Source organism: Oncorhynchus keta, chromosome 37, assembly GCF_023373465.1.
Source record: "Oncorhynchus keta strain PuntledgeMale-10-30-2019 chromosome 37, Oket_V2, whole genome shotgun sequence".
Taxonomy (NCBI): Eukaryota; Metazoa; Chordata; class Actinopteri; order Salmoniformes; family Salmonidae; genus Oncorhynchus; species Oncorhynchus keta.
Genome location: NC_068457.1, coordinates 673,183 through 745,271, shown reverse-complemented (window position 1 = coordinate 745,271; position 72,089 = coordinate 673,183). Strand labels below are relative to the sequence as shown.

General features: G+C 43.0%; 1 protein-coding gene across 1 annotated transcript; it reads left to right on the top strand.

The window, feature by feature from the left end:
• The first annotated feature begins 58,679 nt into the window (after positions 1–58,679).
• sdc4 (syndecan 4) lies at positions 58,680–70,073 on the top strand. The gene is made up of 5 exons (XM_035754793.2): positions 58,680–58,918; positions 66,081–66,252; positions 66,337–66,374; positions 66,461–66,659; positions 67,067–70,073. The coding sequence occupies exons 1-5, from the start codon at positions 58,865–58,867 to the stop codon at positions 67,216–67,218; spliced, it is 615 nt and encodes a 204-aa protein (XP_035610686.1). The 5' UTR covers positions 58,680–58,864; the 3' UTR covers positions 67,219–70,073.
• Positions 70,074–72,089: the final 2,016 nt, after the last annotated feature.

Here is a 72,089-nt window from a genome sequence, read left to right as displayed (position 1 = left end):
ATTATTTTTAATTTTTAGAACACATTCAAGAACCTCCAGAAGCTAACCAGCTAACTAGCTACAAGCTATTTAGTCATTGTTAGCCACTGCTAGCGGCTTTACCTTCTGCACAGCCAGCCAGTTTTTTTTACCTGGATAATACTCGCCAGTCCCATCCACCGCTGCCCCCTGGACACTGATCACTTGGCTACATAGCCGATGCATGCTGGACTGTCCATTAATCACGGTACTCCATTCTGCTTGTTTATGTTTTATCTGGCCCCAGCCTCACTCAGGCTCTGTGTGTAGTTAATCCGACCCTCCCTGCCTAGTCAATGCCATTTTACCTGCTGTTGTTGTGCTAGCTGATTAGCTGTTGTTGTCTCACCTACTGTTTAGCTAGCTCTCCCAATTCAACACCTGTGATTACTGTATGCCTCGCTGTATGTCTCTCTCAAATGTCAATATGCCTTGTATACTGTTGTTCAGGTTAGTTATCATTGTTTTAGTTTACAATGGAGCCCCTAGTTCCACTCTTCATACCCCTGATACCTCCTTTGTCCCACCTCCCACACATGCGGTGACCTCACCCATTACAACCAGCATGTCCAGAGATACAATCTCTCTCATCATCACCCAGTGCCTGGGCTTAGCTCTGCTGTACCCGCACCCCACAATACCCCTGTCTGCGCATTATGCCCTGAATATATTCTACCATGCCCAGAAATCTGCTCCTTTTACTCTCTGTCCCCAACGCTATAGGCGACCAGTTTTGATAGCCTTTAGCCGCACCCTCATACTACTCCTCCTCTGTTCCGCGGGTGATGTGGAGGTAAACCCAGGCCCTGCATGTCCCCAGGCACCCTCATTTGTTGACTTCTGTGATCGAAAAAGCCTTGGTTTCATGCATGTCAACATCAGAAGCCTCCTCCCTAAGTTTGTTTTACTCACTGCTTTAGCACACTCTGCTAACCCTGATGTCCTTGCCGTGTCTGAATCCTGGCTCAGGAAGGCCACCAAAAATTCAGAGATTTCCATACCTAACTATAACATTTTCCGTCAAGATAGAACTGCCAAAGGGGGAGGAGTTGCAGTCTACTGCAGAGATAGCCTGCAAAGTAATGTCATACTTTCCAGGTCCATAGCCAAACAGTTCGAACCACTAATTTTAACAATTACTCTCTCCAGAAATAAGTCTCTCACTGTTGCGGCCTGCTACCGACCCCCCTCAGCTCCCAGCTGTGCACTGCACACCATTTGTGAATTGATCGCCCCCCATCTAGCTTCAGAGTTTGTTCTGTTAGGTGACCTAAACTGGGATATGCTAAACACCCCGGCAGTCCTACAATCTAAGCTAGATGCCCTCAATCACAAATCATCAAGGAACCCACCAGGTACAACCCTAAATCTGTAAACAAGGGCACCCTCATAGATGTCATCCTGACCAACTGGCCCTCCAAATACACCTCCGCTGTCTTCAACCAGGATCTCAGCGATCACTGCCTCATTGCCTGTATCCACTACGGAGCCGCAGTCAAACGGCCACCCCTCATCACTGTCAAACGCTCCCTAAAACACTTCTGTGAGCAGGCCTTTCTAATCGACCTGGCCCGGGTATCCTGGAAGGATATTGACCTCATCCCGTCAGTTGAGGATGCCTGGTCATTCTTTAAAAGTAACTTCCTCACCATTTTAGATAAGCATGCTCCGTTCACAAAATGCAGAACTAAGAACAGATATAGCCCTTGGTTCACTCCAGACCTGACTGCCCTCGACCAGCACAAAAACATCCTGTGGCGGACTGCAATAGCATCGAATAGTCCCCGCGATATGCAACTGTTCAGGGAAGTCAGGAACCAATACACGCAGTCAGTCAGGAAAGCTAAGGCCCGCTTCTTCAGGCAGAAGTTTGCATCCTGTAGCTTCAACTCCAAAAAGTTCTGGGACACTGTGAAGTCCATGGAGAACAAGAGCACCTCCTTCCAGCTGCCCACTGCACTGAGGCTAGGTAACACGGTCACCACCGATAAACCCATGATTATCGAAAACTTCAACAAGCATTTCTCAACGGCTGGCCATGCCTTCCGCCTGGCTACTACAACCTCGGCCAACAGCTCCGCCCCCCCCCGCAGCTACTCGCCCAAGCCTCTCCAGGTTCTCCTTTACCCAAATCCAGATAGCAGATGTTCTGAAAGAGCTGCAAAACCTGGACCCGTACAAATCAGCTGGGCTTGACAATCTGGACCCTCTATTTCTGAAACTATCCACCGCCATTGTCGCAACCCCTATTACCAGCCTGTTCAACCTCTCTTTCATATCATCTGAGATCCCCAAGGATTGGAAAGCTGCCGCAGTCATCCCCCTCTTCAAAGGGGGAGACACCCTGGACCCAAACTGTTACAGACCTATATCCATCCTGCCCTGCCTATCTAAGGTCTTCGAAAGCCAAGTCAACAAACAGGTCACTGACCATCTCGAATCCCACCGTACCTTCTCCGCTGTGCAATCTGGTTTCCGAGCCGGTCATGGGTGCATCTCAGCCACGCTCAAGGTACTAAACGATATCATAACTGCCATCGATAAAAGACAGTGCTGGGAAGCAGTCTTCATCGACCTTGCCAAGGCTTTCGACTCTGTCAATCACCATATTCTTATTGGCAGACTCAGTAGCCTCAGTTTTTCGGATGACTGCCTTGCCTGGTTCACCAATTACTTTGCAGACAGAGTTCAGTGTGTCAAATCGGAGGGCATGCTGTCCGGTTCTCTGGCAGTCTCTATCTTTTCTCTGTATATATCAATGATGTTGCTCTTGCTGCGGGCGATTCCCTGATCCACCTAAACGCAGACGACACCATTCTATATACTTCCGGCCCGTCCTTGGACACTGTGCTATCTAACCTCCAAACGAGCTTCAATGCCATACAACACTCCTTCCGTGGCCTCCAACTGCTCTTAAACGCTAGTAAAACCAAATGCATGCTTTTCAACCGTTCGCTGCCTGCACCCGCACGCCAGACCAGCATCACCACCCTGCATGGTTCCGACCTTGAATATGTGGACATCTATAAGTACCTAGGTGTCTGGCTAGACTGTAAACTCTCCTTCCAGACTCATATCAAACATCTCCAATCGAAAATCAAATCAAGAGTCTGCTTTCTATTCCGCAACAAAGCCTCCTTCACTCACGCCACCAAAGTTACCCTAGTAAAACTGACTATCCTACCGATCCTCGATTTTGGCGATGTCATCTACAAAATTGCTTCCAACACTCTACTCAGCAAACTGGATGCAGTTTATCACAGTGCCATCCGTTTTGTCACTAAAGCACCTTATTCCACCCACCGCTGCGACCTGTATGCTCTAGTCGGCTGGCCCTCGCTACATATTCGTCGCCAGACCCACTGGCTCCAGGTCATCTACAAGTCCATGCTAGGTAAAGCTCCGCCTTATCTCAGTTTACTGGTCACGATGGCAACACCCACCCGTAACACGTGCTCCAGCAGGTGCATCTCACTGATCATCCCTAAAGCCAACACCTCATTTGGCCGCCTTTCGTTCCAGTTCTCTGCTGCCTGTGACTGGAACGAATTGCAAAAATCGTTGAAGTTGGAGACTTTTATCTCCCTCACCAACTTCAAACATCTGCTATCTGAGCAGCTAACCGATCGCTGCCGCTGTACATAGTCTATCGGTAAATAGCCCACCCATTTTTACCTACCTCATCCCCATACTGTTTTTATTTATTTTATTTTATGCTCTTTTGCACACCAATATCTCGACCTGTACATGACCATCTGATTATTTATCACTCCAGTGTTAATCTGCAAAATTGTAATTATTCGCCTACCTTCTCATGCCTTTTGCACACAATGTATATAGACTCTCCTTTTTCTACTGTATTATTGACTCGTTAATTGTTTACTCCATGTGTAACTCTGTGTTGTCTGTTCACACTGCTATGCTTTATCTTGGCCAGGTCGCAGTTGCAAATGAGAACTTGTTCTCAACTAGCCTACCTGGTTAAATAAAGGTGAAATAAATCAAATAAAATAAAAATAAAAACAAGTAAATCATGAGGAATAAGGTTTTGAAGTGTCTGTCCTATATAGGAGATATAAGAAAGCTAAAGAAATATTTATATTTTTTGAGACACATATTTAACCCCTTATTTTTGTTGGCACAGAACTCCCTCTAAACTTCCATTTGTTTGTATGGGTTACATTCAGACCAGTCACGTGTTACTTGTGGGAGTCATAGAGCAAAACAGAAAACACCATCATGTCGAGAGAGTCTCCCCTTTCCATAGAGAGTTCCTAATAGTTTGGACGCTACAGACGTTTGTGAGAAGACCGATTTGCGGGATGTCTCCAGTCTGACAAACATCACTGTAGCTTGGCCACCTTCCACCTCAGATGCAAAAGGACGCCATATGCGGATGTGGTGGATTGAGACAGCCCGTGCCATACCTGATATCTCTGGCTTAAACTGATGGATTTTTATGGGGATTTTTAAAATTATGTTACTTAGATTGATGCACAGTTGCGCACATTTTTACTCCTGAACTTATTTAGGCTTGCCATAACAAAGGGTTGAATACTTATTACACAAGATATTTCAGCTTTTAATTTGAATTCATTTGTAAAAATGTCATAAAACATAATTCCACTTTTGTGTATGCCAGTGACCAAAAATCTCAGTTTAAGCAGTTTTAAATTCAGGCTGTAACACAACAAAAGTCACGGGGTGTAAATACTTTAAGGCACTGTAGTATTGTAGATATACCAGGGAGGGGCAGATTACTGTATTAACCGGTTTGATAAATCAACTAAGATTAATTGGTTTACTATAATAACAGTGGATAGCAGACGTAAAAAATACCCAATTGTCATATTTGAGTAAAAGTATAGATACCTTAGAAAGTTACTCAAGTAAAAGTAAAAGTCACCCAGTAAAATACTACTTGAGTAAAAGTCTAAAAGTATTTGGTTCTAAATATACTTAAGTATCAAAAGTAAATATAATAGCTAAAATATACTTAATTAGCTAAAGTACATGTAAAAGTATAAATCATTTCAAATTCCTTCTATTAAGCAAAGCAGGCGGCACCATTTTGTTGTTTGTAAAATTGATGGATAGCCAGGGGCACACTAACACTCAGACATAATTTACAAAAGATACATTTGTGTTTAGTGAGTCCGCCAGATCAGAGGCAGAAGGGGTGACCATGTGTCGTCTTGATAAGTGCATGAATTGGACCATTTTACTGTTCTGCTAAGCATTAAAAATGTAATGAGTACTTTTGGGTGTGTGGGCAAAAATATAAATAGTGAAGTAAAGCACAGATACCCCAAAAAACTACTTAAGTAGTACTTTAATGTATTTTTACTTGAGTACTTTAAACCGCTGTCTGTCGCCCACACTAGATTGTTTTCAATGTATATTTCGGCTTCTTAAAACACACAGGATTGAAGGACAGATGTACTAACGGTCCGCTTCCAATTAATTTGTAGAATAATCAGCTATCATTTCTGTATCAACTGGCAGCTCTAATACATACTATTTGCAAGTTGTTGATCTCTAGTTAGTTTTATAACTATGAACATGGGCTATCCTACTGATCTTTTGGGCTATAAGCTACTTCCTGACCTTACCATTTTGCAGGTAGACCTTGTAGCACTGTTTTGTGTGTCATTGCCCCAGAGGTCATACTGGCCTTCATAGCCCTCTCATTCAGTCTTTCTGTTCACTGATTCCCCCCCATCACCACTCCTTCCTAACTGCACATGGCCCTCATATTACTTGACGTGCGGACATCAAGGTTTATTTTTGTGAGGATACATTTTCGAGTATTCTATGCCAGAGACAATATTATGTTGGAAATATACAGGTATTAACTGTTAAATTTAAGATGATAAAATAAACCCAAGTGCTAGGCATTGGCACAGTCAAACAGAGGGGAGATTGTGTGTACAGCCCTACTAATGAAACATACGAGGGTAGCTCAATCACTAATAATTACTCCCACACCCCTCTATTCCAGGTGATTTGCACCCCTTCATTTATCTTCCACTCAATGAAACATTCATTTCAAGGTCATTTCCCGCACTGTGACACTTAGTGCCTCTAAACAGATGCTTGAACTGAAGTGTTTTTTTTTTATCTATTTTTTTTCATATGGTTCCTGATTAACTGTATGCTGTATAGTTTCCTGCATAATTTTGAAAATCAAATGAACAAATCAAGCAAGAAAACAGTAAATAAATGTTGTTCTTGAATAAAACAAGTTATCCTATTTTGTTTTATGAACGCAGAACAGTTCAAGTGTTATCTTTACAAGCACTGATACATGTGCTATGTAAAAAGGGGAAATATCTAAAACGAATCATTTTTTACCAGTGCCATTTTTACCACTTAAGTAAAAAAATACTTAAATGTACTACTTAAGTAGTTTTTGGGAGTATCTGTACTTTACTTAACTATTTATATTTTTGGAAACTTTTACTTTTACTTCACTTACATTCCTAAAGAAAATGATGTACTTTCTACTCCATACATTTCCCTGACACGCAAAAGTACTCGTTACATTTTGATAGGAAAATGTACACACAAACAAACATCCCTGGTCATCCCTAATGCCTCTGGGATGATCTGGAGGACTCACTCAACACAAATGCTTCATTTGAAAATGATGACAGTGTTGGAGTGTGCCCCTGGCTATCAGTAAATTTAAAAAACAAGAAAATGATGCTGTCTGGTTTGCTTATTATAAGGAAGTTGAAATTATTTATACTTTTACTTTGAGACTTCAGTACATTTGAGTACAATTCCATTTACTTTAAAATCAAAATCAAATCAAATGTATTTGTCACATACACATGGTTAGCAGATGTTAATGCGAGTGTAGCGAAATGCTTGTGCTTATAGTTCCGATAATGAAGTAGTAACCAACAAGTAATCTAACCTAACAATTCCACAACTACTACCTTATACACACAAGTGTAAAGGGATAAAGAATATGTACATAAAGATATATGAATGAGTGATGGTACAGAACGGCATAGGCAAGATGCAGTAGATGGTATCGAGTACAGTATATACATATGAGATGAGTAATGTAGGGTATGAAAACAAAAGTGGCATAGTTTAAAGTGGCTAGTGATACATTTTTTACATCAATTTCCATTATTAAAGTGGCTGGAGTTGAGTCAGTATGTTGGCAGCAAGCCACTCAATGTTAGTGGTGGCTGTTTAACAGTCTGATGGCCTTCAGATAGAAGCTGTTTTTCAGTCTTTCGGTCCCTGCTTTGATGCACCTGTACTGACCTCGCCTTCTGGATGATAACGGGGTGAACAGGCAGTGGCTCGGGTGTTTGTTGTCCTTGATGATCTTTATGGCCTTCCTGTGACATCGGGTGGTGTAGGTGTCCTGGAGGGCAGGTAGTTTGCCCCCGGTGATGCATTGTGCAGACCTCACTACCCTCTGGAGAGCCTTACAGTTGTGGGCGGAGCAGTTGCCGTACAAGGCACAGCCCGACTGGATGCTCTCGATTGTGCATCTGTAAAAGTTTGTGAGTGCTTTTGGTGACAAGCCGAATTTCTTCAGCCTCCTGAGGTTGAAGAGGCGCTGCTGCGCCTTCTTCACCACGCTGTCTGTGTGGGTGGACCAACTGAGTTTGTCTGTGATGTGTACGCCGAAGAACTTAAAACTTACTACCCTCTCCACTACTGTCCCGTCGATGTGGATAGGGGGGTGCTCCCTCTGCTGTTTCCTGAAGTCCACGATCATGTCCTTTGTTTTGTTGACGTTGAGTGTGAGGTTATTTTCCTGACACCACACTCCAAGGGCCCTCACCTCCTCCCTGTAGGCCGTCTCGTCGTTGTTGGAAATCAAGCCTACCACTGTAGTGTCGTCCGCAAACTTGATGATTGAGTTGGAGTCGTGCATGCCCACACAGTCGTGGGTGAACAGGGAGTACTGGAGAGGGCTCAGAACGCACCGTTGTGGAGCCCCAGTGTTGAGGATCAGCGGGGTGGAGATGTTGTTACCTACTCTCACCACCTGGGGGCAGCCCGTCAGGAAGTCCAGTACCCAGGTGCACAGGGCGGGGTCGAGACCCAGGGTCTCGAGCTTGATGACGAGTTTGGAGGGACAATGGTGTTAAATGCTGAGCTGTAGTCGATGAACAGCATTCTCACGTAGGTATTCCTCTTGTCCAGATGGGTTAGGGAGGTGCAGTGTGGTTGCGATTGTGTCGTCTCTGGACCTATTGGTGCGGTACACAAATTGGAGTGGGTCTAGGGTGTCAGGTTGAGTGTAGGTGATATGGTCCTTGACTAGTCTCTCAAAGCACTTCATGATGACAGAAGTGAGTGCTACGGGGCGGTAGTCGTTTAGCTCAGTTACCTTAGCTTTCTTGGGAACAGGAACAATGGTGGCCCTCTTGAAGCATGTGGGGACAGCAGACTGGGATAAGGATTGATTGAATATGTCCGTAAACACACCGGCCAGCTGGTCTGCGCATGCTCTGAGGACGCAGCTGGGGATGATGTCTGGGCGAGGGTTAACCTGTTTAAATGTTTTACTCACGTCGGCTGCAGTGAAGGAGAGTCCACAGGTTTTGGTAGCGGGCTGTGTCCGTGGCACTGTATTGTCCTCAAAGCGAGCAAAGAAGTTATTTAGTCTGTCTGGGAGCAAGACATCCTGGTCCGCGACGGGGCTGGTTTTCTTTTTGTAATCCGTGATTGACTGTAGACCCTGCCACATACCTCTTGTGTCTGAGACGTTGAATTGAAACTCTACTTTGTCTCTATACTGACGCTTAGCTTGTTTGATTGCCTTGCAGAGGGAACAGCTACACTATTTGTATTCTGTCATGTTTTCGATCACCTTGCCCTGGTTTAAAAGAGTGGTTCGCGCTTTCAGTGTCGCGTGAATGCTGCCATCAATCAACGGTTTCTGATTTGGGAATGTTTTAATAGTTGCTGTGGGTACGACACCGCCAATGCACTTTCTAATGAACTCGCTCAACGAATCAGCGTATTCATCAATGTTGTTGTTGGATGCAATGCGAAACATATCCCAATCCACGTGATCAAAGCAGTCTTGAAGCGTGGAATCAGATTGGTCGGACCAGCGTATGAACAGAGCTGAGCGTGGGAGCTTCCTGTTTTAGTTTCTGTCTGTAGATTCGAAGCAACAAAATGGAGTCGTAGTCAGCTTTTCCAAAAGGAGGGCGGGAGAGGGCCTTATATGTGCCGCGGTAGTTAGAATATCAATGATCCAGGGTTTTACCAGCCCTGGTTGCACAATCAATATGCTGTTAGAATTTAGGAAGTGTTGTTTTCAGATTGGCCTTGTTAAAATCCCCAGCTTACAATGAATGCAGCCTCAGGGTATGTGGTTTCCAGTTTACCTAGTCAAATAAAGTTTGTTCAGGGCCATCGATGTGTCTGCTTGGGGGGGAATATATACGGCTGTGATTATAATCGAAGAGAATTCTCTTGGTAGATAATGCGGTCGACATTTGATTGTGAGGAATTCTAAGTCAAGTGAACAGAAGGACTTCAGTGCCTGTATGTTGTTATGATCACACCACGTCTCATTAATCATAAGGCATACCCCCCGCCCCTCTTCTTACCAGAAAGACACTTGTTTCTGTCGGCGCGATGCGTAAAGAAACCAGCTGGCTTTACCGACTCCGTTAGCGTCTCTCGAGTGAGCCATGTTGTTTCGTGAAGCAAAGAACGTTACAGTCTCTGATGTCTCTCTGGAATGCTACCCTTGCTCGGATTTCATCAACCTTGTTGTCAAGAGACTGGACATTGGCGAGTAGTATGCTAGGGAGTGGTGAGAGATGTGCCCGTCTCCGGAGCCTGACCAGAAGACCGCCTCGTTTGCCCCTTTTACTGCTACGTTGTTTAGGTTCGCCAGCTGGGATAAGATCCATTATCCTGGGTGGTAGTTAAAACACAGGATCCGCTTCGGGAAAGTTGTATTCCTGGTCGTAATGATGGTGAGTTGACGTTGCTCTTATATTCAGTAGTTCCTCCCGACTGTATGTAATGAAACCTAAGATTACCTGGGGTACCAATGTAAGAAATAACACGTTAAAAAACAAAATACTGCATAGTTTCCTAGGAACGCAAAGCGAGGCAGCCATCTCTGTCGGCGCCGGAAGTTTTTTGATACTTTTGATACTTAAGTATGTTGAAAACCAAATTCCTTTGGACTTTTACTCAAGTAGTATTTTACTGGGTGACTTTCACTTTTACTTGAGTCATTTTCTATTAAGGTATCTTTACCACCTGACTGTGCTGCTGCTCCAGTTTCAACTGTTCTGCCTTATTATTATTCAACCATGCTGGTCATTTATGAACATTTGAACATCTTGGTCATGTTCTGTTATAATCTCTACCCGGCACAGCCAGAAGAGGACTGGCCACCCCACATAGCCCGGTTCCTCTCTAGGTTTCTTCCTAGGTTTTGGCCTTTCTAGGGAGTTTTTCCTAGCCACCGTGCTTTTACACCTGCATTGTTTGCTGTTTGGGGTTTTAGGCTGGGTTTCTGTACAGCACTTTGAGATATCAGCTGATGTACGAAGGGCTATATAAATAAATTTGATTTGATTTGATTTGATTTACTTTTACTCAAGTATGACAATTGAGAAATTTTTCCACCACTGATTTTTACCACCTCCAAAATCCCTGAACTGGGGTGGCAGGTAGCCTAGAGGTTAGAAACAGGCCAGCAGTCGGTCTCTGGTTAAAATTCCAAGGAGGACATCTTGTGGGTTGTGAGCTGGCAACCAGATTGTTCCTAGAATCAGTATCCTAGATGCAATCGCCTGCCATTGCGCCCTTGAGCAAGGCACTTAACCCCTAACTCTGCTCCGTGGGCAGTGCACTTTAACTGACTGGGTTCAAACAAAGCAAAGAAGAATTTCAGTCTTCTTCAAAACCTTCCCACCAGAATTTGGATCACTTCCATTTCAATGTAATGACTGTTCCATTTTGAATAGGACATCAGTTTATTTCTCGAGAGGACTAGAATTAACATAGAATTCGCCACGACCATGCTTGACCTATGCAATGCACAAATATGCATTGATAGAACATTTATTGATAATAAATCTTAAATGTGAATGATTGTGTAACTCTGCTATCAAGAATATTGAATTCTTGTGAGTGCTCATTTGCTACCGTATTAGGGAATTATTAATTCAGGTGCATAGTGCCATCTTCTGGATTGTAGGAGAATTTACATGAATATTTGGTGTTATTGTATTGTGTTATATTATAATTGCTTTGTGTAAAAATCTATCTCAGATGCTTCAATAAATGGATAATGATTTATTTTAGCCAACCGTCCACTATCTAGTATTTACTTAGGATTGACACGGTAAAGTGGTTATGAAATGATAACTACCAATAACTTCTTTGTTTCTTTGGTGAACGAGCACCATTACCTATTAGTAGCCTACCAGATGGCAGCCAGTTCTTCCCTTACTATCATACAAAGTTTAAGTAAATAGGCAACAACACTAGCTGATACAGGACTGTATTTGTCTCTAAGTCATGGTTTGGTTTTTGTCGCTGATCAAAAAGATGAGTCACTGAGAATATGATCGTTACCAGCCATTGTGTAACCTTCACACAGACGTGCACAATTGGCAGCACAGTGGACAGAGTCAACAAGTTTCATGAAAAAGTTGGACTCCCAATAAATAACTCACAACTTATATTTTGTATTTGTATTTATTTCAGATCCCCATTAGCTTCTGCCAAGACAGCAGCTACTCTTTCTGGGGTCCAAATAAGATTAAGGCAATTACTTCTACTAAATAAAACAGTACATCACACAACACATTACTACACACGACCACAATATGTCTACAATACACAATCCATAATACCGCAATATTACAATATACGTGTGTGTAGAGTGCGTGTGTTTGTATGTGTGCGTCTCCCCACAGTCCATGCTGTTCCATAAGGTGAAGCTCCATCTTTTTCTTTGGGGGGTCTGATTTCACTGTTTGAGTTACTTGATATGGTAAAGAGTTTCATGTAGCCATGGCTATATGTAGTACTATGCGTTTCCCATAGTCTGTTCTGGACTTGGGGAATGTAAAGAGACCTCTACTGGCATGTCTTGTGGGGTATGCGTGGCTGTCTGAGCTGTGTGCTAGTTGTTTAAACAGACAACTCAGTGCTATCAACATGTCATTAACCTCTCACAAAGACAAGTAGTGATGCAGTTAATCACTCCTCTACTTTGAGCCAGGAGAGATTGACATGCATGTTAGCTATGCCATGCTGCTCTGTTCTGGGGCAACTTTAATTTGCCTATATCTCTCTTTGTGGCACTTGAACATATGACTGGGCAGTAGTCCAGATGTGACAAATCTAGGGCTTAGCGATGTCAAGAAAGCAGAGCAGTGCTTTATTATGGACAGACCTCTCCTCATCTTAGCTACCGTTGCATCAATATGTTTTGACCATGACAGTTTTACAATCCAGGGTTACACCAAGCAGTTTACTCTTCTCAACTTGCTCAATTTCCACATTATTCATTACAATTTAGTTGAGGTTTAGGGTTTAGTGAATGGTTTTTCCCAAACACAATGCTTTTAGTTTTTGAAATATTTAGGACTAGCATATGTCTTGCCACCCATTCTAAAACGGACTGCAGGCCTTTGTTAAGTGTTATAGTGATTTAAATTGCTGTGGTCTGGTGGTGGTCTGCTTGTCATCGATACCTGGAGGTGGTCTTGAGAAGAGCCGACTGGACTCTCTTCCAGGTACGGCGACAGCGGCTGACAAACATCTGGGCAGAGGGTATGCCGACCTCTTCCTCTTGCTCCATGAGCGGGGGCTGATAACCCAGGGAACACCCGAAAGGTGAGAGCCCAGTAGCAGAGCAGGGGAGGGTGTTGTGGGCGTATTTAACCCACATAAATTGCTGGCAGCAGCTGGTTGGGTTGGCGGAGACAACGCAGTGAAGAGTTGTCTCCAGGTCTAGATTGGCTCGCTCCGACTGGCTGTTGGACTGAGGGTGGAAACTGGAGGACAGGCTGGCCGACGATGACCCAATGAGTGTGCAGAACTCCATCAAGAACCGGGATGAGAACTGAGGACCCCAGGTGGCAGAGGTAAGCCTGGAGGAGTGGGCCCACTTCTGGGTTGATGGGCGCACTGCATCAGGAACAAATATCCGGTTATCTGCCCCCCCCCTACCCCCACATGTTATACATGGAATTAACAGAACGTTAGGAGAGGTGAGTGCAGACAGGGGGAAGCCAGGGTCCTGTAACCCTGGATAAAGTGGCGATAAAAGTTGGTAAATCCCAGGTAACGTTGCAGCTGCACTCTGGGTGTAGGCTGGGGCCAATCCACCACCGCTCTCACCTTTCCGGGATCCATCTGTACGTTCCCTGCAGCAATGATAGTAACAAGTCTATTTGTTTCTACTGTATTTGTTTTGTCTGTTACTGTTCATCCCAAAATCTGGATGAAAATACAGTCGAGAAAGAAATACATATAAAAAACAAAATTACACACTTGCATTTGTTTAATAGTGTAAATATATTGAATATGCATACATACAGTTAAAGTCATCATACACCTTAGCCAAAGACATTTAAACTCAGTTTCACAATTCCGAACACTTAATCCAAGTAAAAATTCCCTATTTTAGGTCAGTTAGGAGCACTACTTTATTTTAAGAATGTGAAATGTCAGAATAATAGTAGAGAGTGATTTATTTATTTCATCACATTCCTAGTGGGTCAGAAGTTCACATACCACTCAATAAGTATTTAGTAGCATTGCCTTTAAATTGTTTAACTTGGGTCAAACATTGTGGGTAGCCTTCCACAAGCTACCCACAAAATGTTGGGTGAATTTTAGCCCATTCCTCCTGACAGAGCTGGTGTACCTGAGTCAGGTTACCTTGCTCACACACACTTTCAGTTCTGCCCACAAATGTTCTATGGGACTGAGGTCTGGGCTTTGTGATGGCCACTCCAATACCTTGACTTTGTTGTCCTTAAGCCATTTTGCCACAACTTTGGAAGTATGCTTGGGGTCATTGTCCATTTGGAAGACCCATTTGCGACCAAGCTTTAACTTCCTGACTGATGTCTTGAGATGTTGCTTCAATATATCCACAATTTTCCTCCCTCAAGATGCCATCTATTTTGTGAAGTGCACCAGTCCCTCCTGCAGCAAAACACCCCCAAAACATGCTGCCACCACCGTGCTTCACGGTTGGGATGGTGTACCCCCAGTACGCGCAATGCCTTCAGGGATAAGACAAATAAAAATGTGATTCACATTTGTTTTTTATAAAAATGTATACTACATTTTCAAACAGTCCATTTAGTGAGGCCTTCGTCCATAGACACACATACCATCTCTACTGAATGTACTGCTACTACCAGCAGTACTACACCTGCATCTGTCAATGACAAGTTGTTCTGCTACCACGTTGCACATCCAATGCTAGCATCAGTAATTCTAGACTTGTTAGCCCAGCTAGCATGGACACCGACAGTTGTGAATCTGATGCAGCTGAAGAGCTACTGCCCCCTAACCCGGGAAAGCATCGAACAACAGACAGGTTTGGACCATCGAATAGGCGCAAATGTGATAACTACATTGATTTGGGGTTCACTTATATTGGCAGTAGTGCCTTTCCTCGGCCACAGTGTTAAATGTGCAAAAGTACTCAACTCGATGAAACCGTCAAGCTTGCGTAGACATTTAGAAACAAAACATGCCAATTTAAAAATGGCAGGAGATGGTTTGAAGCAATTACTGATTCGCATACAAGCCAGTGAATTCTATGTGTTACAGCTGGATGAGTCAGACGTGGTGGCACAGCTCTTGGTATATGTCCGTTATGTTTATGGGGGGAGGGGTCAATTAAGAAAATACATCCTCTGCAAACCAGGACAACAGGAGAGGATATTTTGAACCTACAGACTCTGGGTAAGCTCACTGGTTATTGTGGTGAAAAAGAATGGCGATCTCAGGATATGTCTAGACCCAAGAGATTTCAACAAAGCAATCAAGAGAGAATTTCAAGTTGCCAACCAGAGAAGAGGTAATGTCGCAGTTTGCTGGAGCAATGTGGTTCAGTAAGCTTGATGCCTCATCAGGATTCTGGCAAATGAAGCTAGATGATGCAAGCTCAAGGCTATGCACATTCAACACACCTGAGGGCAGGTACAGATTTGTCTACCTTATGGGATTCTCTCAGCACCAGAGCTCTACCACAAGACAAGCCACATGATCTTCGAGCACATTCCAAGAGTGGAGACTGATGGGTGACAGTCTGGGGGTTCACAAAAGAACACGACGCGAGAGTGAGACTAGTGCTGGAATGGAAAGTCAACCTAAATCTAAACGAGGACAAATGCAAGTTGTGTGAAAACACTAGCCTTCGTGGGAGACGTACTTTGAGGATCAAACCAGACCCGAGGAAAACATCAGCCATCAATGTGGCGCGCCTGAAGAACAAGGACGATGTGAGACACTTCATACCTCAACTGTCAGCACAGTCTCCTCCACTCAGATGTCATCTGGAACAGAAAAATTTATGGGAATGGTCCCATGAACAGGACAACTGCTTCAAAAACCTGAAGAGAATCACAAAAAAGCCAGGGCTCAGGGTCTATGATCCAGAGAAAAGCACAAGGATTTCTGCAGATGCGTCAGTTTGGCCTGGGAGCAGTTCTTCTGCAACAGCATGATGACACATGACAACCCGTCGCTTATGCGCCCAGAGCCCTGACAGTCGCAGAGACAAGGTATGCACAAATAGAGAAAGAACTACTGGTGAGCACATACACTTGCGAAAGGTTTCACCAGTACGTCTACAGACAACACTTCGATGTAGAAGCCAACGACAAACCATTGGTGTCAGTCATGTCTAAGCCACTGAATGATTGTCAAATGAGAATCCAGAGAATGTTGAACAGCCTGCAAAAGTATGATGTGAAGATGATCTGAAAGTTAATGTTTGCCGCCGACACTTTCGAGCACTCGACAACACAATAACCCCATGTCACACCCTGGCCTGAACAAATATATAACGAAAACACAAAATACAATGACCAAGGTGTGACAGAACCCCCCTAAGGTGCGGACTCCCGGACGCACCTCACAACCATAGGGAGGGTCCGGGTGGGCGTCTGTCCATGGTGGCGGTTCCGGCTCGGGACGTGGACCCCACTCCATTAATGTCATAGTTCCTCCCCTTCACGTCCTGGTATAATCCACCCTCGCCACCGACCATGGCCTAATAGTCCTCACCCAGAACCCCACTGAACTGAGGGGCAGCTCGTGACTGAGGGGCAGCTCGGGACTGAGGGGCAGCTCAGGACTGAGGACTGAGGGAAGCTCGGGACTGAGGGGAAGCTTGGGACTGAGGGCAGCTCGGGACTGAGGGGCAGCTCGGGACTGAGGGGCAGCTCGGGACTGAGGGGAAGCCCGGGACTGAGGGGAAGCCCAGTACTGAGAGGAATCCCAGTACTGAGAGGAAGCCCAGTACTGAGAGGAAGCCCAGTACTGAGATGAAGCTCAGGCAGGTAGTAGGCTCCGGTAGATCCTGACTGGCTGGCGGATCTGGAAGAATCTGGTTGACTGGCAGATCTAGAAGATCATGGCTGACTGGCGGATCTAGCTGCTCTATGCAGACTGGCAGCTCTGGCTGCTCCATGCAGACTGACAGCTCTGGCTGCTTCATGCAGACTGACAGCTCTGGCTGCTCCATGCAGACTGGCAGCTCTGGCTGCATCATGCAGACTGACAGCTCTGGCTGCTCCATGCAGGCTGACAGCTCCTTGCAGACTGACAGCTCCTTGCAGACTGGCAGCTCCTTGCAGACTGACAGTTCTGGCTGCTCCATGCAGGCTGACAGCTCCTTGCAGACTGACAGCTCCTTGCAGACTGGCAGCTCCTTGCAGACTGGCAGCTCCTTGCAGACTGACAGTTCTGGCTGCTTCATGCAGACTGACAGCTCTGGCTGCTTCATGCAGACTGACAGCTCTGACTGTTCCGAACAGGCAGGAGGCTCCGGCAGCGCTGTAGAGGAGGAAGGCTCTAGAAGCGCTGAACAGGCGGGAGACTCCGACAGCGCAGGAGGGAAGGAAGGCTCTGGCTGTGCTGAACAGGCGAGGCGCACTGAAGGCCTGGTGCGTGGTGCTGGAACTGGTGATACTGGATCGAGGACACGCACAGGAAGCCTGGTGCGGGGAGCTGCTACCGGAGGACTGGTGTGTGGAGGTGGCTCTGGATAGACCGGACCGTGCAGGCACACTGGAGCTCTTGAGCACCGAGCCTGCCCATCCTTACCTGGTTCGATGCCCACTCTAGCCCGGCCAATACGAAGGGCTGGTATGAACCTCACCGAGCTATGCACCCACACTGGAAACACTGTGCGCTCCATAGCATAACACGGTGCCTGCCCGGTCTCTCTAGCCCCCCGGTAAGCACAGGGAGTTTGCGCAGGTCTCCAACCTGGCATAGCCATACTCCCTGTAAGCCCCCTCCCAATACATTTTTGGGGCTGACTCTCAGGCTTCCATCCGCATCCCCGTGCTGCCTCCTCATAACAGCGCCTCTCCGCTTTTTCCGCCTCCAGTTCTTCCTTGGGATGGCGATATTCTCCAGGCTGAGCCCAGGGTCCTTTTCCGTCTAATATCTCCTCCCAAGTCCAGAAGTCCTTTGATCGCTGCTCCTCACGATTAACAGGGAGAGTTGGCTCAGGTCTGACTCCTGACTCTGCTACTCTCTCCCTGAGCCCTCCCCCAATACATTTTTGGGGCTGACTTTCGGGTTTCTTTCTGCGTCGCCGTGTCTTTCTCTTCGACTCCATACTCCTATAGCCCTCTTCGCACTGCTCCAGCGAATCCCAGGCGGGCTCCGGCACTCTCTCTGGGTCGACCGCCCACCTGTCTATTTCATCCCACGTCGTATACTCCAAGCTTCTGCTGTCCACAACGTCCTCCCTTCGCTGCTCCTGCTGTCGCTGCCTGTAACCACGCCACTCGGTCCGTGTGTGGTGGGTGATTCTGTAACGGCGTTCTTCGTTTGTCGAAAGAGAGTCAGACCGAAATGCAGCGTGGTGGTTACTCATGTCTTTAATGAAACTAATGACGATACATGAAATAACTAAATAAATACAAAAACAACAAACGGAACGTGAAAACCTAATACAGCCTGTCTGGTGAACAACAACACGGAGACAGGAACAATCACCCACGAAATACACAGTGAAACCCAGGCTACCTAAATACGGTTCCCTATCAGAGACAACAAGAAACACCTGACTCTGATTGAGAACTGCCTCAGGCAGCCAACCTAAGCTACACCCCTACTCAGCCGCAATCCCAATGCCTACAAAACCCCAATACGAAACACAACATATAAACCCATGTCACACCCTGGCCTGACCAAATATATAACGAAACACAAAACACTATGACCAAGGCGTGACAAAAGTGGAATTATATTTTAGACATTTTTACAAATTGACAATAAATGAAAAGCTGAAATGTCTAAGTATTCAACCCCGTTGTTATGGCAAGCCTCAATAAGTTCAGGAGTAAATATTTGCTTAACATTCACATGAGTTGCATGGACTCATTCTGTGTGCAATAATAAGGTTTAACATGATGCGTGAATGAGTACCTTAACTCTGTACCCCACACATACAATTGTCTGTAAGGTCCCGCAGTCGAGCCAGGAATTTCAAACACAGATTCAACTTCAAAGACCAGGGAGGTCTTCCAATGCCTCGCAAAGAAGAGCACCCATTTTTAGATGTGTGCACCCATTTTTTGGGAATATCCCTTTTCGCATGAAGTTATCAATTACACTTTGGATGGCATATCAATACACCCAGTCACTACAAAGATAGAGGGATCCTTCCCAACTCAGTTGCCAGAAACAAAGGAAACCACTCAGGGATCTCACCAGGATGACTTTAAATGGTGACTTTAAAACAGCTACAGAGTTGTGATAAGAGAACTGAGGATAGATCAACAACATCATTTACAACTTTGACCTGGCCAAGATAAAGCAAAGCAGTGAGACACAGAGTTAAACATGGAAAAAACAAACATAGTCAATAATACAATAGAAAAAGTATATATACAGTGTATGCAAATGAGGTAGGATAAGGGAGTTTAGGCAATAAATAGGCCATAGTGGCAAAATAATTACAATACAGCAATTAAACACTGGTGTGATAGTGCAGAAGATGAGTGTGCAAGTAACGACAATGGGGTGCAAAGGAGCAAAAAATAACTAACAGTATGGGGATGAGGTAGTTGGATGGTGTCATGTTCGTCATAACGAGGAGACCAAGGCGCAGTGTGATAAGAATATATACTTCTTTTAATGAAGAATAAACACTGAACAAACTATACAAAACGACCGTGCCGCTATGATACACAAATATTGACAGGCAACTACACATAGACAATAACCCACAAAACCAAAATGGAAAATGGCAACCTAAATAGGATCCCCAATCAGAGACAATGATAAACAGCTGTCTCTGATTGGGAACCCATTCAGGCCACCATGGACCTACATAAACCTTGAACAGGCCAGTAAGGGGTTGCAACAATGGTGGGGGATCATTTTAGAAAGAAAGGGTCCAGATCATCTAGCCAGGCTGATTGGCAGGGGTCCAGATTTTGCAGCTCTTTCAGAACCTCAGCTATCTGGGTTTGGGTGAAGGAGAAATGGGGGAGGCTTGGGCAAGTTGCTGTGGGGGGTGCAGGGCTGATGACTTATCGAACACCGTTTGGGTCTTTGCGTGTCAAAAAGATACACATCAAATAACACTATTTAACACGTCAAATAACAATATGTAAACTATATGCAAATGTTGGTCAATCACTATATGAAAATCATTCATCATCAACAACAAACGACATGTCGAACCTTGAAAACATGAGAGACCGCTTTTTAAAGTTTTGCCAGCCAAGTGCAACCACCTTTACAACCATCGGGTGGTTCAAAAGTGGAATTAATTCTGGTAGGTTAGGTAATACCTGGCAAAAGTCAACATTAACCGGCACAACTACCTAGTAACGTTAGCTTGCTAATGATTGCAACAGCTACCGTGGGATGCGCGGGTATGGGTGGTGTCGAATATGCTGAGTGTCATTATTGAAACTTTTATAACGTTTGCCCTTGTCAGATTTCAATCGTCCAGGAGATGGAATAATGCTGGAGTCCAAAGGTGGCAAACCGGGAGAAGCAGGTTGATAACTATGATTGTTTGCCTGATCGCTGACCCTACCATCCGGCAGCTGAACAGGATAGGTATATTTTCCCTATATCCATGTAGTACATGAGGACACAGTGCAATGCACAGTGCTTGCATTGTAAGTAAGGTAGGTGAATCTATCTTGTGATTTAACATAGATTGATTGTAGGTCATTTTACTAATTTAAAGATCATGGACTATTTCCCTGTTTTATATTAGGATACTTTTTATTAGATTTAAATCATGTTTCCATATCTCAGTATCTTTAAAGTATCCTGTGAGGCAAATCAAAGTGCCCTATGGTCAGGAGAGCAGCTTCTTGAAGGTTTTGGGGGAAACATTCCCCCAGATGAATCCAAATCTAGAGGTCCTTAAGACAGACAGGAGGATGCTTGTTTCCCTACAAAAAAAGGACTGTTGTCAAGACAATGGAGGACAGAGATGGTGTGGTTGAATTGGTGGCTCAACAATTTGTCCAAGGGAGCATGCAGGTGGCCTTGGAGCAGTAAGTCAACTCTGTCATAAATCTGTGAAGTACTTGTCATTACCTCCTCTAACATAAGTATTTTTAATCAGTCCACCCCCCTAAATCAATACACATCACTATAATGTCCTTAACACTTATTTTAAATATAAATACTGTCTCTAAACCATAACAGGTTCAAATATCGTCTCAACTCTCTTGGACTGCTCGAAGCATTAGGGAAGCACCCAGACAGCTTCCGAGCACTTTTTGTGGACTCCATAAAGCCTCCCACTGCCAAGGACCTGCAGGACCTGTTTAAAGTAACCTATTCCATACCTGGCGGCAACCGGCGGTGTTTGGAGAACGACACCATCTGCCACTGGTTCAACTGGCTGGCTGAGGTGCAAGGTAAAATAGTAAATTGTTCAAGTTTATCGGTAACTGCATATTATTAAATTTTGTGATTTAAATGTGGATTTTAAATGTTTTACTGTGTACTCCTCAGATGGAGAATGTCCTCCTCTAACAGTGGCGATGGTGGTGGAGTTTGCTACTGGGGCAACGGTGGTGCCACCCCCTTGGGTTTGAGGACAACCTGACCATCGAATTCCTCCATACAGCGCGAGGACGTCTCGCTGGGCAGCAGAAGAAAACGTACCCAGAGGCAAACACGTGTGCTGTGACACTAAGGCTTTCTCTTCATAGCACCTACAATGCCTTTAGGGAATTCATGACCTCCGGTATTGTGAATTCTCCACATTTTGGTGTTGCATAAAAACATTTTTACAGTACATAATTGCATCTAGTAGCACTAAACTACAGTAGCAATTGAGTGTTTGAAAATGTAACTGCACATCAACATTTAATCTACTTACATCTGCATTGTTTGTACAATTCATTCGGAACATATTCAGACCCCTGGACTTTTTCCACATTTTATTACGTTACAGCCTTATTAAAAAAATGGATACAATAATGTTCCCCCCTCAATCTACACACAATACCCCATAATGACAACGCAAAAACAGGTTGACATTTTTGCAAATGTATAAAAAAAAGGAAATAGTACATTTATGACCTTTTACTCAGTACTTTGCCATTACACCATTGAGTCTTCTTGGGTATGACACTACATTTTAATTTATTTAATACATTTTAGAGTAAGGCTCTAATGTAACAAAATGTGGAAAAAGTCAAGGGGTCTGAATACTTACCAAATGCACTGTATTTCCATATTGGCTGTTATTGTTCACTTAATGATCAGTCAAATTTAAATATACAATCCATATTGCTTCTCTTGGTGTTAAGGTTTACTTTTGTTAGAAACACTTTACTGACACTTCACTAATAACCAATATCCTTTGCTGATATTGACTGAAGTACTGCTGCCATATTGCAGCCAACTCATCCAAATCTGATAATTTGATGTTCTGAGATAGCAAAAGCTCAGGTTGCCCAGCCCGGCGGTGATACAATCTTCGGCAAAATCATTCGCAAGGAGATTCCTGCAAAAATATTATTTGAAGATAGGGAACGTGAGCTGGGATTAGACCGTCGTGAGACAGGCTACTGATTACTATTGCAACAACACATCATCAGTAGGGTAAAACTAACCTGTCTCACGACGGTCTAAACCCAGCTCACGTTCCCTATTAGTGGGTGAACAATCCAACGCTTGGTGAATTCTGCTTCACAATGATAGGAAGAGCCAACATCGAAGGATTTGACATGCTCAAAAATCCTGCAGAAATGCAAAATTGACTGGCTTGATGAACTCGGGATGGCCGGGCAGTGATAGTGGGTCTTCTCCATCGCTCGTTGTGTTGATTTCATTATGTCCATTTGTTTATGTTTTCTCACTTTTGCAAAGTCACTGTGCATTTGCAATATGGTTCAATGGGCATGTACCATAACGATTTTGTCATGCTATAAAAATCCTGCAGGAATGCGAAATTGACTGGCCCGATGAACTCGGGATGGCTGGGCAGTGATTCTGGTTCATCTCAATCGCTCGTTAGGGTTGATTTCAGAATGTCACTTTGGTGATGGTACCTCACTGTTTAAACATATTGCAAATGGACAAGAGTCACCAGCAAGTCACCGTCCATCAGTCAATTAGATATAATTCTGACACCAAACTGATACAAACTGACACCAAACCCACTTTTTCCAACTTGTTTAGTAGCCAACTATCACATACTTCAGGGCTGACCCAAAATTCACAACGCCTTCGGTTCAAACCATAAAAAAAAACATAAAACACGTAGTTACGTTCTAGCTGCGGGTCCATTTCTTATGTTATGTGTAGGCCTAGCTGAGGCGACCCTGAATCCCAAGTTTCGGCTCGATCGGTCATTTGGTGTCCGAAAAATGAATTGAATTTATTGCAAATGTACGAGGCTGTTTCTCGGTCCGAGAACCTTCTAGAGCCACGTAACTCACCACGCACTATCGACCTGAGGTCTAGAACAGGTTTCTAAAGTTTTGGAACTCTAGGTCTGACGGTTCTTTTTTAGCTCGAACAAAGCTTTGTTCGAGCTAAAGGCAGTGTATGTCTCTACGCACCCCAATACGTCCCTCCTTACAAGTTGTGTGTGTGTGTGTGATTTAGTTTTCCTTTGAAATTTTATGGGAAAAATGACTGATTTACAGTTCATGGGGGTTGCCTAATCACACATATGAAGTTTTGGACAGATCTGACTTTTTTAACCCCTCGAAACAGCTCCTGAGACACCAATTATGGCACTTCCGGTTGGCACAGGAAGCTATATGTCGTTCTTTTAACGCAACGTAACGTAATCAACACTGCTAGCTAGCCAGCTAGTCCCCGAATAGCAGCACTGTAGAAACTATTACACTCAACGGAATGACTTGATTAGTGTAGTGTCAACAACGCAGCCACTGCCAGCTAGCCTACAAAGTCAACAACGCAGCCACTGCCAGCTAGCCTACTTCAGCAGTACTGTATCATTTTAATCATTTTAGTCAATAAGATTCTTGCTACGTTGATTTCTGAACATTCGAGATGTAGTCCACTTGTCATTCCAATCTCCTTGCATTAGCGTAGCCTCTTCTGTAGCCTGTCAACTATGTGTCTGTCTATCCCTGTTATCTCCTCTCTGCACAGACCATACAAACGCTCCACACCGCGTGGCCGCAAGCCACCCTAATCTGGTGGTCCCAGCGCGCACGAACCACGTGGAGTTCCAGGTCTCCGGTAGCCTCTGGAACTGCCGATCTGCGGCCAACAAGGCAGAGTTCATCTCAGCCTATGCCTCCCTCCAGTCCCTCGACTTCTGGCACTGACGGAAACATGGATCACCACAGATAACACTGCTACTCCTACTGCTCACGTCCGCCCAACACCCAGAGCTTCTGGTCAGCGGGGTGGTGGCACCGGGATCCTCATCTCTCCCAAGTGGTCATTCTCTCTTTCTCCCCTTACCCATCTGTCTATCGCCTCCTTTGAATTTCATGCTGTCACAGTTACCAGCCCTTTCAAGCTTAACATCCTTATCATTTATCGCCCTCTAGTTCCCCTGGCCATCAATGAGCTTGATGTCTTGATAAGCTCCTTTCCTGAGGACGGCTCACCTCTCACAGTTCTGGGCGACTTTAACCTCCCCACGTCTACCTTTGACTCATTCCTCTCTGCCTCCTTTCCACTCCTTTCCTCTTTTGACCTCACCCTCTCACCTCCCCCTACTCACAAGGCAGGCAATACGCTCGACCTCATCTTTACTAGATGCTGTTCTTCCACTAACCTCATTGCAACTCCCCTCCAAGTCTCCGACCACTACCTTGTATCCTTTTCCCTTATCCAACACTTCCCACACTGCCCCTACTGGATGGGCCCAACCTTCGCTAGCTGAGGCTCAAACCTTCTCCAACCTATCTCCTGATTCTGCCTCCTCAACCCTCCTCTCCTCCCTTTCTGCATCCTTTGACTCTCTATGTCCCCTATCTTCCAGGCCGGCTTCGTCCTCCCCTCCCGCTCCGTGGCTCGATCTCATTTCACAGAACAGGGCTCCGGGCAGCAAATGCGGACCTGGCATCCTTTCGCTCCCTCCTCTCTACATTTTCCTCCTCTGTCTCTGCTGAAAACTTTCTACCACTTTTCCAAGCATCTGCCAACCCTGACTTTTGCCACCTTCTCCTCCCTCCTGAATCCTCCTCCCCCCTCCTCCCTCTCTGCAGATGACTCCAACCATTTTGAAAAGAAGGTCGATCCGATCCTCGCTTGCTAAGTCAAACGACACCGCTGGTTCTGCTCAACTGCCCTACCCTGTGCTCTGACCTCTTTCTCCCCTCTCTCTCCAGATGAAATCTCGGTCTGTCTATACGGCCGGCCGCCCAACAACCTGCCCGCCGACCCTATCCCCTCCTCTCTTCTCCAGACCATTTCCGGAGACCTTCTCCTTACCTCACCTCGCTCATCAACTCATCTTGCTACGTCTGAGGACCCCTTCTGAAAAAACCTACACTTCGATCCCTCCGATGTCAACAACTACAGACCAGTATCCCTTTTTCTTTTCTCTCCAAAACTCTTGAATTGAAGTCTCTCTCATAATTGCAAAGACAAACTGAGACTGCTTCTGGTGTCCTCCGCACTGCTAAAGCTAACTCTCTCCTCTGCTCTCATCCTTCTAGAGAACCTTCTAGATACTGTGAACCATCAGATCCTCCTCTCCACCCTCTCCACTATCAACCTGAGGTCTGACAGGTTTCCTACCAGGTGGCGTGGCGACTCTCCTCACCACGCTCTCACCACTGGTGTCCCCCAGGGCTCTGTTCTAGGCCCTCTCCTATTCTCGCTATACACCAAGTCACTTGGCTCTGTCATAACCTCACATGGTCTCTCCTATCATTGCTATGCAGACGACACACAATTAATCTTCTCCTTTCCCCCTTCTGATGACCAGGTGGCGAATCGCATCTCTGCATGTCTGGCAGACATATCAGTGTGGATGACGGATCACCACCTCAAGCTGAACCTCGCAGGGAGCTGCTCTTCCTCCCGGGGAAGGACTGCCCGTTCCATGATCTCGCCATCACGGTTGACAACTCCATTGTGTCCTCCTCCCAGAGCGCTAAGAACCTTGGCGTGATCCTGGACAACACCCTGTCGTTCTCACATCAGTTGTGTGGTTCATGCTCTACAACATCCGTGAGTACGACCCTGATTAATCCAGGCACTTGTCATCTCCCGACTGCAACTTTTGGGCTCCCTGCCTGTGCCATTAAACCCCTACAACTCATCCAGAACGACTGAGCCCGTCTGGTGTTCAACCTTCCCAAGTTCTCTCACGTCACCCCGCTCCTCCGCTCTCTCCACTGGCTTCCAGTTGAAGCTCGCATCCGCTACAAGACCATGGTGCTTGCCTGCGGAGCTAACCACCTCAGTACCTCCAGGCTCTGATCAGGCCCTACACCCAAACAAGGGCACTGCGTTCATCCACCTCTGGCCTGCTCGACCACTGAGGAAGTACAGTTCCCGTCAGCTTGTTCGCAGCTCTGGCTCCCCAATGGTGGAACACACTCCCTCACGACGCCAGGACAGCGGAGTCAATCACCACCTTCCGGAGACACCTGAAACCCCACCTCTTTAAGGAATACCTAGGATAGGATAAAGTAATCCTTCTCACCCCCCTTAAAAGATTTAGATGCACTATTGTAAAGTGGCTGTTCCACTGGATGTCATAAGGTGAATGCACCAATTTGTAAGTCGCTCTGGATAAGAGCGTCTGCTAAATGACTTAAATGTAAATGTAAATGTCTATAAGTCAACACATATCCTCATTGGGGTATGCTTTTACAGAATCCTGAGTTTTAAGTCTTTACGTTAAGAATTGACTGATTTACACAGGGTTGAATGCACTATGTCTATCAAACTATATGCAGGGTATGGATATACACTTTTAGGGTGATTTTAACCACTTCCGGTTGGTCCAGGAAGCTTAGAATCAACACAGGTAGACCTCATACTGGCCTGATGGACTGTTACCAAAGACAGGTTCATACGGCATTCATAACCCATATAGGCTTCAGGTTGAATTTAGGGGTGCAAGCAATGTATTCCTATGGGGAGAGAAGTCAATGCAAACTCTTTGAAGTAAACACCTTCTTTTAACTATTAAGGGTTAATGCCACACGGTCAAGGTTAGGCTTGCACAGATCGGGAGGACCATAGGAACGTACCTGAGGTCAAATTGTGCTTCTCACCCTAACGGTTCTCTCACTGTCACCCAAAAGCAAATGACGTTGTGGGGCAGGCTTCATTTTGGGCCTACTTTTCTAATGGTTGCTGTGCTTAGACCGAGCGAGCTCCGGTCAAGCGGGGCATTTCGTCGAACTCGGCACGGCCTAGAGAATATGGAAATGCCATTGTAGGCTTTGTGTGTCTTTAAGCACCGCACTTTGTCACTCCATCCTTGCTGTGTGTGTGTTTCTGCGTGTGTGTGTGTGTGTGAGAGAGAGCTTTTCTTTGACATCTGTTGGGAGAAATGACTGACTTACAGTTTATGGGGGTTGCCTAATCACACAGTTTTGAAAAGATCTGTCCTTTTTAACCCTTGGAAACTGCCACTGTGACACCATTTAAGGCACTTCCGGTTGGCACAGGAAGCTATAAATAAAATCATATCCTGATTGGGGTATGCCTTTACAGAATCCTGAGTTTTAAGTCTTTACGTTAACATTACATTACATTTAAGTCATTTAGCAGACGCTTTATCCAGAGCGACTTACAAATTGGTGCAAATTGGTGCATACACCTTATGACAACCAGTGGAACAGCCACTTGCATCTAAATCAGTTAAGAACTGAGTTATTTACGGAGGGTTTAGTGAGTGTGTGTTATTTCAGAAAATCATAGAAAATCACAGAAATCTCGCAGAGCTCCGCAGCACACTTTAAAAAGATTTGTATGAACACCCTGCAACTGGATCTGTAACCGTTGAAAAAACCCACCTATCTTTGAACATCACCAATCTGTCATTGTACGATTTCTCTTAAATTACGATAGATAAATGGCTGGTTCTTTTTTTTATTGACACCGGAGGCTCCTTGACTTTGACGTGAAGTGGAAAAATAATTTCTCTATTTTCATTTTGGACCTTTAATCCCAGAAAAATGGCCATAACTCAAAAACCGTTGAGGCCTAGACGCCATCTTGTTCAGGGCCAACTGCCCATTATGCCAAACCTACGCTCACCAAGTTTCGGCTTCAAAATATTTTCAGTTTTCAAATAAGGCCCCGTCGTGATTTGTGATGTTTTGTCCAATAGCAATATGATTGCTTATGCCCTCTTGTGGGATTTTCCGGGACAGCGGAAAAATGACAAAAATTTGATTATTTTATCAAACGGAAACCGAATGTCCAACAAAGTTAATTTGATGACTCCCGGTAGGTCCGGCCCTGCCGCTCGGCCCGACGCCGTCCGCGAATTTTACAAATGTTTTCATACGTCTAGTAAGGGACGTACATTTGCAATATGGACTTTCTCACTAACCATACAGCAAATGCCGAAATGTTCCCTTAAGGTATTTTAATGATTCTTTTTGTTACACTTTCTTCTGTGGACGAAGGATTGGACCAAAGCGCAGCGTGGTTAGAGTTAAAACATGTTTAATAAAGACCATAAAACGTGAACACTTCAAAATACCAAAACAAATGTGAAAAACCGAAACAGTCCTATCTGGTGCATAGACACAAAGACAGACGACAACCACCCACAAAGTACCCACAGAATATGGCTGTCTAAATATGGTTCCCAATCAGAGACAACGATAGACAGCTGCCTCTAATTGAGAACCAATCTAGGCAACCATAGACATACAAACTACCTAGAAAGGCAACAGCCCCATAAACATACAAAACCCCTGGACAAGACAAAATACATACATCACCCATGTCACACCCTGACCTAACCAAAATAACAAGGAAAACAAAGAACACTAAGGTCAGGGTGTGACAGTCCCCCCCTCCCCCAAAGGTGCGGACTCCCGGCCGCACACCTCCCACGGGGAGGGTCTGGGTGGCGTCTGTCCACGGTGGCGGCTCAGCGCGGGACGTGGACCCCACTCCACCATAGTCTTAGTCCGTTTTTGTGGCCTCCTAGGAACGGCGACCCAGGACTGGCCGGCCCCACTGGACTAAACAAACTCCTCCGGACTGAGGTGCAGCTCAGAGAACACTAAGGTCAGGGTGTGACACTTTTAATGTTCTCTGCTTCAGTGCTATATTTTGTAACAAAATACACTCTCTCTGATATGTCACGAGGCACTCCCCTTCGCAACAAGTTCTCTCTGTCAAGTAATCCAGCCCTTATACCTGTATCTTTCAGGACCTGAACGCTGTAGCCTCGATTCAAGAAGCGATTCTCCAATTCAGCAGATTTGATACTTTAGTCTGTTTCCTGATTGCTCTTTGGAATTGGCCATATGGAATATTCTCTTTCAGCCTTTTGGGGTGAAAGCTGTCTGCCCTCAGAATGGTATTCCCATCTGTAGGCTTCCTAAAGATTGATGTGTGCAAACAACCTTTGTCATTTTTACTCATGTCGAGGTCCAAAAAAATGAATGTTATCCTTGCTGTACTCCATAGTTAGTTTGATGTTAGCGTTAATGTTGTTAAGGTATTGGTGGAAGGAAATAAACAGGCAAACATCATCAATATAGCGTCCCCACCATATAATCTGGTCAAAGAAATGGTTATTAGAAGGATCCAAAATGAAGTCATTTTCCCATTTACCCAAGTACAAACCAACGTAGGAAGGGCTAGCAAGCTCCCATGGCACACCCTTTGATCTGTTTAAAAATACGGTCCTGAAAGATAAAGATGTTATGATTAGGAGTCCATTCAGTCAGTGAGACACTGAGGCATCTCAGTCTCAGGACGGGTACTCAAGAAATGGTGCATAGCTGCCAAATCTTGTTCATGCTCAATGTTGGTGTATAGAGACTCCACATCCATGGTGACTAAAAGGAAAGCTGTACCTATATTGTTCAATTCCTTAATTTTGTTAAACATATCTGTGGTATCTTGAAGATAGGCTGGGAGTGATGTCAGAAAATGCTTAATAAAGTAATCAATGTACTTAGAGATGGGTTCTGTCAGACTTTCATTACCAATAATGACTGGTCTGCCTGGGGGATTTTCAGTGGATTTTTGTGGATTTTTGGAAGAAGGTAAAAAGAAGCCATACGTGGACTTGCCATTGAAAATAAATTTGAACTCATTGTCTGAAGTGTAGTCATTCTCCTTAGCTTCTGTGTGGATCCCTTTCCATTCAGTTTCTAGGTTGTCTGTAGGGTTGAAGGTAACTCAATTCATCATTGTCTAATTGACGGTAGGCTTCTGTCACATATTTTTATTTCCTCCACACTAGTGTAAACAAACAGTGTAGCTATTCCCTCCGCAAGGCAATTAAACAAGCTAAGCGTCAGTATAGAGACAAAATAGAGTTGCAATTCAACGGCTCAGACACAAGAGGTATGTGGCAGGGTCTACAGTCAATCACGGATTACAAAAAGAAAATCAGCCCGTTGCGGACCAGGAAGTCCCAGACAGACTAAATAACTTCTTTGCTCACTTTGAGGACAATACAGTGCCACTGACATGGCCCACTACCAAAACCTGCGTGCTCTCCTTCACTGCAGCCGATGTGAATAAAACATTTAAACGTGTTAACCCTCACAAGGCTGCAGGCCCAGACGGCATCCCCAGCCGCGTCCTCAGAGCATGCGCAGACCAGCTGGCTGGTGTGTTTACGGACATATTCAATCAATCCTTATCCCCGTCTGCTGTCCCCACATCCCCACATTCAAGAGGGCCACCATTTTTCCTGTTCCCAAGAAAGCTAAGGTAACTGAGCTAAACGTCTACCGCCCCGTAGCACTCACTTCCGTCAACATGAAGTGCTTTGAGAGACTAGTCAAGGACCATATCACCTCCACCCTACCTGACACCCTAGACCCACTCCAATTTGCTTACCGCCCCAATAGGTCCACAAACGACGCAATCGTAACCACACTGCACACTGCCCTAACCCATCTGGACAAGAGAAATAACTACGTGAGAATTCTGTTCATCGACTACAGCTCAGCATTTAACACCATAGTACCTTCCAAACTCGTCATCAAGCTCAAGTCCCTGGGTCTCGACCCCGCCCTGTGCAACTGGGTACTGGAATTCCTGACGGGCCGCCCCCAGGTGGTGAGGGTAGGTAACAACATCTCCACCCCGCTGATCCTCAACACTGTGGCCCCACAAGGGTGCATTCTGAGCCCTCTCCTGTACTCCCTGTTCACCCACGACTGCGTGGCCATGCACGCCTCCAACTCAATCATCAAGTTTGCTGACAACACTACAGTGGTAGGCTTGATTACCCACAACGACGAGATGGCCTGCAGGGAGGAGGTGAGGGCCCTCGGAGTGTGGTGTCAGGAAAATAACCTCACACTCAACGTCAACAAAGCAAAGGAGATGATCGTGGACTTCAGGAAACAGCAGAGGGAGCACCCTATCCACATCGACAGGACAGTAGTGGAGAGGGTAGTAAGTTTTATGTTCCTTGGCGTACACATCACGGACCAACTGAATTGGTCCACCCACAAAGACAGCGTTGTGAAGAAGGCGCAGCAGTGCCTCTTCAAACTCAGGAGGCTGAAGAAATTTGGCTTGTCACCAAAAGCACTCACAAACCTTTACAGATGCACAATCGAGAGCATCCTGTTGGGCTGAATCGCCGCCTGGTACGGCAACTGCTCCGCCCACAACCGTAATGCTCTCCAGAGGGTAGTGAGGTCTGCACAATGCATCGCCGGGGGCAAACTACCTGCCCTCCAGGACACCTACACCACCTACATCATCAAGGGCAACAACCACCCGAGCCACTGCCTGTTCACCCCGCTATCATCCAGAAGGCGAGGTCAGTACAGGTGCATCAAAGCAGGGACCGAGAGACTGAAATACAGCTTCTATCTCAAGGCCATCAGACTGTTAAACAGCCACCACTAACATTGTTTGGCTGCTGTCAACATACTGACTCAACTCCAGCCACTTTAATAATGGAAATTGATGTAAAAAAAAATGTAGCACTAGCCACTTTAAACTATGCCACTTTTATGTTTACATACCCTACATTATTCATCTCATATGAATATGTATATACTGTACTCTATATCATCTACTGCATCCTTATGTAATACATGTATCACTAGCCACTTTAACTATGCCACTTTGTTTACATACTCATCTCATATGTATATACTGTACTCGATACCATCTACTGCATCTTGCCTATGCCGTTCTGTACCATCACTCATTCATATATCTTTATGTACATATTCTTTATCCCTTTACACTTGTGTGTATAAGGTAGTAGTTGTGGAATTTTTAGGTTAGATTACTCGTTGGTTATTACTGCATTGTTGGAACTAGAAGCACAAGCTTTTCGCTACACTCGCAATAACATCTGCTAACCATGTGTATGTGACAAATAAAATGTGATTTGATTTGATTCGTAGCATACGTATCGGTGAATCATTGTGACATATGAAATACGAGTGAGAGTGTAATCAATGTGTAATAACTACGTACAAAATGAATGAAGGTGTTAAATGATTATGTGACGTGGAGTCATATTCAGGTCCTGATTGGTAAAGATGCTTATTTGATGTATCAAATGGTGTTATTTGACGTGTCAAATAGTGTTATTTGATGTGTGTCTTTTTGTCACCCAAAGACCCAAATGGCGTTCCATAGTTGACCAGGGTAGGGGTAGCCAGGTGTAACAATGCTTATTGAAGTTCTCAATTATCGTGGATTTATCGGTGGTGTTTCCTAGCCTCAGTGTAGTGGGCAGCTGGGAGAAGGTGCTCTTAATCTCCATGTACTTTTTGGAGTTTGTGCTACAGGATGCAAATTTCTGTTTGAAAAAGCTAGCCTTTGCTTTCCTACCTGCCTGTGTAAGTGTGGAAGAGGTGAAAAAATTATTCGTGTTTACTAACAATGACAAGACACCGGAGTCTGACATCTTGGATGGAAAATTACTGAGGAGAACAGTGGACAATATTGCCATTCGTATTTGCCATATGTTCAATTTAAGCCTACTAGAAAATGTGTGCCCTCAGGCCTGGAGGGAAGCAAAAGTAATTCCATTGCAGACTGCATTGTATACACCATTGGTTATGTGAAACATTATTGACTGCAAAGTCGGGGATCAGATTGCTAAAACATGCAATGTGGTTAGTTGATTTGTTCAACACCTACCCAAGATCTGGCAGCAATAAAAAAAAAGTGATCCATCCCCTTACTGACCTGCTAAGAAACCAGCTAGGAAAGGAGGAAAGGGAACTATCAATGAAAATGAGGAAAGCTAAGAAGGAAATAGAGATGTCCCATGTAGGGATTCAACACAGCCAGTAGATGGCAATAGTATTGGTCTAAAGCAACTGTCAAACGTTCAACGGAGGGAGGGCTGAGTATCTTCTGGTTTTTGCTCCACCTGTACTTGATTGATGATTTAAGGTCACAAATTATTAAGGAACTCCCCTCACCTGTTTATCGAGGTCTTAATTGAAAGTAAAACAAAAACCTGCAGACACTGCCCTCCGTGGAACGAGTTTGACATAAAATATGTAAGGAAATGAGGAAAGGAAAGATAGCTAGGAAAGGAAATTAGATACGTGAGATAGGAAACCAGAAAAGGAAGCCAGGAAAGGAAGGATTAGGAAATGAAAGGATGAAAAGGAGATATGAAGCAAGGAAAGGAAAGGAGGAAAGGGATTTAGGAAAGGAGGGAAATAAAGTATGTAAGGAAAGGAGGAAAGGAAAGATAGCTAGGAAAGGAAATTAGATATGTGAGATAGAAAACCAGAAAAGGAAGCCAGGAAAGGAAGGATTAGCAAATGAAAGGATGAAAATGAGATATTAAGCAAGGAAAGGAAAGGAGGAAAGGAAGTGAGGAAAGTAGAAAGGGAAGCCAGACACATTAGGCATTTATTTGTTTTTACTTTTAGCATGTTTTCTTACCTCTTTAATAATCATATTTGGTCATCCACAAAAACAGGAACATCTACGTGAAAACAGACATAACAGCCAGCATCTCTCTCTATTGAATACTACTGGCTGCAATATCATTATTTGAATAGTATGAGGCATCAGATTATGGAAATAGCAGTGTAAATGAGAACTCCATGTATCCAATAGTTCCTCCCTGCCAAGGGAATTATTTACTCCTTTTTGTGTCAGTCATTATGACCGCTATCAGCCTCCTATGCAAATATGATGACGGTGACTCTGTTTCCAGACGTCATAGATGGGTCCAGTCTAGTACTCAGAATGTACTTCCTCCACATTTCATATTCACCTCCAGCATCTCTTTTGGTTCTTCATTTCATCCCTGTGGGCGAAACTGCATATAACCCAGAGGAACTTTCTAAATGTCAAAGCATATCAGACTGCCTCGGTTTTACCTTAACAAAAAGGGGAATTCCCCCGTCATTTACTTCACTTCCCTTTCTCTAAAATCTGGAGTTATCATTCAGTGAACGTGAATAGATTTTTGGAAATCCCCTTCCCCAAAGTCATGTTTCACACAGCTGTTCATATCTTGCGCTCTTAAGTGTAGATATTATACCCAGGTATGACAGAGTCATTTTCCTGACATTTACCTGACAAGTTGTAGGAGGCAAATTCTCTAGGGTAATACAGTTGACCGTATCCATTCATGACGAGTATTTGTAATATTGTAATCTTGTTATAATTCTACACATTAGAACAACATTCAGTTGCATAGCATTTAGACAATTCTGAGAACTGTTGTTGGTAAATAATGTAAAAAATGTCTGTCTCTGTTATATCTCATTCATTTGTTGGCCCAAACAAATCTTACATATTGTAGGCAACTGTAGCCTACTCAAAATGATAAATGTCATTTTATAATGCCATTTACAGTGCCTTCAGAAAGTTATCATACCCTTTGACTTGTTCTACACTTATTTTGTTGTGTTACAGTCATTTACATATGCATTCACACCACTGAGTCAATACCTTGTAGAAGCACCTTTGGTGGTTTTATTTTTTTTTATTCACCTTTGATTAACCAGGTAGGCTCGTTGAGAACAAGTTCTCATTTGCAACTGGCCAAGATAAAACAAAGCAGTTCGACACATACAACAACAGAGTTACACATGAAATAAACAAACATAGTCAATAATACAGTTGAAAAAGTCTATAAACAGTATGTGCAAATAAAGTAGGATAAGGGAGGTAAGGCAATATATAGGCCATGGTGGCGAAGTAATTACAATATAGCAATTAAACACTGGAATGGTAGATGTGCAGAATATATATATATATATATATATATATATATATATATATATATATATATATATATATATAGTGGGGAGAACAAGTATTTGATACACTGCCGATTGTGCAGGTTTTCCTACTTACAAAGCATGTAGAGGTCTGTAATTTTTATCATAGGTACACTTCAACTGTGAGAGACGGAATCTAAAACAAAAATCCAGAAAATCACATTGTATGATTTTTAAGTAATTAAATTGTATTTTATTGCATGACATAAGTATTTGATGCATCAGAAAAGCAGAACTTAATATTTGGTACAGAACCCTTTGTTTGCAATTACAGAGATCATACATTTCCTGTAGTTCTTGACCAGGTTTGTACACACTGCAGCAGGGATTTTGGCCCACTCCTCCATACAGACCTTCTCCAGATCCTTCAGGTTTCGGGGCTGTTGCTGGGCAATACGGACTTTCAGCTCCCTCCAAAGATTTTCTATTGGTTTCAGGTCTGGAGACTGGCTAGACCACTCCAGGACCTAGAGATGCTTCTTACGGAGCCACTCCTTAGTTGCCCTGGCTGTGTGTTTCGGGTCGTTGTCATGCTGGAAGACCAAGCCACGACCCGTCTTAAATGCTCTTACTGAGGGAAGGAGGTTGTTGGCCAAGATCTCGGGATACATGGCCCCATCCATCCTCCCCTCAATACGGTGCAGTCGCTCTGTGCCCTTTACAGAAAAGCATCCCCAAAGAATGATGTTTCCACCTCCATGCTTCACGGTTGGGATGGTGTTCTTGGGGTTGTACTCATTCTTCTTCTTCCTCCAAACACGGCGAGTGGAGTTTAGACCAAAAAGCTCTATTTTTGTCTTATCAGACCACATGAACTTCTCCCATTCCACCTCTGGATCATCCAGATGGTCATTGGCAAACTTCAGACGGGCCTGGACATGCGCTGGCTTGAGCAGGGGGACCTTGCGTGCGCTGCAGGATTTTAATCCATGACGGCGTAGTGTGTAACTAATGGTTTTCTTTTAGACTGTGGTCATTGACCAGGTCCTGCCGTGTAGTTCTGGGCTGATCCCCCACCTTCCTCATGATCATTGAGGCCCCACAAGGTGAGATCTTGCATGGCGCCCCAGACCGAGGGTGATTGACCGTCATCTTGAACTTCTTCCATTTTCTAATAATTGCGCCAACAGTTGTTGCCTTCTCACCAAGCTGCTTTCCTCTTGTCCTGCAGCCCATCCCAGCCTTGTGCAGGTCTACAATTGTATCCCTGATGTCCTTACACAGCTCTCTTGTCTTGGCCATTGTGGAGAGGTTGGAGTCTGTTTGATTGAGTGTGTGGACAGGTGTCTTTTATGCAGGTAACAAGTTCAACAGGTGCAGTTAATACAGGTAATGAGTGGAGAACAGGAGGGATTCTTAAAGAAAAGCGAACAGGTCTGTGAGAGCCGGAATTCTTACTGGTTGGTAGGTGATCAAATACTTACGTCATGCAATAAAATGCTAATTAATTACTTAAAAATTATACAATGTGATTTTATGGATTTTTGTTTTAGATTCCGTCTCTCACAGTTGAAGTGTACCTATGATTTTAAAAAATACAGACCTCTACATGCTTTGTAAGTAGGAAAACCTGCAAAATCGGCAGTGTATCAAATACTTGTTCTCCCCACTGTATATATATATATATATATATATATATGACTGTCCAAGTGGAGATACTGGGGTGCAAACGAGCAAGATAAATAAATAAAAACAGTAAGGGGATGAGGTATTTGGATGGGCTATTTACAGATGGGCTATGTACAGGTGCAGTGATCTGTGAGCTGCTCTGATAGCTGGTGCTTAAAGATAATGAGGGAGATATGAGTCTCTAGCTTCAGTGGTTTTGCAGTTTGTTCCAGTCATTGGCAGCAGAGAACTGGAAGGAAATGCGGGCAAAGGAAGAATTGGCTTTGGGGGTGACCAGTGAGATATATCTGCTGGAGCGCGTGCTACAGGTGGGTGCTGCTATGGTGACCAGTGAGCTGAGATAAGGTGGAGCTTTACCTAGCAGAGACTGGTAGATGACCTGGAGCCAGTGGGTTTGGTGACGAGTATGAAGCGAGGGCCAGCCAACGAGGGCTTACAGGTCGCAGTGGTGTTTATGGGGCTTTGGTGACAAAACGGAAGGCACTGTGATAGACTGCATCCAATTTGCTGAGTAGGGTATTGGAGGCTATTTTGTAAATGACATCGCCAAAGTTGAGGATCGGTAGGATGGTCAGTTTTACAAGGATATGTTTGGCAGCATGAGTGAAGGATGCTTTGTTGCGAAATAGGAAGCCGATTCTAGATTTGTGGTCCTTCTGTAGCTCAGTTGGTAGAGCATGGCGCTTGTAACGCCAGGGTAGTGGGTTCGATCCCCGGGACCACCCATACGTAGAATGTATGCACACATGACTGTAAGTCGCTTTGGATAAAAGCGTCAGCTAAATGGCATATATTATATTATTATTATATTATATTATTATATTAGATTTAATTTTGGATTGGAGATGCTTAATGTGAGTCTGGAAGGAGAGTTTACAGTCTAACCATTCACCTAGGTATTTGTAGTTGTCCACATATTATAAGTCAGCACCGTAGTGATGCTGGACGGGCGGCAGGTGCAGGCAGCGATCAGTTGAAGAGCATGCATTTAGTTTTACTTGCATTTAAGAGCAGTTGGAAACCACGGAATGAGAGTTTTATGGCATTGGAGGAGGTTAGTTAAAACACAGTGTCCAAAGAAGGGCCAGAGGTATACAGAATGGTGTCGTCTGCGTAGAGTTGGATCAGAGAATCACCAGTAGCAAGAGCGACATCATTGATGTATACAGAGAAGAGAGTCAGCCCGAGAATTGAACCCTGTGGCACCCCCATAGACACTGCTAGAGATCCAGACAACAGGCCCCCCGATTTGACACACTGAACTCTATCAGAGAAGTAGTTGGTGAACCAGGCGAGGCAATCATTTGAGAAACCAAGGCTGTTGAGTCTGCCGATAAAAATGTGGTGATTGACACAAAGCCTTGGACAAGTCGATGAATAGGGCTGCACAGTAATGCCTCTTATCGATTGCGGTTATGATATCGTTATATCGCGGGTGAGCTGTGAGTTACAGCTGTGAGTATTTGCACGTCTAGATTATACAATATTTACCAACTATAATTTTTTTGAATTCTTCAAACTCTGTCAAGTTGATTGTTGATCATTGCTATACAGACGTTTTCAAGTATTGCCATAGATTTTCAAGCCAATTTAAGTCAAACTATAACTAGGCCACTCAAGAACATTCAATGTCGTCTTGGTATGCAATTCCAGTGTAGATTTGGCCTTCTGTTTTAGGTTATCATCCTGCTTAAATGTGAATTCATCTCCAGTGTCTATTGGAAAGCACACTTTTCCTCTTGGAATTTGCCTGTGCCTAGCTGTATTCGGTTTCTTTTAATCCTGAAAAACTCCCTAGTCCTTGCTGAAAAAAAGCATACCCATAACATGATGCAGCCACCACAATGCTTGGACATATGAAGAGTGGTAGTCAGTGATGTGTTGTGTTGGATTTGCCCCAAACTTAACGCTTTTTATTCAGGGCAAAAAGTTGTAAAAATTGCCACAATTTTTGCAGTATTAATTAAGAGCCTTGTTGCAAATAGGATGCATATTTTGGAGAGAGAAAAAATTCTGTACAGGCTTCCTTCTTTTCACTCTGTCATTTGGGTTAGTATTAGTATTGTGGAGTAACTACAATGTTGTTGCTCCATCCTTTTCTTACATCACAACCATTAAACTCTGTAACTGTTTTGGCCTCATGATGAAATCCCTGAGCTTTCCTTCCTCTCCAGCAACTGAATTGACGCCTGTATCTTTGTAGTAAGTGGGTGTATTGATACACCATACAAAGCTTAATTAATAATTACACCATGTTCATAGGGATATAATGTATATAATATAATGTTTACATACCCTACATTACTCATCTCATATGGATATGTATATACTGTACTCTATATCATTTATGTAATACATGTATCACTAGCCACTTTAAACTATGCCACTTTGTTTACATACCCTACATTACTCATCTCATATGTATATACTGTACTCGATACCATCTACTGCATCTTGCCTATGCCGTTCTGTACTATCACTCATTCATATATCTTCATGTACATATTCTTTATCCCTTTACACTTGTGTGTATAAGGTAGTAGTTGTGGAATTGTTAGTTTAGATTACTCGTTGGTTATTACTGCATTGTCGGAGCTAGAAGCACAAGCATTTCGCTACACTCGCATTAACATCTGCTAACCATGTGTATGTGACAAATAAATTTGATTTGATTTGATATTCAGCGTCTGCAACTCATTTGTCCTATTTGTTAAGCACATTTTTTGCTCCTAAACTTATTTAGGCTTACCATAACAAAGTATTTGAATATTTATTTACTCAAGATATTTCAGCTGTAACATTTGTATTAATTGTATAGAATTTCTAAAAAACAAAATTCCACTTTGACATTATGGGGAAATGTGTGTAGCTCAGTGACACAAAATCTTAATATAATACATTTTAAATGCAGGCTCAAACACAACAAAATGTGAAAAAGTAAAGAGGTGTGAATACTTTCTGAAGGCACCGTGTAAAACTGCTAAATTGAGAACAGTCAAACCAGATAATTAAACAAATCTGAAGTTGTTGCCTCCAAGCTAGTTTTAGGAAGGAAATCAATTATGCTGATGATGAGATGAGGAGATGGAAGAACTCGTGCAGAAGCCAGGGAAATATTTTGTTTAAGATAATACTATAATATATAGAGCAGCTCACAGATTACTGCACCTGTACATAGCCCACCTATAATTTAGCCCAAACAACTACCTCTTTCCCTACTGTATTTATTTTATTTTATTTATTTATTTTGCTACTTTGCACCCCATTATTTATATTTCTTCTTTGCACATTCGTCCACTGCAAATCTACCATTCTAGTGTTTTACTTGCTATATTGTATTTACTTTGCCACCATGGCCTTTTTTTTGCCTTTACCTCCCTTATCTCACCTCATTTGCTTACATCCTATATAGACTTGTTTCTACTGTATTATTGACTGTATGTTTTTTTTACTCCATGTGTAACTCTGTGTCGAACTGCTTTGCTTTATCTTGGCCAGGTCGCAATTGTAAATGAGAACTTGTTCTCAACTTGCCTACCTGGTTAAATAAAGGTGAAATAAAAAATATATAAAGAAATAAGTAGGCAGGCATGTAGTTGACTCATGATCATTTCACCAAATCAGTTCAATTTAAAGCTGCAAGCAGTGTTTTGGGGTCCTAGAACAAGGCCATAGCCAAACAATCTTTAGTTAACAGTCCTGCATAGCACTGCAAAGGACGACTGTTCATATTTACATCATGTATACTAAATTGCATGACTCTAAGTTCAACAGATCAAAAGTTATAGGACCACATGTGCTATAGTGCCATCAATTGGTCTGGTGTGGCTCAAAATTCCAAACTTGATTTTTGTCTTCAAAGTTGGTGTCATCGAACCCTATGACAGGTTTAAAGTTGAAAGAACAAATTAGCAAGGATGTGTTTCAATGGGAAAACAGTTTCAAATGTATTGATGTATTGATTGGCTTCGCAAATTCATTAGAGACATATACCATAAGCATACATACCAAGTTTTGAGTCAATCGCATTTACAGTTCATAAGAAGGAAAATACAAGACAGCAGAAAATCCATAATGGCAGACTTTATGGATTCTTTAGTCAAATATTTTCCTGTGATGAGAGAGGTCTATATACCAAATCTTGTAACTCTACGTCAGACGAGGCACCAATAAGATTTTTTGGAATGTGTGACTTTGACCATTAACTGTAGCACTACATTTGAGTCAATCAGTGCCAATGTTGGCATGCCAATTACTTGGTGGGTTCTACAATACTGCAATGTTTCATCAAATTTGACCAATCAGCAATGCCCGTCATGTCCCTGTCCGTCACATCCTCTGAGCGGCCATCCTGGTATGAAACAACTATTCCTTAGCAAACTGTCTAGAGCGTAGGGTAGAGACCAATGGAGGCTCCTCAGAGGAGGAAGGGGAGGACCATCCTCCTCAGTGAAATTTCATTATAATAAAAATAGTGGAACATTAAAAAAGTTAAAACTGTATTAAATATATTCATATGTCACCAAATAATTGATGAAAATACACTGTTTTGCAATGAAGGTCTACAGTAACTTCAACAGCACTGTCTGGGGTAGCACCATGGTGTAGCCGGAGGACAGCTAGCTTCCGTCCTCCTCTGGCTACATTGACAAAACCTAGGAGGCTCGTTGGCCTCACCCCCTTCCATAGACATACATGGTTATTATGACCACTTCCGGAGGATGTACTTTTGCAGTATGAACTGACATGTTGTCCATCCAATCATAGAATTAGGAGCATAAAATGAACCTAGTGAGTTGTCTTGGGATTGTGCATGTGTTCTACGTATGTGTTGAGAAGCTTGGTGACCTTGTTGGATAGAGATTAAGAGTGAAAAGTGATAGTTGAGCATTTTTTATATTATTCATTTCAAATGAGTTTTTTCAATTTACAGGAGACGGAGGAAGTATATTGTAAATTGTTTTCTTGGTTTTAGAACTTTATTTTTGGTTCCAGTTATTAAATGTATTAAAAATGTTCCTTGCTGATTTCAGTCGCTAGCTAGCTACCTGCGTGAATGTGCAGTTTTCTCTGCCAGAATGGTAGAACGACCAACGCTGCTGAAAATGTTGTGGACTTTTTGTTGAAGAACCCCTTTCATTCTCTGGGGTACACGGTGCGAATTGAAAGTGAGGGTCAACCTCTGCCTGAGATCAGTTTCATGAAGAAGGATGAAAAGGTGAGGGCGTTCAATACCAACTGATATCAAAAGTATAGCTGGTTAACAAGGAGCTTTTCATCAAGCTGTCTGTATTGCTGGCCTTGCCTGCTTTTTGGAACGTCTGAGCCTTGGTCTAAAGGTGGGTACAGTGACCCGAAGAACATCGATCATTCAGCAGGCAGCATATAAATGCCCACATCAGATTCAAGCTTCTGAGAAAAAGCTAAATAGATCATGACGAAGGTCTATGTATTCAAACTAAGCGACACAATGAGAAAGTTAGAAGAAACAGGGGTGTTCTCAAACGGCTTATCAACACCACTGGGTTTTTGGACATGCAAGAATTTGCTTTTAGAGGACACTACGAGAGAATAAGTTCCACCAACAAGGGAAACTACAATGAGCTTGCAGAGGTAATTGCACGTAACAATGCTTTACTTACTGAATATATCAAACTTTTAACTCTTTTCTGGGATGCTGAAATCAATTCCGAATTATTTGATAACTTCCATCGCATCATCTACTAAAAGATTAAAGAGAGAGGATGACGCAGTGCATTTTTTCACTTGCGCTCAAATTGGCTTTCCACTTTCCTCCAGTATTTATTTTGCAAAGATGAAAACACATAATCACTCCAGACAGACACAAGCTAAAACGAATGATGTTGCAGTAGCCTAGGCTACACCTAAACATTAGAGATCTGACATGCTGTAACGGATGAAAACTAGACAATTTTTCAGTCTGATCAACTGTAGGCTACTAATAAGAGCAGATGCATACAGCCTATGTGTGCTGTCCATTTGGTCAGGGTAAACTAATTGGTAATGTTATGTATTTATAGTCCATTTGTGTGTCAGGAGAAAATGTGAACGTGATCAAATTTAGTTTATATTCAAAATTGGGTTGTCTAGGCTGCCAATACATTTTCAATCCAAAATTATTAACTGGAATGAATCAATCAACACAATAGTGATGACAGATGTGAGTACATTTTTTTAAAAGGCCTGCAGTTGCATAGAACTGCATGACGAAAACATAACATTCAAAAAACATGCTCAGCCCTGTTAGCTCTACTGTCTATCAGTTGTTGTTTCTGTGTCTGGGTAGAGGAAATCCACTTCATAATCTAGTCTAAATATAATAATATGAACAAGTATAAGGTTGCTGCAATTTGACAGGGTTTTCATCCCCCCCAGGGCCAGGAGTTTTTTTCAGTGTTTTAAAACCATGTGACCTGATTCGGAAAAACTGGTCCCATCATGGCCCTTATAAAACCTTTTCACAACTGATTCATCACTGTCATACCTTATAGGGTCCGGAGTTTTCCTGGGTAGGTTAACAGATAAGGAAAAACTTCAGGCCCCAGGGGGTAAAATGTGCCCCACCGCTCTGGGATTTATGGTGCCACCAGTCTGCTTGCAGTTGTCAGTTATCATCAGGTATGTGAATGATCAAGGCATTATTCAGGAATGTTTCTTGGGCTATTTTTGATGTGTCAAGTGGGCGAGATGTGAACTGTGTGTTTAACTTCACGGAGAAACAAGTTCAAATCTACGATGGCGCAGCTGTAATGGAATGCATCTGCTATTTGTATTCCCAGATAAGTCCCCTCCTGTTCCCTGGTTAAGAGGTGATGACCAGTCCAATCTACTACCATTGTCAACTCTGTCATGACATGAACTGAAGCCATGTCTCATGTGCCCACTCATCCACTGGCACATTGAATGTTTCCTCTACAAGCACCTCACCCTATCAATTTTCTCTCATTACTCTATGTAGAGTCAATCACATACACAAACACAATTACGTTATTACACATCAATGATTTTACTCCTTGCTTGGACTAGCTCATTCTTAAGCTCTTTGGTCAAACTGTGTAGTGTGTTGTGTTATTGTTTTTTGTCACAGACAAATCCTGTCCTGCACTGATGTCAAGCCTCTGAACACCTCAACTCATGCCTCATACCCTCATTCAATCACTGCTGTGATCCCTTCCAAACACTGTGTAAGTGGCCCTCTCATTCCAATTCCACATAATATTGTACCTTAAATATCTTTATTAAATGGTTAAAATAATTACTCTTTTGACGATTTTTGAAACATACTTTGACATCTCTGTGTGTTCAACGTCTATACCGTGGGTCTCACATCCTCCTCAATTGCTCAAGTCACCAGCCTCCACGTGTAGAGACTCATGGGGGAGAGTGGGGTTGAGCCAACGGTTTAGTTAAGCCACTCCTTGTTTCTAGGAAACCATTCACAAAATGAATCATGTGACCAAATATTTAAGAAGTGGTGGCAGGTCGTAGTGATCCGCGGGTTATATCCGCGGGCGGGTGGTTTAGGGTCATTAAACATTGTTTGGATATCGCGCCGGTGGGTGGCAGGTGGCAGGTGGATTGAATAAAGGTAAAACCAATAGGCCTACCTTAACTAAATCCATAAATGGATCATTCTTGTGCAATTTACAGTGCATTCAGAAAGTATTCAGACCCCTTGACTTTTTCAACATTTTGATACGTTACAGCCATATTCCAAAATGAATTAAATTGTTCCCCCCATCAATCTGCATACAATACCCCATAATGACAAAGTAAAAACTTTTTTTTGTGCAAATGTATTAAAAATTAAAAACTGAAATATCACATTTACATAAGTAATTAGACCCTTTACTCAGAACTTTGTTCAAGCACCTATGGCAGCGAGTCGAGTCTTTTTGGATATGGCACTACAAGCTTGGCACACCTGTATTTCGGGATTTTCTCCCATTCTTCTCTGCAGATTCTCTCAAGCTCTGTCAGGTTGGGTGGGTAGCATCGCTGCACAGCAATTTTCAGGTCTCAATCGGGTTCAAGTCCGGACTCTGGCTGGGCCACTGGGCCACTGGACTATCAGAGACTTGTCCAGAAGCCACTCCTGCGTTGTCTTGGCTGTGTGCTTAGGGTCATTGTCCTGTTGGAAGGTGAACCTTCGCCACAGTCTGAGGTTTTCATCAAGGATCTCTCTGTACTTTGTTCCGTTCATCTTTCCCCTCGATTCTGAATAGTCTCCCAGTCCCTGCTGCTGAAAAGCATCCCCACAGCATGATGCTGCCACCACCATGCTTCACCATAGGGATGGTGCCAGGTTATTCAGGCCAAAGAGATCAATATTGTTTTCATCAGACCAGAGAATCTTGTTTCTCATGGTCTGGGAGTCTTTAGGTGCCTTTTGGCAAACTGCAAGCTTGCTGTCATGTGCCTTTTACTGTGTAGTGGCTTCCGTCGAGCCACTCTTCCACGAAGGCCTGATTGATGGAGTGCTGCAGAGTGTTATCCTTCTGGAAGGTTCTCCCTTCTCCACAGAGGAACTCTGGAGCTTTTGTCAGAGTGACCATCGGGTTCTTGGTCACATCCCTGACCAAAACCCATCTCCCCCGGTTGCTCGGTTTGGCCGGGCGGCCAGCTCTAGGAAGAGTCTTGGTGGTTCCAAATTTCTTCCATTTAAGAACGATAGAGGCCACTGTGTTCTTGGGGACCTTCAATTCTGCAGAATATTTTTGGTACCCTTCCCCAGATCTGTGTCTTGACACAGTCCTGTCTCAGAGCTCTGCAGACAATTCTTTCGACCTCATGGCTTGGTTTTTGCTCTGACATGCACTGTCAACTGTGGGACCTTATATAGACAGGTGCGTGCCTTTACAAATCCTGTCCAATCAATTGAATTTACCACAGCAACTGAGCTAAATTCAAAATTCACTAAATTCAAATAAATAATGTATTTTTGTTTTTTTATTTTTAATACATTTGCGAAAATGTCTAAAAACCTGATTTCACTTTGTCATTATAGGGTATTGTGTGTAGATTGATGATTTACATTTTTTTTTCATCCATTTTAGAATAAGGGTGTAACATAACCAAATGTGGAAAACTAATTGGATTCTGAATACATTCCAAATGCATTGTATATCTATTGGCTACATTGATTAGATTTATTTAGAATTATTAGGATACCCATTAGCAAACGTTTGTTTTTTCATTATTTTAGGCTCTCATTAGTGTGTAAACCTAAACTTTAGGGCCTAACTGTTGGTGAATCAAATAGCCTACATGCCAATCACCAAATATTTTTGGGAAGGGGCAGACAAAATTAACGTTCACATTGGCAAAAAGGACAATGTGTCACACCCTGATCTGTTTCACCTGTCTTTTCGCTTGTCCGCTCCCCCCTCCAGGTGTTGCCCATTATCCCTGGTGCATTTAGTCCTGTGTTCTCTGTTTGTTTGTTTCCAGTTTGTCTTGAAAGGTCTTACCAGCATGCTTTCCCGTCTTCCCTTTTCTCAAGTTCTTTTCCTAGTTTTCCCGGTTCTGACTATTCCTCCTGCCCTAACCCGAGCCTGCCTGCATCTGCCTGACTCTGACCTAATTACAATCCTCTACCTGCCCTGACCCCGAGCCTGCCTGCCGTCCTGTACCAGCCTGACTCTGATCTCGAACCCCTGCCTGTCCTCTACCTGCTCTTTGCCTGCCCTGTGTTTACAATAAATCGTCTGAGAACTGTACTATCCACCTCCTGTGTCTGCATCTGGGTCATATGGGGTGACAGGGTAGCCTAGTGGTTAGAGCGTGACCATGCGTTCGAGACATTGCTGGAGCAATTCTGAAATGGTTCCCTACTAGGCAGAGCGCCACACCATTAATCAACCAGACTCTCAGCAACTGCCACCAATGGTGTTTCTTCCCAGTCTACCCCAGTGTCCCGAGAATCCCGCTTACCTCCTTCGAAGTGCTCCCTCATCTTCAAGCTGCAGCCTTCTTCGTTCCCATCAGACCGCTCAAAGATAACATACCTCATAATGCTGATGTCCGTGGGGGCACTCGCCTGGGCTACGGCGGTGTGGGAACATCAGCCGCCTCAGTCTGGAGGAGTTTGTGGCAGAAGTACTGGAAGGTGTTTGATTCTCTGTTGTCTGGGACAGAGGCTGCTCGTAAGCTGTTCCAGCTACGTCAAGACTCCCGATGTCACCCGAGTTCTCTTGGGAATCACAACTGGGCAGGGCTAGATTTTCTCCAGCTGAGCGCTTAAGCAGACTTAACATATATTCTATATTGTGGAGCTACGGAACATTTATAAGCTACCTGTCCATTAAAAAAACATGCTCATCAAGTAGGTACGAGAATGCTGGTGAGCCGTATGGGGAGTTTCCCATCCTCCAATGCTCGTACCCCTCTTCATGCTACCCTGTTGTTTGGTGACCAGTCCAAACCTTTCCGGGTGCTCATTGACTCTGGGGTTGATGAGAGCTTTATGGACTTCACTCTGGTGTCGGAGCTGGGAATTCCCATACAACCCTTCTCCATTCCCATGGACAATAGAGCGTTGAATGGGCGCTCTATTGGCAGAGTCACCCATATTATGTTTCCCATTAACCTGAGAGTGTCAGGGAATCCCAGTGAGAGTATGCCGTTCCTGCCCATTGAATCTCCTCATGCGACCATGGTCTTGATGTTCTCCTGGTTCCAGAGGCACAATCATCTGATCGACTGGGTTACTGGTTCTATCCTGGGTTGGAGCCTGTTTTGCCATGCACAATGTCTGAAGTCGGTGCTGCGTGTCCCGGGACGTCTTCCTGCGGGCTTGGGAGAAGCCCAGAACCTCACAGCCATTCCCAGTGGAATACCAGGACCTCCGGGAGGTTTTCAGCATGGTCCGTGCCATCTCGCTTCCTCCGCATCGGCCCTATGACTGTGCCATCAACCTTCTCCCGGGCACTACACCTCCTCGGGGGAGACTATTCCCTGTCGGTTCTGGAGACCAAAGCGATGAAAGCATATATTGAGGACTTTCTCACTTCTGGGTTTATGCGTCCCTCTTCCTACCCAGCTGGATCAGGGTTCTTCTTTGTGGAGAAGAAGGACAAGACCCTGCATCCATGTATTGACTACCGGGGGTCTCAATGACATTACCCGCTACCACAGATCTCCTCAGCTTTCGAGCCTCTCCAGGGGGCAAACATCTTCTCCAAGTTGGACATTTGGAACGCCCATCATCTGGTTCGGAAACGGGAATGGGATGAGTGGAAGACTGCCTTTAACACGGCTAGCGGGCACTACGAGTAACTGGAGATGCCGTTCGGACTGACCAATTCTCCCACAGGCCCTGATCATTGATGTTCTTCGAGACATGTTGAAATGATTTGTTTTTGTCTACCTTGACACGTTCTCCATGTTGGACAGGTCCTCCAGCATCTCCTGGAGAACCAGCTGTTCGTGAAGGTGGAGAAGTGTGAGATCCATCGCACCACCATCTCCTTCCTAGGCTATGTCATCACTGCAGAGAGTGTTCAGATGGATCCTGACAAGGTGAGAGTGGTGGTGAATTGGCCTCAAACCACATCCAGAGTGCAGCTGCAGCGTTTCCTGGGGTTTGTCAATTTCTACCGTTGTTTCATTCGTGGTTACAGCACACTTGCTTCCCCCCACTCTGCACTCACCTCTCCCAGGGTGCCGTTCACATGGTCTCCAGCAGTTGACCGGGCGTTCTCTGACCTCAAGCAGCGATTTACTACAGCCCCCATCTTAATCCATCCAGGCCCATCCTGTCAGCTCGTGGTGCAGGTCGACGCCTCGGACATCGACGTTGGGGCTGTCCTGTGGCAACGCTCTGCCCAGGACCAGAAGCTGCATGCCTGCTCCTTCCTTTCCCATTGCCTTAACCTCGCCGAGAGGAACTACAATGTGGGCAATCGAGAATTACTCGCTGTCAAGATAGCTAGAAGGTTAGAAGGGCCATTTTTGGTGTGGACAGACCATAAGAACATGAAATATCTTCGCACCTCCAAGCGCCAGGCAGGCGAGATGGGCCCTGTTATTCACTCGCTTCCATTTCGCTATTTCCTACCGCCCGGGATCCAAGAATGTGAAGCCTGGTGTGCTCTCACGCCTGTACAGCCCCGCTACTACACCCTCGAACACCAACACAATCCTCCCTACTTCCTGTCTAGCAGCTTCTATTGTCTGGGATATCGAGAGTCTGGTCCGCAAGGTATAGTGTTCCCAGCCAGACCTTGGATGCTCCTCTTCTGGAATGGGCACATTCCTCGAGACTCACCTGTCATCCTGGCTCCCGTCGGACCTTGGATTTCGTCTGACAACGTTTTTGGTGTCCCACCATGGTTACTGATGTCTCTGCATTCGTTGCCGCCTGTACTGTGTGTGCACAGAACAAGACTCCGCGGCATGCTCCGGCTGGCATCCTTCAACCACTTCCTGTCCCTCACCACCCCTGGTCCCATATATCCTTGGACTTCGTCACGGCCATCCCGCCATCTGATGGCAACACCACCATCCTTACGGTAGTGGACCGGTTTTCAAAAGCCGCCCATTTTATTCTCCTTCCTAAGTTGCCCTCAGCTAAGGAGACGGCCCAGCTCATGGTGCAGCATGATCCATGGATTGCTGGTCGACATGATCTCCAATCGCGGTCCCCAGTTCTCGTCCCAGTTCTGGAATGCGTTCTGCACCATTATTGAGTCGTTGGCCAGCCTGTCCTCTGGTCTTCATCCCCGGTCAAATGGCCAGTCGGAGCGAGCCAATCAGGACCTGGAGACGACTCTTCACTGCCTCGTCTCCACTTATCTCACCACATGGAGCCAGCAACTCGTATGGGTGGAATATAATTTGTTTAACACTTTTTTGGTTGCTACATAATTCCATATGTGTTATTTCATAGTTTTCATGTCTTAACTATTATTCTATAATGTAGGTGTGTCCAAATGTTTGACTGGTACTGTGTCTAACTATAGACAGTTAACTAACAAATAGCCTCACAAATTATTAGCAGAAGCATTTTCTATATTAGCGGGTTAAATTCGGGGCGATGGCCTCAGATTATCACATGCACATGCAGATGCAGATTAGATGTGTTAATAGAAGACCACCAAAAATTCTGAAATCTCCATCCCTAACTAAATCAAATCAAATCAAATGTATTTATATAGCCCTTCGTACATCAGCTGATATGTCAAAGTGCTGTACAGAAACCCAGCCTAAAACCCCAAACAGCAAGCAATGCAGGTGTAGAAGCACGGTGGCTCTGAAAAACTCCCTAGAAAGGCCGAGGAAGAAACCTAGAGAGGAACCAGGCTATGTGGGGTGGTCAGTCCTCTTCTGGCTGTGCCGGGTGGAGATTATAACAGAACATGGCCAAGATGTTCAAATGTTCATAAATGACCAGCATGGTCAAATAATAATAATCACAGGCAGAACAGTTGAAACTGGAGCAGCAGCACGGCCAGGTGGACTGGGGACAGCAAGGAGTCATCATGTCAGGTAGTCCTGAGGCATGATCCTAGGGCTCAGGTCCTCCGAGAGAGAGAAAGAAAGAGAGAAAGAGAGAATTAGAGAGAGCATACTTAAATTCACACAGGACACCGGATAGGACAGGGGAAGTACTCCAGATATAACAAACTGACCATAGCCCCCTGACACATAAACTACTGCAGCATAAATACTGGAGGCTGAGACAGGAGGGGTCAGGAGACACTGTGGCACCATCCGATGACACCCCCGGACAGGAAGGATATAACCCCACCCACTTTGCCAAAGCACAGCCACCACACCACTAGAGGGATATCTTCAACCACCAACTTACCATTCTGAGACAAGGCTGAGTATAGCCCACAAAGATCTCCGCCACGGCACAATCCAATGGGGGGCGCCAACCCAGACCGGAAGATCACATCAGTGACTCAACCCACTCAAGTGACGCACCCCTCCTAGGGACGGTATGAAAGAGCCCTAGTAAGCCAGTGACTCAGCCCCTGTAATAGGGTTAGAGGCAGAGAATCCCAGTAGAAAGAGGGGAACCGGCCAGGCAGAGACAGCAAGGGCGGTACGTTGCTCCAGAGCCATTCCGTTCACCTTCACACTCCTGGGCCAGACTACACTCAATCAAATGACCCACTGAAGAGATGAGTCTTCAGTAAAGACTTAAATGTTGAGACCGAATTTGCATCTCTCATATGGGTAGGCAGACCATTCCATAAAAATGGAGCTCTATAGGAGGAAGCCCTGCCTCCAGCTGCTTGCTTAGAAATTCTAGGGAAAATTAGGAGGCCTTTGTGACCGTAGCGTACGTGTAGGTATGTACGGCAGGACCAAATCAGAGAGATAGGCAGGAGCAAGCCCATGTAATGCTTTGTAGGTTAGCAGTAAAACCTTGAAATCAGCCCTTGCCTTGACAGGAAGCCAGTGTAGGGAGGCTAGCACTGGAGTAATATGATTTTAAAAAATTGGTTCTAGTCAGGATTCTTGCAGCCTTATTTAGAACCAACTGAAGTTTATTCAGTGCTTTATCCGGGTAGCCGGAAAGTAGAGCATTGCAGTAGTCTAACCTAGAAGTGACAAAAGCATGGATTAATTTTTCTGCATAATTTTTGGACAGAAAGTTTCTGATTTTTGCAATGTTACATAGATGGAAAAAAGCTGTCCTTGAAACAGTCTTGATATGTTCTTCAAAAGAGAGATCAGGGTCCAGAGTAATGCCGAGGTCCTTCACAGTTTTATTTGAGACGACTGTACAACCATTAAGATTGATTGTCAGATTCAAGAGAAGATCTCGTTGTTTCTTGGTACCTACTAGAACAAGCATCTCTGTTTTGTCCGAGTTTAAAAGTAGAACGTTTGCAGCCATCCACTTCCTTATGTCTGAAACACATGCTTCTAGCGAGGGCAATTTTGGGGCTTCACCATGTTTCATTGAAATGTCCAGCTGTGTGTCATCCGCATAGCAGTGAAAGTTAACATTATGTTTTCGAATGACATCCCCAAGAGGTAAAATATATAGTGAAAACAATAGTGGTCCTGAAACGGAACCTGGTATTAAAACGGAACCTTGAGGAACACTCACATTTACAGTTGATTTGTCAGAGGAGAAACCATTCACAGAGACAAACTGATATCTTTCCGACAGATAAGCTCTAAACCAGGCCAGAACTTGTCTGTGTAGACCAATTTGGGTTTCCAATCCCTCCAAAAGAATGTGGTGATCGATGGTATCAAAAGCAGCACTAAGGTCTAGGAGCACGAGGACAGATGCAGAGCCTCGGTCTGATGCCATTAAAAGGTCACCTTCACAAGTGCAGTCTCAGTGCTTTGATGGGGTCTAAAACCAGACTGAAGCATTTCGTGTGCATTGTTTGTCTTCAGAAAGGCAGTGAGTTGCTGCACAACAGCCTTTTCTATCATTTTGGAGAGGAATGGAAGATTCGATATAGGCCGATAGTTTTTTATATTTTCTGGGTCAAGGTTTGGCTTTTTCAAGAGAGGCTTTATTACTGCCACTTTTAGTGAGTTTGGTACTCATCCGATGGATAGAGAGCCGTTTATTATGTTCAACATAGGAGGGCCAAGCACAGGAAGCAGCTCTTTCAGTAGTTTAGTTGGAATAGGGTCCAGTATGCAGCTTGAAGGTTTAGAGGCCATGATTATTTTCATCATTGTGTCAAGAGATATAGTACTAAAACGCTTGAGTGTCTCTCTTGATCCTAGGTCCTGGCAGAGTTGTGCAGACTCAGGACAACTGAGCTTTGAAGGAATATGCAGATTTAAAGAGGCTGAAGGACACTGAAGAGGTACATTGACAAAAAATAACCAGTGCGAAAGAGGCTATAGTAGAGTAGCAGAGGCACACAATATCTTATCTGATGACATGGAGTCTGAGCTTGCTAAACATATAAAGAATCTCTTGGATCAGTTTCATGGGCATAGTAGCCTCATATCCCAGACAACTGGTCAAGAAATGGAACGATAAGTGATATTGAACAGAGAGATCTATATCTGAATGTAGACATACATTTAATATATACAATATGCCAGACCCCCATTCCATGAATTACATTTTGACTAGCCAACACCATTATCCACTGTCACAGGACACCATCATCCACTAGCCTCAAGGCGGCTCAACTTACCCCATACCCATCTTGGACCATTGACCATCTTGGAGCGCAACAACAATTCCTTCACAAACGGTCTTTAGACTAGTACAAAGACAATACAGTCCTGGCCAAAAGTTTTGAGAATGACACAAATATTAATTTTCACAAAGTCTGCTGCCTCAGTTTGTATGATGGCAATTTGTATATACTCCAGAATGTTATGAAGAGTGACCAGATGAAAAGTCCCTTTTTGCCATGCAAATGAACTGAATCCCCAAAAAACATTTCCACTGCATTTCAGCCCTGCCACAAAAGGACCAACTGACATCATGTCAGTGATTCTCTCGTTAACACAGGTGTGAGTGTTGACGAGGACAAGGCTGGAGATCACTCTGTCATGCTGATTGAGTTCGAATAACAGACTGGAAGCTTAAAAAGGAGGGTGGTGCTTGGAATCATTGTTCTTCCTCTGTCAGCTATGGTTACCTGCAAGAAAACACGTGCCATCATCATTGCTTTGCACAAAAAGGGCTTCACAGGCAAGGATATTGCTGCCAGTAAGATTGCACCTAAATCAACCATTTATCGGGTCATCAAGAGCTTCAAGGAGAGCGGTTCAATTGTTGTGAAGAAGCCTTCAGTGCGGCCAAGAAAGTCCAGCAACTGCCAGGACCGTCTCCTAAAGTTGATTCAGCTGCAGGATCGGGGCACCACCAGTACAGAGCTTGCTCACGAAAGGCAGCATGCAGGTGTGAGTGATCCTGCATGCACAGTGAGGCAAAGACTTTTGGAGGATGGCCTGGTGTCAAGAAGGGCAGCAAAGAAGCCACTTCTCTCCAGGAAAAACATCAGGGACAGACTGATATTCTGCAAAAGGTACAGGGATTGGACTGCTGAGGACGGGGGTAAGGTCATTTTCTCTGATGAATCCCCTTTCCAATTGTTTGGGGTATCCGGGAAAAAGCTTGTCCGGAGAAGACAAGGTGAGCGCTACCGTCAGTCCTGTGCCATGCTAACAGTAAAGCAGCTTGAGACCATTGATGTGTGGGGTTGCTTCTCAGCCAACGGGAGTGGGCTCACACACAATTTTGCCTAAGAACACATCCTCAGAGAACAACTTCTCCCAACCATCCAGGAACAGTTTGGTGACGAGCAATGCCTTTTCCAGCATGGTGGAGTACCTTGACATAAGGCTAAAGTGATAACTAAGTGGCTTGGGGAACAAAACATCAATATTTTTGGTCCATGGCCAGGAAACTCCCCAGACCTTAATCCCATTGAGAACGTGTGGTCAATCCTCAAGAGGCGGGTGGACAAACAAAAACCCACCAATTCTGACAAACTCCAAGCATTGATTATGCAAGAATGGGCTGCCATCAGTCAGAATGTGGCCCAGAAGTTACTTGAGGGCATGCCAGGGCAGATTGCAGAGGTCTTGAAAAAGAAGGGTCAACACTGCAAATATTGACTCTATGCATCAACTTCATGTAATTGTTCATAAAAAGCCTTTGACACTTATGAAATGCTAGTAATTATTCCATAGTAACATCTGACAAAAATATCTAAAGACACTGAAGCAGCAAACTTTGTGGAAATTAATATTTGTGTCATTCTCAACACCTTTGGCCACGACAATACACCTTATATCAAATCTGAAGTGAATCTGAGTTGCAGTTATGAGACAACATTAGCATTATGCTAGCAATTTCGATGCCCTCTGCATCAGTTCTTTTTAGATATCAACAGAAAACTCGTTAACTGCCTGTCAAAGACCCCATGCGTTTCATTTTTTTGGTAAGATTTTATTTTTATTTTTACAATACACAAACATCCACAACATGACCCCTGTCCAAACCCACCTGCTCACATCCCCATCTTAAGCACCCACATCACTCTCTACCACATGTCCTCAAACTGCACCATTGTGTTTCTCTCAATCATTAATGCTCTTTCAACAGTTATATAATAAAGAATTTGACCTTTCCATTGTGTTAACATTGGAGGATTGGTTGATTTCCAGCTTTTAAGTATACATTTTTGTCAAGATGATTCATGAGAAAAGTATCGTCCAACCTCATACTGTATGCCATGTTTTGAAATATGAAAACAGACAGATTAAAAGTAAATTTACATTCTAATACTTCTGACAGCCAACTTTATAACTCTGCCCATAAATTTTCGATTTTATAGAATGTATGGACTATTTAGTCATTGTTAGTTGTACACTTAAGACATGACTGCATTCATGCTATAGAATTTGTGAATTTTGTCTTGTGTAATAATTTCTATACATTAGTTTATAGTGGATTCAGCGGACATATTCTTTAACTGTAATTTCATTAGTTATCTTCCAAAATTCCCTCCGTCTTGTGCCGATATCAGTTATCTTTAAGTCTTGGTTCCAATGGTTTATATTTTTTTACTATGAGATTGTCATTTGGATAGGCTCTCTGCAAGGTTTGTATATCTTACCTATCATATGAATATCCTTTTCTGACTCAAATAGCATTCCCTCAAGATTCCTCTGATGTCCAAAATATTTCAAATCAACATTTACAGTTGAAGTCGGAAGTTTACATACACCTTAGCCAAATACATATAAACTCAGTTTTTCACAATTCCTGACATTTAGTCCTAGTAAAGACTTTATTTTAAGAATGTGAAATGTCAGAATAAAAGAAGAGAGAATGATTTATTTCAACTTTTGTTTCTTTCATCACATTCCCAGTGGGTCAGAAGTTTACATACACTCAATTAGAATTTGGTAGCACTGCCTTAAAATGGTTTAACCTCGGTCAAACGTTTCGGGTAGCCTTCCACAAGCTTCCCACAATAAGTGACAGAGCTGGTGTAACAGACAGGTTTGTAGGCCTCCTTTCTCGCACATGCTTTTTCAGTTCTGCCCACAAATTTTCAAAGGGATTGTGGTCAGGGCGTTGTAATGGCCACTCCAGTACCTTGACTTTGTTGCTTCAACCCCGTGCTTCAGGGTTGGGATGGTGTTCTTCGGCTTGCAAGCTTCCCCCTTTTTCCTCCAAACATGACTATGGTCATTATGGCCAAACAGTTCTCCAGCGGTATGACAGCGGTATGGCAGCTGCGTGGTCCCATGGGGTTTATACTTGCCGTACTATTGTTTGTACAGATGAATGTGGTATTTTCAGGCATTTGGAAATTGCTCCCAAAGATGAACCAGACCTATCTTTAAAAAAAAACAAATCTGAGTTATTGGCTGATTTCTTTTGATTTTCCCATGATGTCAAGCAAAGAACCACTGAGTTTGAAGGTAGGCCTTGAAATACATCCACAGGTACACCTCCAAATAACTACAATTATGTAAATTAGCCTATCAGAAGCTTCTAAAGCCATGACATCAAATTCTGGAATTTTCCAAGCTGTTTAAAGGCACAGTCAATTTAGTGTATGTACACTTCTGGAATTGTAATACAGTGAATTATAAGTGAAATAATCTCTGTAAACAATTGTTGGCATTATTTCCTGCATCATGCGCAAAGTAGATGTTCTAACCGACTTGCCAAAACTATATTTTGTGTACAAGAATTTTGTGGAGTGGCTGAAAAACTTAGTTTTAATGACTCCAACTTAAGTGTATTTAAACTTCCGACTTCAACTATACGTAATGAGTCAAAAAGGTTACTGCAAAAAGACTCAATGCAAATAGTTAAGGTAGCTACTTGGTTAAAGCTACAATATGTAACTTTTTGGGCGACCTGACCAAATGCACATAGACTGTTCTCTAAATGTGAGTTATAGATATGTCATCCACATTGAAAGCAAATCTAAGAAGTAGTAGATATGTTCTATGTGTGCTATATGTGAGTTATAGATATGTCATCCACATTGAAAGCAAATCTAAGAAGTAGTAGATATGTTCTATGTGTGCTATATCTATGCTTCCCATTCTGAAAGTAAAAAAAAAAACATTTTTTACTTTCGGTTTTGTACACCAACTTCAAACAGCTGAAAATACAATATTATATTTCACAGCGGTTTAGATAGTACAATGATTCTCTACACTATACATTGCTTGTTTTGTCACATAAACTGAAATTAGACAAATTATTTGAATGTTTGCAACCAGGAAATGACAGAGAGATTCCTGCATATTGCACCTTTAACTATTTAGCAGTCTTATGGCTTGGGGGTAGAAGCTGTTCAGGGTTCTGTTGGTTTCAGACTTGGTGCATCGGCACCGCTTGCCGTAGCAGAGAGAACAGTCTATGACTTGGGTGGCTGGATGGCAGGGAGCTCGGACCTATAGTGATGTTCTGGCCCCATTTCATAAAACATCTTAAAGCTAAGTTCATCATTAAGACTTTGGAAGGAGCATCGTTAAATCTCTGAGCGGTTTCCCAAAACCATCGTTACTCAAGTTTTTCTTAAAAACACTTGTTATTTAACGACTGCTTCAGACCACTTGGAGAACAGTTAAGTGCAACGTTAGATGCTTTTTTGCCCATTCACATCACTTTATACAAAGATCTCCGCCAAACATAAAATCCAGATGTTATCTGTCTTTCTATGTATGACCTCTGATACCACAACGAATGTGTTTCAACAAATACAAAGTTGCCAATTTCTTTGCAATTGTTGCTAACAAGCAAAGGATACAAATATGATTAAATGAAAACCGAGATAACTGTATTAGAAATATGAATGCAGTATAGGCTACAATTATATTAAAATATATTTAATGTTATGCTGAAAAATATATATAAACGCAACAAAGTGTTGGTCCCATGTTTCATGAGCTAAGATCCCAGAAAAAGCGTATATCTCTCAAATGTTGTGCCCAAATTTGTTACATCCCTGTTAGTGAGCATTTCTCATTTGCCAAGACACTTTTTTTAACGAATTTTAATTTAATAAATGTATACCTTTTTAGAAGGCCCTCTGGGTTCCCCACTGGATGGCAGTCACAGACTTAATGCACCTCATAAATGTAATTCAAGTCACAAATATGTACAATGCAGGTCACAAATGTCATCTGTGGAGTCAAAAATGTTGTCACGTTCACAAAAACATATTTGACCGCATTTGGTTGCATTGTATATTTGCACAACACATATTTTGTTTGTGACTAGCTACTTATATATTTTAAACATGTTGATTGAAATCTATCCCACTACTGTTACCACTGGATGGGTCTACAATCCTTCAAAGTTTCATCAAACTCCTACAATAACAATTGAGTGGATATGATCATTTAAGAGCTGTTGTGGTGGACATGAAATGTTATTTGGTCTGCGGGGTTTCGCTTCTACACAAACAGTTATGACGCGTAAGGGGAGGGTTTACCGGAAGATTACGTAAGTAAAAAAAAATCCATGACGGAATTTCCATGAGGAGTGGCACACATTTTACAGTAAATCAAAGATTCTGGCTTCGTCTCTTCCTCTCTACATAAATGTAATTTCTGTTTTCTTTATGTCATCATGGAGATAAACAAGTGAGGGGAAGATAGGTAAAACAATGCATGGCAATTTCAATTGAGCATCGAGTTTAAAGTGCCACAAATCAATAATGATAATATTATAGCAATTCTCGCTATATGAGCCGCATTACAATTCCCACCAAGAACATGAATGATATCGTAGCTACATTATTCTACATTCAAGAACTTGCTAATCGACTGCTTAAGTACAGATGTTCTAATAAATAACCTGTTGAGTCTGGGGAGGGGTTCGGAGCACGAGTTTACGGTAAATTATGACGAAGGGAGAGTAAGAACCTTTGCGTAGCTCTTATTGGTTGCTGTTACAGGGGGTGGAGTGTAAAGTGCGATACAAAATATATCAATCCGAAGTAGTTTGTAGATTGAATCAGTGACTGACTGAATTGGAAGATACAAGTTGTGTAATAGCAAGGTGATATACAGTGGGCAACGTGAACTTTCAAGTGTGTTTATAGGACTTTTCGTTCCACTCTTTTCCCAAGTTTACAGCACTTTTTGTTGAAGAAACGGTCAAGAGAAACATGCACAAAGTGTTCCTCGTGTTGTTTTTATTTGCCTCCGTCTACTCTGAGTCGGTAAGTAATGTTCGCTAGCTAACAGAACACCGGGTAACGTTAACTCAGCTACCGTTAGTTATAGATAGTTTAACGTTAATCACTTTTACTTTATATTGTGATCGTTTTAGTTTACTTAGCCTAACTAACTTTACCACGTTGTTGTGTAGCTAACCTTACTACTTGAGCTGGCTACAGCCAATACAATGCTAACGTTAGCGACTGTAGCTGTTATTTCTGCTAATCGGCTAGTTAGCTATCTACTTAGTTAGCTAAGCTAACGTTAGCCATCAACACATGATGTTTATTGAGCAGTGTTTTCGACCTGGTTAATGTAATGGTAATTAAGGTAACTACTGTTTTAGCTATCTGTTAAACTTTTTACACAATGTAGGTTACTGTGTTTTGTTAAACTTTAACTAATTGTGTTTAGTCAGCTAGCTGGATAACTAGCTACAGTACAGCTAACGTTAACTACCTAGCAAAGTCAGCTAAATGGCCAAAATTATTATCTAAAGAGTAAGGCATATGGTTTGTGGCCCCTGGCCTCTCCATCGTAAGCAATGGTGTTTAAATTGTGATAGTTTATATCTAGCTAGCCAGACAAACGTAGCAAAATTAATTTCTGGTGTGAGGTAGAATGATAATCATGGAAGTGACAACCCATCACATGTAGCTCAGAATGAGGGCAAGCTAGATTTAAGCGATAAAGCCCGGGGGGGTGGGGTGGTATAGCCAATATACCTTGGCTAATGGCTGTTCTTATGCGCAACGTGGTGTGCCTGGATACCACCCTTAGCCGTCGTATATTGGTATATTACCACAACTCCCTGAGGTGCCTTAATGCTATTATAAACTGGTTACCAACGTAATTAGCGCAGTAAAAATAAATGTTTTGTCATACACGTGGTATACGGTCTGATATACCACGCTCTCAGCCAATCAGCATTCAGGGATTGAACCACTCAGTTTATAAGAAACTTTTTTCTGGGGACACCCATATTTAGTTGGGCTCTTGTAATTTGACCATTACTGTTGACCTACTTCCATTTGACTATATTCAATTACAGCAGTTAAATGTTTAATTGCTGATCATTTGCCAAATAGACTGCAATCAATTATCAAATTAAACAAACACTTCATGTAACATGGCTCAACACTATCATTGTTTAGACTCAATTCAGTATGCCTAATGCAGTGTGGTTGTCATTTTTGGACAGTTGGTTTGATAACTTTTGGAAGTGGATTATTATTTGTATTAACCTTTATTTAACTAGGCAAGTCAGTTTAGAATAAATTCTTATTTACAATGACTGCCTACCCTGGGCAAACCCTAACCGGACGACGCTGGGCCAATTATGTGCTGCCCTATGGGACTCTCAATCATGGGCTGTTGTAATGCAGCCTGGAATCAAACCAGGGTCTGTAGTGATGGCTTTAGCACTGAGATGCAGTGCCTTAGATCGCTGTGCCACTTCGGAGCCCAAATTAAGCAAACGTGCACATACCAGGATGTAGGTGTACTTCCTTGTCCTATTTGATGTAATCTGACAACATCAGAGAATTGCGTGACAGTGTCCAGTCCTGTCGGCTTAATTGTCAGATGTCGGGAAGGGGATAAAACAGAATGGTTATAGGCTAACTAGACACCATCCAGTGAGACTGCCTGGGCTACATGGAGGGAATATGCTAATGCAATGCTCAGCAGACCCTGCCCTAAGGATAGGTGCTTATTGTCAAATCTAGTCTTTTGAATACAGATACAGAACTGTAAAGGGCTAATGTAATTCTCCATTACCCTTTACGGGATAGGTACTGTTTAGGGTAGCAAAAATAATCTTCGACCAGTCTTAATTGGCAATACTAAATTCATTCTTGATTCAGTCGAATAAGTCTTCAAAAATATCCAGTTGCAGGTGGTTCATTTACATTTTTGGAAATAAATGTTTTTCTCTGCGACGCCACCATTTGTCTATTTAAAATCTTTTCTCATTGATTGACACGAGGGTCCACCCCAAAGTACTGCATGTCATGAAGTTACATTTATAAATGAATATTGTCAGTCAGTAAAAAAAAAAAAAAGAAACTTAATGGGTCTTAAGTGTTGGGCGTTGCAGTGGGTGTAGCCAATGGCAAGGTTGTATTGGTGCTAGGTACCATGCTAAAGCTAGCTACCCCAGAAGTTGCGGTCGTACCAACGATGCAGTATTGATGCATTATTAACAATGTGGTTTTGTAAACACATCGTTCGTGGCCGGTGTTTGCAGGCTTTGTACAGCTTTGACATTGCTACTGTATCTTTTGACACCCAAATGGCATTCCGTAGTATCTATGTATGTCGTGAAGCTAATAGCAACGTCACCCACGACAGAACGGTTGATTGTCAAGAGCAATGACTTCCTTTTATCTTGGCTTTAATGGATTTGCGTTGTCTCGTTGAAATTGTTACTCTTTCAAATGACTGCTCGAGTCGTTGACTGCTAGATCCACACAGCGGACATTGTGGGCAAGTTTAAGAGTGCTATGTGGCACATATAGTGCAACATTTTACGTGGCGCCATTACGTCATGTACCTATGTTATATAGGTATGCACATCAGCTTTGACATCGGGGTGTTAGGGAGACTGCATTTTTAGCTAAAATTGGCTGACTCTGATATGTTCACCGGTTTTTATATCGTGCATCCCTAATTATTAAAGTTGTGAATAATCTGATGGGCGAAAATAAGATCACTTGAGAACAGCCTCAGACGAGGATCAGAGTGCAAGCTTCTTTTTTTGCTACATGTTTTGATTTAAGACCCACATAAGGTTTGTATCATTCACACCTTAAGTTGTCAAATAACTCTACATCTAGCATATGGGACCTGTTTCAGATCACTTGTACACTTTTGCACACGCTTTGTAATAGGAAACATTTCCTTCCTATTTTATTCAGTTATATTTTTCTTACTATAAAATAATGGCACAGGACATATGGATATCTTGTCGGCTAAATGAACAGGCCTACTGCCTATGACATGGCTCATAGCCAGATAACTAACATACAGTAGACCAACTCATTCTGTTCTTCTGATATACATTTCCCCCAAGGACTGGAGTTGCCCATCCCTGACTTAAATCATGTATTGTCAGGTAGATGCCTCAAGACGCAACTACACTATCGCATTTATTCCCTACTGTATCACACCTTTCGGTTGATTTGATTTATACCTAGAAAAACTGCACATTGAGCTCACGGGGAGAAACCGAATGAAATGGACATGATTGAACTTTTTTGTTTAAAAAAGCGAAGAATAACTGAAATTGGTTATTTGCTAAACACTATTGAAGCGTTATGGAGAACAAAACAGTAAAAAAAAACTTCTATTGACATGTGCCTTTTTGTTAAGTAAATCGGGTGTTAAACGAGATGAAAAGGAGGATTAAGGCCGCATTCTAATAAATCATTTTCCAGTTTAACAACAACAGGGCTCTGTTACAAGTTTTTCCAGTTGGGCCATTGTTTTGATAGCCTAGCCTACACCTCTGGGTAGAAGTTTCTAAATGTGGTAGCACACATTAAACAAGCTGGTCTCCACAATGAGGTTCCTAGCAGCCTAAGTTGAATCTGTTACATTCCTCAAAACCATGCAGAGGCTGCCCCTCTCATTTTCCCTTTTGTGTTTTCCTGTGGAATTTGACCTCTGTGGACCTTGAATGGCCCTCTTCAGGATTTGGACAGATCTAAATGGCCAGGGTACTTTCATTAGCCAAGCTTCCCAGCTAGTGGACCAGAAGCTTGCTTCTGCTTTCTCACCAAAAAAAGTCCTCTGATCACTTGTGTGCCTGCCTTTTTGTTATTACTTTGATGGCTACTTAGCCTAACTATGTCAAGCCTCATTCCTTTCATCCATCTTAAGTTTATGGGTGAATGTCTGTTTTTATTCTTAAGCTCATCAGGACTTCGAGCCGAAGAATAGAACAATGGGCCTATACCATTATGCACAGTACTTTGATGCATTTTCATTGTATTTTAATCAGTGCCATGTGTCATACCAATTGACCTCTATTTACATCAGTCTTTCCTTGTCAGCTTAACGAGCATCCCTTCTTACGCGCTGACTTGGATGAATTTTTTTTTTTTAAATAAACATTTGTAAAATGTCAATGTTCTGTTTCTTGTTATCCATTCTGACTTAGGCCTACACACTATTTTCAGGCCTTTATCTGCTATCAAAATTATTCCTTTTGGCATTACTGGGCACATGGCTATTTTTGTTGGAATGCATGTTTTTAATTAAGCATGAGATCATTTTCACTAGAAGGAGCCTTTTTTCTTTCTTGGTGGGCTGAATTGAATGCCCAGTGAAAGGTTGTGGAGAGAACATAACACTTTCACCAGGATGTAGGCTAATAATGGTTTCTGCATTGCTGTCCATTGGGCTATAAAATCCCTTTAGAGGATGGAATGTGGGAACTGAAAGAAGGGGTTTTGTGTGAAATTTCCCCTCTACCCCAATTGTCATTTAGCATACGTTGGGCTCAAGTAGTGCATTTCTGGGTTCTACTTGGAAAGATCTGGTGGTTTGTGGTCAAATACTGTATATAGATTAGGTATTCACCAAACACTGAATTTGAACCTTGTTTTCATTGGGAAAAGTACCATATAGGCCTGGTGAATGTGTATGACTAGAGGCGTGCCCTGATGTGCCAGTGAGATGAATTTGCTTCGAAACGAGATGAAGAAGTGAAGAAAATAGCCTCCTTTGAGATCTGGAGTCTAAATCAGTCCCTGTAGCCATGTGGATGCCCATGTGAGTTTAAAGGGGCAATCAGAAGTTGCTATATTTTGTTTTTACTTATAAATGAATGATGTCTACCCATTAATTCTTGAAGAACAGCCTATTAATTCCTCATGAGCTTAGTTCAACTGTCGTACCCCATCAGAACCAAGAATATAAGCTTGTTTTACTGTTTGTAAACAAAGTAAATGTAAACACACTTGCCTAAACATGGTTAAAACTATAAATTTGATATCATGGATGGTCAGTCCTTGCATCCATTGCTCTGTCTATGAATGAGTGGTTACATTTCACCAGTCCAATTCCCCAGCTTTTTAGCAACACAGGGAGAGCACTTTGTTTCAATTGTTGATTGCCACTTTAAATGGTGATGCATCGGACTTAGTTACAATTCTGAGCATAGAGGGCCTTTGTCACAAAAGTGCTGAGGACATGAGTGCAAGCCCTACCTACCTCAGTGCAAACACAAGGAGAAAATGGCTGCCTGTTTGAAGATTCTGACAGCAACAATGGCATTCCCTGGTCTCCCTCAAATGTAATTTAGAGGGGATTAGCTTCAAACCACACTATTTGAAACAGAATTTCAGAGCACGGTTAAACTCCTGGGGCAATGCTTAAAATTAATTATTTCAAATGTGCCCAAGTTGCTTTCTTTTGTTCAATGGAATGCTGTAATAAAAATGCGTATCATGATTTTTGCCTTTTTATGCATGTTTTTTTGTGGGGGATAGAGAGGGGAACCACCTGGCTAAAAGAGGAACAAGGCTTCCAGTATCCCAGGCAGCCCTGAGCAGCCATCCAGAACAGTAAAAAAAAAACTAGACCTCCCCCTCCTTTGCCTCTGAACAATGAATAATGCATGACTGTTTCATTAATCATAGACGGGGCATATATTTGCCGAGCCAGGTGTTATCCAACCGGCTGCATGTTTCTGGTGTCTTGTTCAGCAATCAGTGCTAACCCAACTTAGCGTGACGACATCTGACAAGGCCCAGTGTGCGAGAGGCCTAATACTTCAACCCCAAACACGTTCTGCCTAAATGTACTTTAGGAATCTTTTTTTGCACCTTGGCCCTGTTGCTTGTGTTTTAATTGGATCTGGCCATTCAATTGCTCTGCGGTTTAATCTCATTCACAGTGCTTACTCAGCAAATGGGCAATGAAATTAAGTGTGCTAATGTGATTAGCAAAAGTTGTCTTTCAATTATGTTAAATCCAATCAAGCCCATCATGATTCGCTTAATTTTGGCTAGATGACGTTAAAAGGGATAGTTCAGGCATAATGTATTTTTACCTTGTCTAAAGGCCCATGGTGACAGAATCCACAATAATCCATTATTTACTTCTGGCTACAGCATTGTCCAAATTCTTTCCTGTAAATGGCCAAAACGAATGTTATCAATGATTCACTGCAAGCCCAAAGTTCCGCAAACACTTCAAACTAAGTTGGTCGAGTTTAAAGGAATTGTTTATATGTAAAATGCCAATTTTTGTCATTCAACAAACTATTTCCCCATGTAGTCTTGCAGCCGTTTCTGTTCTGGCCAACAAAGTTGTATTGTATTCCATCGGGTATCCAGAAGCGGATTGATTTACCAGAGCTGTGAAACTTCACCAGTGGCTTGATGGAATTAGAGTTATGTTTGGTTGCTTCAATACTTTTAACATGTTTTTGGGGAAGTTTCTGCCTGTAGTGCAGCTTTGCTTAACATCTGTTTTGGCTGTTTTAGTCCTGAATCCTAACAATGATAACTAAATAATGGCTTATTGTGGATTCTGTCACCATGGGCATTCAGCCACAACTCAAGGGTAACTTGACCCAAATATACATTTTGCCTGAACCATCCCTTTTTAAGAGCGTCTGGTGGTTAAGGGAATGAATGTCAAAGACGTGTGGTTTTTGTGGACCCTGTCACTGGTGACTAGTTCTGTGTGTTTTGAAAGGCCAACTTTAAGTGTAGTGTTAAACGGGAAAATGAGTGACTTCTTTACTTTAGTTGGTCACCTCCTGTCTTACCTTTCCTGTCAAAGATTAGTCAGAGGCCCACTCACTTCCTGTTAACGTGTGACAGTTTTTACCAAGGTTAAGCAGAAGTTTTTGTACAAAGTTCAGTGGCACTGGCAGAGCTCTGGTAGGAAAAGTTGTACTGCAACTGCAGGAGTTTGTAAAAATGTATTATATAACCCACAGTGTATGAGAATTAACCATTGTAGGTTACGGTAATTATTTAAGTGGATTTAATGTGTACAATAGATTTCTGGTTCATGTTATACCACAGTTGTTGGAATGTAGGCTTAGACTTTCTCCACAGCTGAGAAATGTTTTTTTTTTTAAAGTAGCCTTACGCCAGCTGGGATCTCTTTTTATTCTGCCTCTAAGTGCTGTGTTTGGGCCATCAGGTGCGGGAGACTGAGACATGGATGCCCATGAAGACGACCCAAGCCGCGTCGCACGACGAGCTTGCTGCGTCTGGTGACGGCTCCGACTTTGGCTTCCCTGATGAGGAACACGACACATTTGACAATGAGGATGAAACGGACGATGAAGACTTCTCTGGCTCTGGAGATGGAGGTTGGTGTTTGCAAAGATCTGCTAATTTGCGTTAAAAAAGCTGATAACAATATTTAATTCTAACTTGTTTTCTTCTCTCTTCAGTAACTATTACAATCAAAAATGACAATACCATGACAAAGGTAAGGTTACTCATAATTAGCTATCATGTATGAAATTAGTCACTTTATAGTTCAAGTAGGTATAATTCTCTGTTTGTTGCTCATAGTCCAACATGAACGACAACAAGATTCCAGACCTGGACATACCCCTGAGGACCAAACCCACACCGAATGAGATTGAACTGGTCCAGAAGAACAATGAAGTGTCAGTGCGGGGTGCTCCCAAACCCGAGGAGTACCCATCAAACGTACTGATGGCCCATGCGGGGGAGGAGAGCATCTTCAGAAAAACAGAGGTCCTAGCAGGTGGGGCAACGGCACACTAAACTTTATTTTGGCTAGTCAAATTGTTATTATTGATCTTTGAAAAGGGTTCAATTATTTGGGGCGGCAGGGTAGCCTAGTGGTTAGAGCGTTGGGCGAGTAACCGGAAGGTCGCAAGTTCAAATCCCCGAGCTGACAAGGTACAAATCTGTCTTTCTGCCCCTGAACAGGCAGTTAACCCACTGTTCCTTGGCAGTCATTGAAAATAAGAATTTGTTCTTAACTGACTTGCCTAGTTAAATAAAGGTCAAATAAAAAAAAAATACATTTCAAAGCGATTCAATAAAGTATTTGTGGCAGTTCGATTTCACTGTACAGTTTCTTTTGTAGCTTGTCCAAGTTATTTGCCAGATTACGGGGCTAATTGTAATTCCATTGTTTTGTTTCAGCTCTGATTGCTGGTGGAGCAGTGGGGCTGCTCTTTGCAGTCTTCCTCGTCCTTCTGCTCATCTACCGCATGAAGAAGAAGGACGAAGGCAGCTACGATCTGGGAAAGAAGCCCATTTACAAAAAGGCTCCGACAACGGAGATCTACGCCTAAAGCCCACCTTCGTCGGGCCCCCTGCCTGCTCTCCAGTGCCTCTCGAAAGCAAACCTCTCCTCTTGCCTGCTTACTGTCAAGCTAGGAAGTCCCAGAGGGGGAGAACACCAAACAAACTGCTTTTCCTATTCCACCACAAGTTCGGAATCAACATTTTAACCGTCAGTTCCCCCCCTCCCTTTTTTTCCCTACAGGAAAGATATTGGGTGAAATCTTGACTTTTCTCTCCCACACTGTTTTATGACACTAACAAGGTGCAATGACAACTTCACTCTGTGAGGTGACATGGTACAGATATTTATTTTCCTCCCCCCCTGCTCTGAACCTTGGTACCCATATACTGGTGCTACAGAAGTCTTGTTACTGTAGCATTTTCTTTTACAATATTTAAAAAAAGAATCCCTGTGTAGGGAAATGATGACGGGTTCTGTTTCGATTCAAATGTATTTTGTCAAACAGATTAAGTCTGTAGTGAATTCCAGATTGATGAAAATACCTTGATACATGCTACTCTATAAATATAGCAGGGGCCAAGCTTGATTCTCCAGGCTGTTTTATTTGGACTGGACTGAAATCAACATGCTTTTGTTCCTAGGACAAATCGCTGTGTGTATACACCCACTCCATCCACACCACAATTATTTGTAAAAACGAGCAACACAACGACACATACATGATTGGTGAGCTCAGTTTGTCAGACCTCATCTCAGTGGTTTACAATGCTTGTAAACTAAGCTATTTGAACAGATAGTGGTTTATCGCTGTTGACATAAAACAATTATCACTGCACATGGACTGTACGCTTCAAGGGATCTGTACATAGCCAGTTTAATAAAATTCTGAACTTGGAACTGAGCAATTTCTTGCCAGATGTTTATTTACCAAATATTTTATACTTTGTCTAACATTACTGTAAATGCTTGGAATAATTGGTGTCTTCGTACCTAAGAAGTCGGGATGTATTGATTCACTGATACAGAGAGGCCCTGGTTCAAATGTTTGAAAATCACTAAATTGACAAAGCTATCCACCCGATAGCCAGGTGGTAGATGCCCAGTTTTCCCTAATGGCTCAGCTCTGGTGCCTACATACACTAGACTTATACGATTTACACGCGTCAGCTCTGAGACCCAGCTTATGAGCTCTATCGGCAACGGATTTGAATTTAGAATGGGAAATGAATGTGTTTTATGTAACAAATGTTAGTGAATCGCATCGATTTGTTCCTCTAATCAAACTGAATCGTACTGACTCGTTTCAACTAAAACTCATAATTCCTGTATAATATCGGAGCCCAACTATCTAGATGCGTATTGAATCGTTGTGAAAGGGAACGATCCACATCCCTACTAAGATGCCTATAGTGGGAAACCCGTTTAACTACTAATGCTAGTACTAACTATTTCTGTCCAATGTTTTAGAATACTTGTTCAATTTAACTATCAAATTGTATTGCCTTTCAGGTTGGGGCTTTTCCCCCTCTTAGCTGTTGTATTTGTTTTAAATGTTTTATACACTAGTTCAAGAAGCAAATAGTTTTATTTTGTACATTTATGTTTTTCTTGACATTTTAAGCCGTATATATTTATGTTTTGTAGAAGGATTGCTATGTAATTGTTCAGGGGAACTGAATTGAGCCATGTGTCATTTGCATGGGGAAAAATCTGCTGCTTTTGTCACAAGATATGTGAATCACCAATTGAGTGGAGAAGTCAATGAATCATTGATTTCTGCATGCATGTTCTGATTTATTTGGAAATAAAGCTATTTTTATGCACATTAACTAAAATGGTTGGATCAGTCTTTTCAGTATTCCGGTGACATTTACGATCTACACAAAGATCAGCATGAGGTGTAAAGTCTGCCAGCTCAGTCTGTCAACTCTGCCTTATCGTCCTGTATACATTACTCTTATTGTTGCTAATGTAGTTTAACCTGACTATCAACTCGACAATGTAATGGGGTTATATTACACCAGAGCTTGCTTGCAATGTGCCACACAGCCTGTACTCTGACGAGAACTTAACCATCATGATACTTCCCTGTATCTGTTTATCTTGAGTATATGAACAGGATAGGTGTATTGTAGAACACTAGCTGTTTTGAAGTCTACTGAATGCGCTCACCCCCAACTGGTGCATGCTCTTCCCGGCAGCATAGTCTGTATCGTGAGACCTCACCATCCTGATACTTAACTTGTGTTATATATTTTTTTAGTACAGGACTGATGTCAACACTAATGTACTTCCACCACAGGACACTAGCTGTTCTATACGTCATAGGGTGGACTTTAGCTCTTCTACGACTTGTATTATCAATGATCTTTGCATGCTCTCTCTATTTTAATTTTATGTGTGCTGTGACTGGGCAATTTGCTGTGCTTAATTGTATTAACTTTTTTTTTAACCACCCTTCTGTAATTGGTGCATCCCCTAACTATGCTCTGCCTCTTTTTATAGCCTGTGGTGCACCTGTATTCGGGTCACTGGAGTATAAGATGGAAGTTGTCGGTCCAAACTACAAAGGTCTGAGCTGTTGGCGCAAGCACGTTGTGGTGTCCATCCTAAACTGTTTGCCCTGCGTTCAGGGTTGTCGGCTATTGTTTGTAGGTCTTGCTCAGTGTCACTTGTGCTTCCCCATATTTGTGGTGATGGTGGCTTCGCTAGGTAGATTTGTCACATGTAATTTAATGCTCTTAGTGACGGTACATGATTTGAAGTCCTCGGTATTTGTCTGAGCCATGCTCAAGTCACCATCCAGGTATTTAATTAACATTGCTGTTCGTGTTTCTGAAGTTGCCTGTTTTAAATATTGTAACAAAAGATTGTAATAAAATATTTTTTTATAAAGCGTTACCTGGTCCATTGCATTGCTCATGATCCAGTATGTGGTCTGTCATGCACCCGTCTTCCACTGGTTAAGGTATTCCTCATTAAACAGGAGCTGGCGTAGCCTGGCAATTTTAGGTAATAGATAAGACAACCCCAAACTGACCCATGTTCTTTCCTTGCTGCTGGATGGTCTTGAAAGGCACTCCAAACACAGTGGATTGTGAGTAGCTGTGCTGACACCCAGACAGAATGATTGGCACACCTGTTCCTGCTTCTGTGTGCTGCTGGAAAAAACAAAAGCTAGTGATGTCAAAAAGTGCAGAACTTTCATGTACTCACCCGTTCAAATAGTAAAACCATTTATTACAAAGTTTTAACAAATTTGGTTCATGATTATCTTGATTTGTAGAGGGGGGGAAAAATCAAGGGTATAAGTTTGCATTAATCCCCCCAATATTAAAGCAAACATTTAACATGCTAAATTGTTATGGGAATTTCCAAAGGTCATACTGCAAGTCATATTGCGATCAAATCAATCAGTCCTCATCACTGAACCATTATATTATAAATATACAGGTAACTGACTAAAGGAAACACTTGAGTAAATGAGGGATAGAAAGTATATTGAATGTATGTGCTTCCACACAGGTGTGGTTGCTGAGTTAATTTAACAATTAACATCCCGTCATGTACATCGCTTCGGAAAGTATTCAGACCACTTGACCTTTTCAACCTTTTGTTACGTTACAGCCTTGATCTAAAATAGATTTTTTAAAATCCTCCCCAATACACCATAAAACATATTTACATAAGTATTCAGACCCTTCGCTATGAGACTTGAAATTGAGCTCTGGTGCATCCTGTTTCCATTGGTCATCCTTGAGATGTTTCTACAATTTGATTGGAGTCAACCTGTGGTAAATTCAATTGATTGGGCATGATTTGGAAAGGCACACACCTGTCTATATAAGGTCCCACAGTTGAGAGTGCATGTCAGAGCAAAAAACAAGCCATGAGGTCGAAGGAATTGTCCGTAGAGCTCCGAGACAGAATTGTAATGAGGCACAGATCTGGGGATAGGTACCACAACATTTCTTCAGCATTGATGGCACCCAAGAACACAGTGGCCTCCATAATTCTTAAATCGAAGTTTGGAACAACCAAGACTTTTCCTAGAGCTGGCCAAAATGAGCAATTGGGGGAGAATGGCTCTGGTCAGGGGGTGACCAAAAACCCGATGGTCACTCTGACAGAGCTCCATAGTTCCTTGTAGCGTCATGCCAAAGAAGACTGGAGGCTCTAATCACTGCCAAAGGTGTTTCAACAAAGTACTGAGCAAAGGGTCTGAATACTTATGTAAATATTTCAGTTTTTTATTTATACATTTGCCAAAAAATAACTACAATTGTGGTTTTGCTTTGTCATTATGGGGTATTGTGTGTAGATTGGTGGGGGGAAAAAAACAAGTGAATCCATTTCAGAATAAGGCTGTATCAAAATGTGGATAAAGTCAAGGGGTCTGAATACTTTCCAAATGCACTGTATAAAAATGCCTAGTTGCCCATTATTTTGGCTACAATGGCAAGGAGAGATCTCAGTGACTTGAAAGAGGGGTCTCAAATGAGCATTTTTTTCACTAATTTTGAATTTTTCACGAATTTTGACCAATCAGATCATCTATGAAAAATATCTGATTTGAAAATATCTGATGTGATCGGTCAAAAGAACAATCATTGGAAAAAAATATCAGAATTGGGCTGCCTGTGTAAATGCAGCCACAGTGACCAGATCCCAACACAATTGAACACTTATTGGAGATTCTTGAGATGTGCCACCATCAACAAAACACCAAATGATGGAATTTCTGGTGGAAGAATGGTGTCGCATCCCTCCAATATAGTTCCAGACACTTCTAGAATCTATGCTAAGGTGCATTAAAGCTAGTGCTGGCCAAACGCCCTATTAAGATGCTTAATGGTAGTGTTTCCTTTATTTTGGCAGTTACCTGCAATTGCATAAGAGTGTTTCAACATCTTTGCC

Excerpts from the sequence above, each read along its gene's own strand:
- sdc4 (XM_035754793.2), top strand. The coding sequence starts at position 58,865 with ATGCACAAAGTGTTCCTCGTGTTGTTTTTATTTGCCTCCGTCTACTCT. Across the intron at positions 58,919-66,080 it reads CCTCCGTCTACTCTGAGTCG|GTGCGGGAGACTGAGACATG; the intron begins GTAAGTAATGTT and ends TTGGGCCATCAG. Across the intron at positions 66,375-66,460 it reads ATGACAATACCATGACAAAG|TCCAACATGAACGACAACAA; the intron begins GTAAGGTTACTC and ends TGTTGCTCATAG.